The 72,089-nt window shown below is 44.5% G+C and overlaps 1 protein-coding gene and 1 pseudogene across 1 annotated transcript; one reads left to right on the forward strand and one right to left on the reverse strand.

The window, feature by feature from the left end:
- Positions 1 to 3,509: 3,509 nt before the first annotated feature.
- DNAJC10 (DnaJ heat shock protein family (Hsp40) member C10) lies at positions 3,510 to 8,643 on the reverse strand. Its single transcript, XM_078641933.1, has one exon. The coding sequence runs from the start codon at positions 7,651 to 7,653 to the stop codon at positions 5,263 to 5,265; it is 2,391 nt and encodes a 796-aa protein (XP_078498059.1). The 5' UTR covers positions 7,654 to 8,643; the 3' UTR covers positions 3,510 to 5,262.
- A 21,280-nt stretch (positions 8,644 to 29,923) lies between these two features.
- LOC144752419 (splicing factor U2AF 65 kDa subunit pseudogene) lies at positions 29,924 to 33,312 on the forward strand (annotated as a pseudogene).
- The last annotated feature ends 38,777 nt before the right edge of the window (positions 33,313 to 72,089 follow it).

Below are 72,089 nucleotides of genomic sequence, written 5' to 3' on the forward strand. Positions count from 1 at the left end.
TTTTTACTGGAAACTCAGCTGCTGGGTTTTAGCCCGCTGAGCTGTCCAGTGTTGACCCGGAAACCAATGAAACAGAGGGTCAGGCGTATTATAACAATCTTACTACATTGCAGTTCGTGTCTCGCACGTGTGTCCCATTCATTGGAATTTGATTAGTAAACTATGCAGTGAACCCGGAGAGTCCCCAATATGATGTAATATTACCAAGTATATTATTACCATGGGTAATACTGCCAGCATCAATACTACACGATTTACTACTACTGTTATACTAATCATACTACTAATAGTGGTATTAGTTTCTACTGCAACTGGAAGTATTACCCCTACTCGTACTAACTCTATTGCCTTGTCTTGTGCTGCTCACCTCACTACTATCATTAATACTATGACTAATAATACAATGCCACTACCAATAACAAGACAGTCCTATTATGGTTCAAGCAGTTCTACAGAGGTTGTCCCACAGGTAAAGTTATATTCATCTCCAAGAATACAGATACCGCCTATGGAGTTAAACCAGAATTTAGACTAACACTGATGATCTTAAATACACTGATGGTACTACTGTCCCACATTTTAACCAATTTTAGTAAAGTACACCCAGATCCAATTCAGGATTCAAAAGCGTTTTAATTTACAACTACTGATTGCTGGGTCTGGTGGCTCACGGACTAAAGCCTTTGGCCCCGTGGTCACTGGTTCAAATCCTGGTGGGTCGAGTCAGCTTTTCATCCTTCAGAGGTAGATAAAATGAGCGCCAGTGAGGTGAATAACAAAAATCCATTATTCAGTGTCAAGATGCCAAGAGGGTTGAATGTGCACTTTGCAAATGCAAATGCTGTTATATTTATGTGGGCGCATGCCCAAAGTTGGAAGTATGCGAACAGGCTTTGTCTCCAAGCATCCAAAGCGGAGATCTTGCCTCCGGTTGTTGCCCCACGTCAACGATAATCACCATTGGGAGGTTTCGAGCTACATTTCTCAGTCCAATTCAAATCAGTCACCAAAATTCACAGCACTATACTTTTAAGGATGTTTCTCACCTATGGATTGCTCACCACAAGAGTGCCTTGGTCCAAACAGTCATGTCCAACCTACGCTACTGCATGATATACAGGTGGGTTTACAGTAATTCAACGACTATCCGTTTTCATTGTGGCATTTAGAATCATATTTTCTTGTGCTATGCATTAAAACTGAAGAGGTTCCTACGTCTGAAAGCACCCATCTTCTTCTTCTTAGAAAGTCACGTGTGATTATGTTTTTATTGCAGGCATATGGTTGCACATTTCTTCTTAATTTGTTGCATATGGTTGCAATAAAAAAAATACACAAGCTTGCCATGGCCAGACCTATAGGCGTTGTCAATGCTCGCCATAACTGGTAGGAAGAGCCAAGCAAGCATCATTCTAGTCAGGATTTTTTTGTTGCTAATGTTAAGCCTCAAACAACGCAGTCACACAGCCGGAGGGATTCTCCTTCTATGGTTGAATGGTTCTATATTCAGGTTTTAGGCAAACACTGCATGAATGTGGCACTATCTCGAAGGCAGGCGAAGCTTTGGCTTTTCACAATGTCAGGGGAGAAAGTTAGGATTGTAAATGGGGAGGAAGTATTAGCTGTTCAGGGAGTGCTGACTGGGTGGTATCTCAACCACACCAGTTTCTAGTTTGCCTGATATCCTCCTGGGACAGGCTAGCAGTCACCCAAACTGCAACTATGAACTTAAAGAAGTGGTCATTATTGAATACTATTAGAAATGCAAAGTACAGTGAACATTTAAAGTGTTGGACGTGAATTCCTGCTCCATTGTGAAGCCCTTGAGCTTTCAAGTTTCACCACAAAATGGCATTTCTCTAAAGGGTGTTTGAAGTCGTTTTGTGTATCCTGGGTAAACAGTGGTGATTTGAATGAATGAATGAAAGGAGTTTTCTAAAGCACAACTTAGCCCAAGAAAAGAGGTGGACTGACAGAGTGCAAGAACAAGTTTATAGTCTAGGTTTAACCGGAAAACATGTCAATAGTAAGGGTCAGACAGGTCTGCCTTACTTCCTAGACCTCTCATACGAAATGCTACTGCAGCCCTCCAAGCACTTAAGGTAAATACAAGAGAAGAAACAGTCCAACAAACATACATGACTGTCTCTTTCCCTGCTTCTTGTACTGCCCTCCCATATAAAATGGTGGTTGCATTCTTGGGGTTTGGGGAAAACTGGTCCCTTAACTGTCATGAAAGTTAACATCACCTCATATTGTGCATATATGAACGAGGGTGAGTGAGCCTTGTGAGCAAGACGAAAGGGACAGTATTATACTTTGCTGAAGTACGTCTGGTGTACTGGGCTACCTGCCCTGGGATCTGATCTACTCGAGAAAGATTATCTAACGGGTATGTTAATTGACCTGACTTATTTTGGAAATAAACCCTCTTGCTAGTTTCTTTAAAAGTAGTGGCATCACGGGTGTTAGTTTCTCAATGGGTAAGGACAGAAAGTGAATGGGGAAGGAGGGTCTACAGACCTGGGCACCTACACTGTATCTACACCAACACTCAGTATCCTGGAGGTACATCTAGTCATTCACAAGCAACAGGAGTACAAAGATGTGATTCTAATGTTTGCAAGAACAAGCAACCTCCTATTCCCAATTATGATAGCAAGATGAAAAGAACAATAGCCAACGAATAATTTCAATGTTACATGACTGAATATAATGTCCTAACAATAGTGCCATCAGAGTCTATGTTTTTCGTGAAACGTAAACTCACAAAACAAAATTGTGTACTACCGGTGGATTCTGCGAGATTGATAAATGACGGTTGACCAGAACTCTACCGGCATTTACCACCATTGTTAAAATAACCACTAAAAACATGTTTAAAACGTGCGATCAGGTCCAAAGTAAAAACACAAATATATATTCTATGAGCCTACTTGACTCTGTGATGTAGTCATTTCCTTGAAGCCTACGGTACTATGTGTGCCAATGCGTACTCCTTTTCTTTCAATGACTATTGGCAGGCAAACAGTTGACACAGTTATTCTACCACCCTTCCAGACACATTCAATAATCAAGACCTTTCATAACATTGTATTTTTAGATAGGGTCCCCATGCTAGAGTCTAATTTCAAGCAGCCCGTGTTAAGGCCGCTATACAGTTCTTATTTCTTCAGCATCATCAAGGGACCATGGTCTGGAATTTAACTTTGTTTCAGGGAAATACAACATAAAAAAGTAAAATGATTGTCCAAATTCAAGGGAGCTACATAGATTATACCTCTTCTATTATTATGACACGTTTCTAGTTCACCAGTAGCATTCTTTATTCTAATGTTTTAATGACACCCGTGAATAAAGCAATGCCAGTCCACACTATCTTCTTAGTTCTCAGGCTAAGTGCAAGCTCACAAAAATAAATGCTGTTGTATCAATACTTCCATGATCATACTGCAGTTCTTTAGCAATTACACAGAAGTTTGTACCAGCAAAACAGAAGAGGCGAGTTCTTTTAATTTTCAGTTTAATAAAAAAAAAAATCCATTACCCAAATCTTAAGGTTGATAAACTTTCTGTTTGGTCTAAGAGCTAAACCACGGAACATTAAATAATCATAATCTCTATCTCTCCTTCTACTTCCTCAAAAATGAAATGTATATTAACAACCTTCCGAGCTATTTCTATAATAAACAAAACAGCAACAACTGCTTCTGGGGGCTATCGTTAATAAAACATAAGTTGAGAAAATACATTCTTATAAATATAAAATTGCAGGCCTACTGGCAGGTAGAAAACCAGTACTGATGATTACTTACATTTTCAGATACAGGGATGGAGTAGGCCTCTTGCTGGATTGTTAAGGCGAGGAGCCAAAGTGCAAATGAGTAAGAACAGACAAGAAGTATGGGAAGCAGCGACTCAAAAGGATTTCTATATTGCCATATGATCAACCTAAGAAAGTAGTTTTCATTATTTGTCAATGGGATTACAGAAGACTTTCAAAGATATGCCCTGGGCTGGTTCAGGTAAGTAAAGCCTCAACACCGTTGAAGGCAAAGTATCAGATTGTTTATTAGAACAATGGAATTTTGGGAGTTCCATTGAAGACAATGGAGTTGCTCTGGGCTTATAATGGCTGGTATAAGGCTTCTGCTCCAACATTCCAAAGTTTGTCTTTCTGTTTTCCCCTTTTTAATTTAGTACATTCTACCCTACGTGGGTGGAATATTCAAATAGCCTTATAGCCCTTCTGCCTCAGGCTATGCCGATTATTAAAGACCTCCCCACGTTATAGACCCTTGCATGCAGCTTGGACCTATAACGTGGGTTCAGGGCCTTCAACAATCAGTATATATCTTAGCAGCAGGCTATACTATGGATTGGCGTTACAAGCAGATCAAACCACAGTGGAGGCAGACTGCTGAAGTTACTGTTAGCCAACAGATCATAACAAAAGGGGTTCCCAATCCTCCCATTATTGCCTAGTGCAAAAGCACAAGCCAGGCATCCCTCTAGTGCACAACTGATTAAGGCATAGGGGTTCTGAACTTTCTTCCCTTAGCCAGTAATTTTGAGATTTGGGGGGGGGGGGACTACATTACACTCCCAGAATACAATTTCACAGACATTTCCTGAAATCACAACCACTTTTGGAACTTCTTGGCACTAAAATGATCACATTGTATTGGCACCCGAGGGAAAAAAAGTATAAACCTTTTCTTTCTGCTCCATCCATTAATACATTTCAGTTTGCCTTTAAAATGTGTTTCAGGAGACAGGTTAATAATATTCGGTGTTAACCATGCATGTTTTATCTTGTAAAGCTCTCGGATGACTTTGGCCTGGTGCCCGCTAACAGGAAATTCCAAATAAAATAGTGAATAACCTAGCTGATGAAAGATGTGATAGTAATGCCCTGTCACCATAAGATAGTATGGCATAAAAGACAACAGAAAACAGCATAAATTATTGAAATAACTCTTTCTTCCCAATCCAGAGTTCAACTTGCATTACTCTTCATACAATTCCCAGTTTAAAACTTCCACCACCTAAGACGCATTGTTTCAAGTTCCAGTGCCTTCTAAATATCTCTGGTCACAGCTTGTAGGGCAGAAATGGCAAACAGCAACGCCCATCAATGAAGACCAGTAGGCGTAACAGAAAACTGAAGTGCTCTATGAAATACTTTTCCAAAGATGACCTATTTTCTGTGTTCGCTGGTCTCATTTTGTCAATGTACTTGTGAAGTCTTTCTTGTGAAGTTCAGAGTTCATCCTTTTTAGTTTTCTTTTTCTTTGCTGGAGGTTTTATTTTTTCGAGTTTGTGTGTCAATACATCAACTATAACTTTTGCATCCTTGCTGTTAATATATTCACCATGAGCACTTCTCTTTTTTTCACCCAAGTACGGATACCATTTTACTGTTGGATAGGCTTGGACGCCAGCACTGCCACATGTGCTGTCATATGCTTGGCAGTCCACTTTTCCAGCTTTTACTTTCCCTTTGAGAGTTCTGGCAATCTCTTCAAATTCTGGAGCAAAATGTTGACAAGGACCACACCAGGGAGCATAAAAATCAATCACCCAATGATCTTTGCCAAGAAGTACTTGGTTCTTGAAACTTTCAGGCGTCAGATCAATGGAAACTCGTGGAAGATATCCGAGAGCCCAGTTTCTGAGAGAATAAGAATCCCTGTGCCAACCACTGTACTTATAATACTGGTAAGCTGTATTTGGGTTTTGGGGAAACAGTCGAATTTCGGGATACCCCTGAACATTTTCTTGGTGGCACAAGGAAGAATATTTTTGGCAGTCCACGCTGCCTACATTGATTACTCCACTTAAAAGCCTGGCCATCCGTTTCCACTCGGGCATCAAAGCCTGGCATGGCCCACACCACGGGGCGTAAAAATCTACCATCCATATTTCATCATGCTTTCTTTTCTTAACCAATTCATTAAAGGTGTCCATGTTTAGACTAACTACAGAAGGATTCATAAGATCCACAATAAACTCCAAGATTTGTTCTTCAGAATGATGCCCTCCATATTCATAAATGTTGGACTGGTTGAAGATAACTGTTGTTGGATAGGCTCTAATGTTGTGCATGTTGCACAGCCCTTCGTGGATGGTACAATCAAGGGTGCCAAACTTAACCTGACCATTGAGTTGCTTTGATGCTTTTCTCAATTCTGGCAATAAGGCACGGCAAGGAGGGCACCAGGGAGCAAAAAAGTCAACAAGCCAAAGCTCTTTTTCATTGCCAGGAAAGTTGTGTGGTCCAAGCGTTACAACATGAGCAGCAACACTCTCTTTAGCAAAGGCAACAATGTCATAGATAATCTTCTTACCATGATGAATTTCATAATCCTCTATTCCTTTCCCTTTAAATACTGCCACACAAGACTGATGAACATATAGTTGACTGCAGATATCCGGTGCAGAACGGCAATCAAACTTCCCAACCTGAATATGCTCGCTTTTCAATAAAGCTTTCAGTTTTTTATACTCTGGCATGCCTGACTTTAAGTCTTCGCCAAATGTAAAGAAAATCAGCCAAGGATTGTGAGCCATTTCGCTCTGAAACAAATCTGCACTGATAATTTCAAGATCTGGTAGATGTTGCATAACTTCTGTATATATCTCTTTAGCTTCTAACGTGCTGACAAACAAAACACCTTCTTTATTTTTATTACTTATTTCTTGCCCGGGTGGAAAGTATGTTGTTGTACTAGATGTAATTTCTAAATTGACACATAAGTTGCCCTGCGTAGTACAGTCCATCCAGCCAACATTTGCGAGACCTTCCAACATTCCTGCCAATTTAAGACGTGTTTGTGTAGACAAACAATCCCCTGTATCTGCACAGAAGGTGATCAGCCAACCAATGCCAGAGGATGAGGACTCTTCAACAACAGTAGCAAGATTACCTGCCCATAGCTCTGTTACAGAACTTGAGACATACTGCATAGCAAAAGTGATTAAATTTTCCTTTGACCTGTCCCCATAGTATTTTATGGTGTTAGTTCCAACTTTAAAAATGTGTAGACTTGGATAGCTATTAACTCCTTTGTTGCGGCAAAGCATTCTATTATCACCACAGTTCACAGCACCAATGCGTATTATGCCATCCATTTCCTTTGCAAATTCTCTCCATGTGGGGGCCAAATCATGACAATGTGAACATCGAGGGGAGTAGAAATTGATAAACCATATCTCGCCAGAGTTCACAGCAGCATCAAATTCCCCAAAGTCTAGAGTTATGATTTCAAGATCGTCGTCATAAATCCCGAAATCATAGCGATAAAAGTTCCAACTTTCATATCTTCCCCCATGCTGTTCGTCTTCCAGGCCTTTCTCTCCATATTTATCGTACTTCTTCCTGAGATCATCATCTTTTAGTACTTCATAGGCTCGGTTTATTTTCACGAATTTATTATGTGCATCAGGATCATTCATATTTTTGTCCGGATGCAGTCTTAGCGCTAGCTTCTTGAAGGCTTGCCTAATTTCTCTACTGCTTGCTTCTTTGGACACGCCAAGTAAGTTATAGTAATCATCTGCAGTGAACACTGAAGAAATCAGAAATACAAAAAGCAGGCACAAAGAAGTTCTTGTAATACGACCTTGGGGACGACTGAATTCCATTGCCATACTCAAATTTGCCTCAGTTCAAGCAAAGTTCATAAACAGTAGCTATTAGCGATCCCTTTCTTCACTGAGACACCTGGTTACTTTTTAATCATTTGCATGCGCGTAATCATTAATGGTGTTTTTCGTGCACAGTCTTATGAAGGTAATTATCTTGAGGATACCGACAACACCGTTATTGTTCTAGTCCGCAACTTCTACAGACCTTTCACTGCAGGTTGTTGCGGCTGTCACTGGGATCTCTCATTGATTTTGTTGGTGCGCTTGTTGCTTCCACTGATGAAATGCTGCACCGGATGCTTGCCAATTTGTCAGTGCATCTACTTCTTGCACTCTTATTGATGTTTCTCTGGAGCCCTCGTTTCAAAGAGCCTTCCGTGGCTGATTCTTGCAATGGTTGATTAGCTTTTGACTTCGAAGTTTTTGTTTTGGTACGTTTTTCACTTCCACGGATCTTCCTCGGATGTTGTTATGCTTCTGCTGCCAAGGATACCAGGGACCACTTCGCGCTGACGTGTCAGCTTTTCGGCATACCACTAAATGTCAGTGATATTTCGGGGTGCCGGTCACTTCTTCCACATGGTAAAGCCCAACACAACTTGGTTGCGGGGTGAAGAAGAGCATCAGAGCTTGAACTGCACCCACGTGAGAGCAGGCTCCGTCCCTCTATGAACCGTGCAGCTCCAGCCCGGTCCCCTCAGCAGCAGGGATGGAGGGGCCAGTGTCTTGCCTGGGAATCAGCGTCGGTTCTGAGCCGGCACTCGCAGGTCCTGTTAGGAATGCAACTAACTGCCTGCTTCAGACGTACCACTCAATTTCTGCTACGTGGCGACAAGGAAAGCCACGCGCGTTGAGGCAGGAACACAATGAGGTGCAAACAGGAACGGCGGAGCCGGATCCGGCACACCTCCTGGTAGGGACCGTCAGCACGGCGCACCCTTCCAGAAGAAGTTCACTCTCACCGCTCCTGCTCTCTCAAGCGGCAAGCAGGACCCTCGACGGAAACAAAGGACGAAACATGAAGTGTCTCCAACGCGGCCATCTTAGAATGGTTAATATCCCTCAGTAGAAGACGTACATCGAAATTCATCTATTCTCTCTCACTCAGTTCTCCTACACGTGCATTTATAATTGCAAGCGACCGTTCGAATGCTAGATATCATGAAAAGTCGGTAGTAATATAACTTTCCTTAACAGTAGAAAGAATGATAGGTATTGAAATGTCAAATTTGTTCTAAATTGTGATGTGCATGCGTGCCAAAGAGTGCTACATTTTTCTTTCCCGTGGTGGTAAGAGCACTTTACTTTTTAGTTGAAAATCACAGCGTCGTTAGCACTATACTAAGCATGCGGTTTTTGCTCAAGTAAGAAGAGCAGCTGCCCATTCCCATCCAAGATGGCGCCGATGCACTGTAAGCTGTTTTTTTTTAATTTTAATTTTATTTAATGTGATTTTATATAGCGCCAACATTGCCCGAAGGTGTCAGAGCGCTTTACCAAAGAACCAGTTGCGTTACATAACGCCTTTGGATTACATGAGTTACAATAAAAGATACAAACAGAAAAAATGTCAAATGTACAAGATGGAAAGTCACTCAAGGAAGAGATGCAAACAAAAAACTGCAAATATGTCCAAGTTGTAAAGTCACTCAAGGAAGAGATACAAACAGATTTTTTGTTGTTGTAAATGTACAAGTTGTAGACTAACTCAAGGAAGAAATACAAACGGGTAAACTATAAAACCACATAGGAATGGTAGTAAGTATAAAGTACTACACATAGTTATATATATATATATATATATATATATATATATATATATATATATATATATATATATATATATATATATATATATATATATATATATATATATATATATATATATATATATATATATATATATATATATATATATATATATATATATATTTTTTTTGAACAAAGGGAGCAGCACATCCAGGATATTTTCAAAGCTACTTTATTAGAGCTTCACCCCACCAACGCGTTTCAGCCTCAACAGGCTTTGCTCACGGTCAGTTAGTCCTTCAACTCTTTTTACATTTATACTAGCCCATTTTAGCCATTATGAGGCATTATGGGATACGTAGTTTTAACTCAATTTCAAAAAATTATTTACAAAAAGAAAGACTGGTGTTTTTCACAATTTTAACTTTTTTAGGTGTCAGATGCTTCATATTCAGTTCATATGGGCAATTTGAGTTTTCACAGTTCATAAGGGATTAGTTCCCAGATCAGTTTTCAAGGTTCGTTGGGTATAGTACCCTGTTGTATTTAGATTAAGCTGGCCTTTAGTAACAGTCACTCCAAGTGTATGTGAAGGTCTTCCCCAAAGTTCATACCTCTTGGCATTTTGGTTCGAAAACGGATGATTAGGCGGGACTCCATCTGTCTCAGTTTCCTAACTGTGTCACCGCCTCTTTCCGTTTTCGTGAGCATTTTGAGTCCGTAAAATCTCATAGTTTTCCAATCACCGTTCTGGCAAGTGTTGACATGCTTTGCTGTGGCATAGAGCATATTTTTGTTTTTTACTGCTCTAATATGTTCCAAAATTCTTTTTTTCAACATGCAGGTCGTGCTGCCTATATATTTGCTGCCACATTTGCACTCGATCACATATACAACATTTTTAGAAGTACATGTGATCTGTTGGTCAATCTGCATCATCTTGCCGTTGGGTTCTTCAATCGATTTCTTACTCATGCCAATTTTACAGGCCTTGCAGCTGGAGCAAGGCTTGAATCCTTTTCGTTGATTTGTCAACCAGTCTGTTTGCATCTTGACTTGAAAGTAGCTGTTTACCAAACAATCTTGAAGAGATTTGTTTTTTTTGTAGGTTATTTGTGGTTGTTTTCCTACTAGCTCTCCTATATCCGGGTCCCCGGATATGAGATGCCAATACTTCTTCATTTTGTTGGCGATCATTCCACTTTCCTTGTTATATGTGGTTATAAATCTCGGCGGGTCTTTTTCCACTGCTTTCTTTGGTTTTTCCACCAGTAGTTCTGTTCTTGTTTTTTGATCAACCTTCTTTTTAGAGTTCTTCAGGACTCGATCATGATATCCTCGTGATTTGAATCTCATCTTGCTTTCATTGATTTTTGTTTCTGCATCATCAGGTTTGGAGCAATTTCTTTTTAGTCTGATATATTCCCCGTATGGGATGCTTTTAATCAGTGCTTGTGGGTGAAAGCTTGTGCCATGTAGCACACTGTTAGTTGCTGTCTTTTTGCGGAACAAAGTGGACTCTAGTTTGCCATCTGAGATGTAAATTTCAGTGTCCAAAAACGCAATTTTCTTTGTGCTTGTGGTGCACGTGAATTGTAGACCTACTGTATTTTGATTTAGTTTAGAAAAATAATTGCGGAAGTCAGAGTCAGATCCATGCCAAATTATAAACAGATCATCTATGTACCGGACCCACAATATGATCCGATTCAGGTCTGATTGATTGTCTGTGTTCCAAGCAATGGTTTTCTCCCACCATCCCATGGTGATATTGGCATAGTTGGGAGAAAATGAAATGCCCATGGCAGTCCCACACTCTTGTTTATATAGCTCTTGATTAAATAAGAAAACATTATTTGATAAGCAGATCTTAATCATTTTCAAGAGCATGTTGGTGTGCTCTAAGGTTGAAATGCTTCGCTGTTTCAAGAAATACTGTCATGCTTCAATGCCTACATCATGTCTAATCGAGGTATACAGGGAAACAACATCTATTGTTGCTAATAGATATTGTTCGTTCCAAGTTATATCCTGAATTATTCGGAGAAATTGCCCAGTATCCTTGATGTAGGAAGGCATGCTTTGGGCAATTGGTGCCAGAAAAGTGTCCACATATCTCGATAGGTTTTCATAGATGGAGCTGCAAGAAGACACAATTGGTCTGCCTGGAGGATCTATTAATGTCTTATGTATTTTCGGCAGAAAATATATGCAGGGCATTGTTGGAAAGTCTATATTTAGAAATTTCTTCTCTTCATCATTTAATAATCCTTTTTGATGCCACTCATTCAGATGCTCTTTTAGTTCTTTTAACATCTTAGCGCTAGGATTATTAGAGAGTTTAGAGTAATTTTGTTGTTGATTTAATTGTCTCATGGCTTCTTTCTTATAGTCGATGGTATCCATTATTACAATGTTGCCCCCTTTGTCAGCGGGTTTGATTGTAATTGAGCCGTTGTCCATGAGTGATTTAAGTGCTTTCCTTTCTTCGGTTGTTAGGTTTTCCCTGCTGTTGTTTCTTGTCTTTTGTAGTTTGTCCAGCTCCTCATTGACAGCATCCGAAAATAGATCAATTTTATTTCCAGGTGACAAAACAGGATAGAATTGGGACTTCCTTCTTAACCCCGTTTCAGGTCTCTCATTTGTTCTTATATCCATTCGCTCCAACATTTGGGTATCCGAGAGGTTTTGATTTTCTTGATCAAACATCCTTACAAAGGTTTCTCTAATATCAGGTAGTTGTTCTATTGTGGTTGGTCTTTCTGTTTCCTCACTGATATCGCCTGGATTTTCGCCAATTTGAGTAGGAGATTTATTCGCATGTATTTTAGCCAATTTTAATTTTCGAACGAATTTGTAGAGGTCGATTTTGGTCTGCGTGTAATCAAAGTGAGATTCAGGGCAGAATGATAAGCCTTTATTTAGCACTTTTGTTTCATTGTCAGATAGTTGATAGTTGGACAGATTGACAATTAGATTCACTACTTCCGGTTGCGGAGGGGATATTGCCTTCTTGCGTTGCTTGGATCTGCGGGTTTTTCTGGTGCTGGTGCGGGGGGTTGTTGTACTGGTGCTGCTCTTCCCCGGCCTCTTCTTTGGAATGGTCTTCTTCCCCTTCCTCCGCCACGTGAGATACTCTTTTCCAGATTCACTAGCGTTACTTCTTCTAAAACAGACAAGTTTTTTGTCTGGGGTGTCTGACGTATGGTTCCATCTTCACTTACGTCTGACTCACTTGCACTTGATGGTGCTTTATATGCTGGGTAGTTCTTCTTTAAATTGTCATATCGTCGTGCAAATGTCAAAATTCTGCCACGTAGATAATCCTGTTCATCCCGTTTGAACTTTCGTTCTTTCCTTTCCTCCACCTCTTTCTCATACATGTCAAGCCTTTTTTCCATTTCTTGTCTCAATTTTGTGAGTTCATCCTGATTGGTTTCACTTTGTAGTTTGTCCTCTGCCTCTTTAATCCTGGTTGTTAGTTCATCAAGGTCTATTTTTGCGTGTTTAATTAGAATTCTCATCATGTTGAGTGAGCAAATGGTGTTGTTTTCTATCCATTCTAATATCAGTTCCTGTTTTGTGTCTGGATGTGTTGGCATGGTAAATATACGTAAACCTCTTGGTATCCGCTTGACCTCCACATAGTTTTCAAGTGCTATTATTTCCCAGCTTTTGTTGATTTCTTTTTTATAAAGTCGCTCTAATAAATTGATTTGATGTTTGAGCGTTGTATTCATTTTATCTGGCATTACGGCACTTTCATCTGCCATACTGTTTGTTGCCCCAGATTTAAACATTGTAGAAGCTTTAGAAGCACGTTTTGCTGCGCGCGCTTCCATTATGCTGTTAGCTTTCAGTTTGTTACACCGATAACACCATTTACATAAAGGGTGATTATTTCTGCTCACTTTAGACGCTCTGTGTCCTGGCCCGGTGAGCAGTTGTCAGCCGTTCGTTTATTATTAACTACCGGCGTCTCTGAACAACTGCCCAACTCGGCCGCTTCGATTCCCGCTGCTGAAAAATGAAATTTCTTCAAAGCACTGACCTCTTGACGGGCTGTTCCGAGTCCGTGCAGCTCCACAGCCGACCTGCCGTTTCTGCCGCGCGGTATCTCTGCTCGTCAGCGAGAGGCTGTGTCCATCAGGAAGTAGTCTCCTCAGTATGCAGTCAGGATCGGGCGCTTCTCTCTGCAAGGAATTCCCAGTACAATGTGATCCAGCAGAAATTGAGAGCGCTCCACAGCGTGTGCTAGCTCAGGGGTCGGATCCAGACCCAAGTATTATTTTTGAACAAAGGGAGCAGCACATCCAGGATATTTTCAAAGCTACTTTATTAGAGCTTCACCCCACCAACGCGTTTCAGCCTCAACAGGCTTTGCTCACGGTCAGTTAGTCCTTCAACTCTTTTTACATTTATACTAGCCCATTTTAGCCATTATGAGGCATTATGGGATACGTAGTTTTAACTCAATTTCAAAAAATTATTTACAAAAAGAAAGACTGGTGTTTTTCACAATTTTAACTTTTTTAGGTGTCAGATGCTTCATATTCAGTTCATATGGGCAATTTGAGTTTTCACAGTTCATAAGGGATTAGTTCCCAGATCAGTTTTCAAGGTTCGTTGGGTATAGCCTTGAAAACTGATCTGGGAACTAATCCCTTATGAACTGTGAAAACTCAAATTGCCCATATGAACTGAATATGAAGCATCTGACACCTAAAAAAGTTAAAATTGTGAAAAACACCAGTCTTTCTTTTTGTAAATAATTTTTTGAAATTGAGTTAAAACTACGTATCCCATAATGCCTCATAATGGCTAAAATGGGCTAGTATAAATGTAAAAAGAGTTGAAGGACTAACTGACCGTGAGCAAAGCCTGTTGAGGCTGAAACGCGTTGGTGGGGTGAAGCTCTAATAAAGTAGCTTTGAAAATATCCTGGATGTGCTGCTCCCTTTGTTCAAAAATAATACTTGGGTCTGGATCCGACCCCTGAGCTAGCACACGCTGTGGAGCGCTCTCAATTTCTGCTGGATCACATTGTACTGGGAATATATATGTATATATATATATATATATATATATATATACAAATAGTAAATTCACTCAGGATTACATTTTTACAGTAATAATTACACTTTCAGTCCTGCCAAGCGTCACGCAACAGGTGTGACGCTCACGCATTTCAATGCGGTGATCCGCATCACCGCACTGAAATGCATTGTCACGCATTTTGCCACCTGCTGCCAGGCAAGCCACCAGCGGCGCCAGTCACTGTGCCCCGGCTCTCTCGGCTGCTCCGAGAGAGGTGCGCCTGCTTCCGTCGTTTCTTTTTTTTTTTTTATTTCAAAAATTTTATTGAATTGAATAAGTTTCACATGTACATTGTATACAGTTGTCTTTCTTGGGCTGCTTTACATGTATGCTTGCTCGGTGGTAGCAAAGAGAGAGAGAAAGAAGGAAGAAAAGAGAAAAGGGGGGGGGGGTTTATTGCGTCCGATACTCGTCTAGGGCTGCCCACATGTCTTCTTTGGCTGTGTGGTTCGCCGCCTTGTGTTTGGCGGTGATGTTGTCTGCCCCTCTGAGGAATGTTACCCAGTTGAACCAGCGCTTGAAGGTGGCTTTGCTGGAGTTTTTCCAGTATCCCAGAATATTTTTAACAGCTGCCGCCAGGAGCATGTCTACTAAATCTCGTATTTCTTTGGATTGGAGTTGTGGCTCTAGGAAACCGGTAATTATCCCTGCTAGCCCTCGTTGTATCTGGCAACCCGTGATCGAGTCTATTAGGTTGTATACTTTGCTCCAGAACGCTTTGACTTTGGGGCAGTCGTATATCATGTGGGCTAGGTCCCCCCTTGCTTTGTGGCAGTTCCAGCACTCGCTGTTGTCGCTTGCCCCAACTCTCTCTAGTTTCGCCGGTGTCCAGTGTAGTCTGTGTAGTATCCAGTATTTTGTTTGTGCTAACTGTGGTGTGATCTTGTTTTTGGACGCTGATGTCCATAGTCTGGCCTTCTCTTCTTCACTTAGCGGTCTGTGGATGGTCTCTTCCCAGAAGGCTATTGTTTTGTCATTAAGTGTGGTGGTGCGTGGTATGATTATTTTGTAGATCTGCGCTGTTTGGTGACCTGTCGTGTTTAGGTTCTGTGCATACTGTATGATGGTTGGTTTGTGTGTGGAGAGGTTCGCTTTGGTGATGGCTGCTTTGATTCTTAGGAACTCGTAGAATTCCTTGTCTGGTAGGCTAGTTGTTTGTTGGATCATCTTGTAGGTGAGTGGGTTGTTGCCTGCCTCTAGTTGTGCCGGTGTTGTTATACCTCTGCTGAGCCATTCTTTGCTGTCTAGCGTTTCCCCTTTGTATGTGATTTTGGTGTTGTACCATAATGACTCCCATTTGGTGCCTCTGATGCTTACTTCTAGCTCTTTATCTAGTCTCAGTAGTGCTATTTTTGTGTTCCGTATTATTGAGTTTTTGGCTTCTGGGTGTCTGTTCGCCGTGATGGCCATGATTGGGTCTGCTCCTCCTAGAATGCCCCTTTCTAGCTCCAGCCATACTTGCATATATTCTGGTGTTGGTGCTACCCAGTGTAGCCCTTGTTTGGCAAGGCATGCCGTCTGGAAGGCCTTATAGTTTGTGAGGTTCAGTCCCCCTTGCTCTTTTTTCAGCCTGAGCTTTGCTAGACTTATTCTAGGTTTTTTACCTCCCCATAGGAACAGGTTAATGGCTTTGTCGATTTGTTTGTGGAAGTCTGTCGTTAGTGATAGCGGTAGCATGGACAGCAAGTAGTTGAGCATTGGGGTTATCATCGTATTGGTATTGTGAGCAGGGGACCTGTGCCTGTGCCTGCTTCCCCTGGCTTCCCTTAGGCCCGTACCTTGCACTCTGCTGACCTGCTTCCATGCGTTATGCGTTATGCCTCGGAGCCTGTTCTCGCTTCTGCCCCTCCCAAGATGGCCGCCGTTGTTTCCCGTCGTCTGCTACACGCTGTTTGCCGTTTATGCTCAGTGCTACCGATTTTTCTAAAAACGCCAGCGGCTTACTTGCTGAGGCTGCGGTTGCTCCCTTGAGCGACGCTCGTTGTTCGTCACCCTTGCCTTGATCGCCTGGCCTTGTTGGCTACCTCCGCTTGGCCGGTGCTTGCCTAGGGTGGTTGTCTCATTCTGGCGCCTCTTCTCCTCTTCTCCGCTCCCCCACCTCAGTGTGTGGCAGCCCACTTGTTGATGTTCCTTCGGTCTAGACGCGCTTCCTGTGTGGCCACTGTTGTTGATTTTGTCACAGCGTGCCTGTTCTCTTGCTTCTCCGTCTTTATTCTTTTTCTTTTTCGCCCGATCAGACCTAAGTTGTTCTTCTACCGGGCACACACCTCGCGTTCCAGCGCTGTCCCGACTCAAGCTTGGTGTCGCTGTAGCTGTGGCGATGTTACCGGGGTTTTATGACTCCGCCATCTTGGGCTGCATCCTTCGTTTCCCTGCCTTGGAGGATTCCTGGCTATTCTGCTGCAAACACGGCGTTTCCAGTTGCGCTCGCCGCCTCCTGTGCTGCACTGTGTGTTCCTACACACCTCCTGCTGCTTTGTGCGGGAGTTCGATCCGTTTCGCCGTTCTTCTCGCTGGTTTTTGGCCCGGGGACACGGAGCTCACGAACTTAGGCAACCGCCTGCGCTGCCATCCAAGCCACGCCCCCCTGCTTCCGTCGTTTCTAAACAAACAGTTAACCAGAGACTGCTGATCTCAGCTCTGTCGCTGAGAGCGCTACAAATGTATCGCGGCTCTCAATGGTGAATCATCACACACTGCAGGGGGGCCGGGCTGCCCTCTCAGTCCGATGCTGCAGCTAATCACGTACCGTGTCACCAGGGGGTCGGGATTAAATCCGTCACGTCCGGGAGGAAAAGGAAGTAAAGAGGCGGGGGAATCTGGGAGTGCAGGCTGCCTGCTCACGAGACAGCCTCTCTCATGCCATCGATCGCCGCCCCGGTTTTTACAAAATATCGCATTTGCCCGCACTGCTGGGTTATTATTCTCAGCTCCAGGTCAGGTACCGAGTTAGATTACTGTAAAATACAGCCACTACAGTCGCAGAAATTGGCTTTCAGGACTGTTAACAATCTATTGGAAAAATGAAAGCTGAGAAAATATTGCCACCGGATGTGCATGGTAGATTGTTTTTTCACACCATTTAACAGTTATATGTCTCGCAAATGTGGAAATTATAATTTGTACAATATAATGTGTGATTATTTGCTGGTTACTGTTGGTTCTGATGTGGTTTTTCTTGCATCGTTGTTACCTTGACGAAGAGCAGTTTACCCAAAATGCATTACCATCCACGTTGACTCGTGAGGCCAGGGCTCAGTGACAGGCAGGCTCCAGGCCGAGCCGTGCTATACTGAGCTAAACAGTATTGGCTGGAGTGGGATTCCTGATCGCCAAGAGGGTTATAGGTCATCCCTGGAGAAGTGGTTCACCTCTGCCGATGGCAGAATGGTAACGGGCATGAACTACGGTGCGACAGCCAAGAAGATGCTTACCATCAAAATACGTTAAACTCTCGGGCAACGGTTAAACAACTAACTTGGCTGATCAGAGTTTATGCTATTTACATGCATCATTGCCATGGTCCTACTTACATAAACTACAGAGTTTTGCATTGGTTGCCTGATGTCTGTTCCTTCGCCAACTTCCTAGGTTTCATCATACAGCATCTACTGTTTTTGTATTGTTTTATGTTCTGTCTTACAAAATTAATACAAAGAATTATTTAAAAAAATTGCTCCTTGAGGCATAGCAACTCAGAAGCTATTTGTACACTAGCAACAAGGCGGTTTTAAAGCAGTTTATTGCATTCTGGCACCCAATTTTAGTATTTGTGTTAAATCAGCAAGGCTGGCCCTTTGCACATTGTTTGAACAGCATATTGTTACTTGATGTATGACTATGATTTCATGCAGGACCTAGAGGGGGCGCTACTATTCACATTACTAATAAAAGTGTGTGGAAAAGAAAAATGACACAAATGTGAGATGTGTTGCAAGGCTGTTACGCACATTCATCCATCCTGCAGTGTCCTTAATTCCCTGGGGATTTGCTGCAGTTTTAAGATCTTGTTAGAGTTTCTCGTTGCTCAAATGGAGGTAATTTCTAATATTTGTAGGTTTCCCTCGTCTTCTTTGCTTGATTTTGCTCACGAGAAAGTGTCACTCATAGTCGGTGAATGTCACTCATAATTGCACTGAAATTATGAAAATGTCACACTAAAGCAAACTCAAACCTTGGCAGCTATGCACTTTAGCAATCTAAGGGGCGGGGGAAGGAAGACGGGGGAGAACAGAAAGAAAGGGAAAGGAAGGCAGTTAAGGACAGGAAAGTGAGAGTGAAACAAAACAGGCAAGGGACCAGAGATATGAACAAGATCGACAACGAGGAGTAGGTCCTTGGCACCGGAGAGACAATAGAAGGGTCGCCTGGCTGGGACAGAGGAAGAGGTCAAAGATCATTAAGATGGCGGATCAGGGACAGGGGAGTCAAAGAAGGAAGTCACAAAATATCGGGGAGCATAAGAGTCCAAGTCAGAAAGTCAAGGGAGAAAATTCCAAAAACACCAAGAGCAAATTTCGCGGAGTGTAACTAGAGGGGGAAAAGAGCCCGGAGGGAGGAGGGCAGTCGGTTTCAAAGTCATAGCCGTACTGTCCATGAGCAAAAGTTCAAGGCAGTGGGGGCAGCACTGTCAAATCCGGTGTCCATAGGTCAAGAATGCATGTTATAGGCGCCAAGGCAGAAGTCCGTAGAGCGGGTGGCATCAAAGTTTAAGAACCAGAGGGGGCGCCTCTCTGGCAAAGTCGAGGAATTATGGGCTCAGATAGCCACGAAGAGTGGTGCAGAGACTTCATACCTCCGCTATGTCCCCAAATCGGCCCAGATGCATTGCGAGGAGGCGAAGCAGGCAGCAGCAACGCTGGCAGGTAGTAGGCGGTCCCTTCCCCACCGGCTGTGTCTGCCTCATACCGATGTTGCGAGCAATTGTTGTTGCAGTTTTACAAAACGCGAACTTGACCTGAAGGTATTGGAGCGCTTTATATAAACACCAGTTACATTACACAAGGACACATTCACTTTTTATAGTCATGGCGAGATTAGGTGATACTGATTTGCCCAGAATCACAGGATATTGAGGGTTTGCTGAGAACCTGGTTCCCCAGTTCCAAAGTGGGCAGTTCTGGTCCTTACACAGCAAGTGTGGAACCTCTTCAGTCTGGTAATGCTGCCCTCATCACTGGTTGAAGGCCTGTAGGTGACTTGCCTCTGTGGGAGAGGAACCCCAATATTTTACTGCACCCCAATATTTTGATCAGCCCCAAATTCACCTCCGGCAGCTCTGCTTCCTGCACATTTGATCTTGTAATAAGAGTCACCACCCTCCAATACACCAAGCCCAACAATGAACTTAGCAGAAGAATCAAAATAGCGACTGGGACCACTCAATAACTGAGTTTTATATCAATGAAAAGTTAAAGAGTTTTATTACAAAATCTCAAAATAGGCAATACAGAGAATTGAAAAGGCAGAAAGTGTCAGATACGAAGTTCTAGACCAAATGAAAAGTGCAAGTTCCCACAATCAACTTAATTTCAGTACATGTGACCATAAAATTACATAAAATAATAACATAAACAGTATACATAATGAAAACAGTCTTTGGGGCAGTCCTTGATGGTGCTTATAAAAAAAACCTCACCGTAGGTCATCATGCTGCACCAATTGCCAATTTGAGCCGAGTAAGATCCCCTTGTGCAAACAAATTCTAGAATATTTTACCATGGAAATGAGAAGGGAAAGGGATCTAAAATGGCAATGCTTGTCTATTAAAAGGGAATACAAAATTGAGTTAATAAAAAGGGTAAGATAAAATACGAGAAGTCACATTAGAAATAAGTGTTAAATATAGCAGCAGTGATCAAAAGAAACAGATATACAAAATACACCATTATCGGTTGTAGTAACCCTTGCATCACAGTTGGATAAGGTGGACCAGACATAACATAATCTGAGTGTATTTGCATCTAAAACAACATTCCTACCTTTTTCCTATATAACCATACAGCATATAAATAATGGCTGATTCAAAATCTACATCCTGGCTTGTATCTGATCTCAAAATGCGACAAGCCATATGATAATGTTTCACCCCCAACAAATTGCATATGGGTTTCAGCACTTTCTGCCTAGACCTGGCGTATTTTTCACAAAAAAATAGAATGTGTTCGACATCCTCACTGGAGTGTTTGCAATATTCGCAGGCTGCAGAGATGGGTTGGAGAGATTTCCATCTATGTATACATTTATTACTAAATTGTTCCCAGCCTGAGTTTTTTATATAATGTGCGAGCAATTTAATCAGATCAAGATACGCTTCCTAAGCTGAAGAGGTTTTACAAGCTAAAAATGCTACAGTCAATCCCCCTGGTTTTGCCTTACAATGGTATTCATTACCTTTGTTGTTCCAGAATGTAGCTTTAACTCTGCCTTAGTGCCTGGAACAATGGTGGAGGGATTGCCCCAGTACCCACTCATGTCTTAATCAGTGAGGTTAGATTTAATGAACTTAAACCAGGGAAATGTATGTGCTTTGCTATGGCTCAAGACGCTATTTACAGTAAGCCTGTAGTGGTGAAGGCCTGGGGTGGACCACAACTTCAGTCAATACAAGAGGGGTTTCAACGTTGCTCAGATAAGTCTTTATCAAAAAACAATTGTAATGTAGGAGCGCTCTGTGGCAAACTAAAAAGGGATCTCAAGAAGTTATTTTCTTTGGAAATCAAGCCTTTAATGTTACAAATTCCCCGACTTATGCACCAGCGACCTGCACTTTTGCCAAATAGACGTCAATCGCCTCTGATGAATATTTGGGGGCAGTTGCCTTAAACCTCTTAGCAATTGCTAAGGCAGAGTATAACAGTACCATTTACATTTTTCCAATATGCAATTTCCAAATCCTACTCTTATCAATACTAATCCCCAACTAGTCAATTTTGCCTACGACTTGGAGGGATTCTCCTTTCTTCGAAAAATTCCCTCTGCGTTTTTTATATGGGTAAAGTACCATGATCTTCATTTTGGAGATGTTCACCTCCAACTCATGAGTGTCACAAAACTCAGTGAATTTATTGAGAATGTTTTGGAGCCCAGATGGGGTTTGAGAAAGCAGAAGATTATCATCCATGCAAAGGAGTGTAGGGGTGGAACAACCAGCTATTGTAGGGGAATCGTGGATGCATTCTTGCCGGAATATTACTACATCATTTATATATTCTGTAAAGAGTGTAGGTGCTAGTACTTATATAGGATTGGTTAGACTGCACCCGAGCTCCATCTGACATGCACAGCAGTATTCGTGTGGAGTCCGATGAGAGTATCCAACAGGGTGTAGTCTAGGCACATGGAGGCTAAAGTAGAGCAAAGGAGCCAGTGCGGGACCAGGTCAAATGCTGACCTGAGGCCCACGAATGCCAGATATAGGTGGTCCCTTGAGAGCCTGAGCTATTTGGCTATAATAAGATCAAATCGAAAGATTTGATCCACTGTGCTCACCCTTGAGCAAACCCTGCATCAATGGAGTACAAATGGAAGCCTCATCGATCCAGTCTTGTAGTCTCATCCCAGGGGGCATGGCCTTAATAGCTTGAAGGGTTTCTTGAAGAGAGAAACAAAATGGGTCAGTTACAGTTACATTCTCCAGATCTGATGCTCTTGACACTAGTGCTGCCATCCTGAGCTACAGCAATCATACATTTTAGAAAAATGTTCAAATCATTGTTGAGGTTGGATTGAAAGTTCTAAAGGGCTGTTAGAATGAGGACATCCATGTGAAAATATATGTCAAAATGTTTGAAAGTAATTTTTACTGGACGCCCCAACTAAGGTTAGCCAATCTGTGTCTACAGAGTGCTGTTTGATGTTGTCTAATAACCGTTTATAATTTATCCCGGCAGCCCAAATCTACTCATGGACTCTCTTTATAACAACATGGATAAGTTGTCCCTTTGCCTCGTGGCACTCCTTGGTGTACCATGTAGGGAGCTGCACATGGGAAGATTTTTTTTTACCATTTTTTGGCCTTTGTGCTATGCAGCTTTAGGGCAGCAAATAGAGCAGAGTGATAATCTGTTGGGTAAAGAAACATCGCCCGGTGACTCAATTAAAGGTTTTAGAATTTCGTTAAAGTCATCATATATACCAACTAAGGGGCATGTGTCAAGACATAATTTCAACCATTTAGTTGATTTCCTATTGTTAGTCAAACTAACCAATGTTTCTGAATTGTCACTTGAATCTGTGGTGATTCCCAGAAAAGAACCCCCAAATGTAAGCCTCAGTTTGTTCTGATCACTGTCCCTTCATGTGAAGATTTTATCTGCCAAGTGCCATAAATCGAGATCCAAGAAAACGTAATAAATTCTGCTTTTTATAGGACCACGGGCAAATGTCAAGTCTCCTGCATTGATAAGCAGGGAACTAAATGCATCTCTTTACAATGTAGTGGGATAGGAAATGTAGTGTGGGTGACTCTTTGCTACGTAAAACTGAGCGGCTATAAACATTAAATAAATCAATTTTGCAACCGTTTCCACTAATAAAAGACAAACCCAGAATATCATTGCAATCAATGGTCAGTCTATTAACAGTTACATTTATTAAGTTCTTGACCCACACAATGAGGCCACCAGATGGGCAGCCAGCTTTCGAAGGAGTGGCTTTGATACTGAAATTGGATTAGCCTGATCTGAAGAATTTATTCTTTAACCATGTTTCTTATAGAAGAATAATTCTGTGTGAGTCCATGAACGTCCTCCAATCAGGGTCCATAATTTTGCCCTTCAGGCCTGCAATAATCCAAGACAGAATTAAGTAAGGGTGCTCTGTCATTTTAGGGGAAAAGCCACGCTCCGTGAGAGCAGTAGGTGGAGGTAGCTGCAATACGGCGTCAATATGAGCCAGAGCTATGCGCACGTATCATATGATACAATAACGCTGTTGGTAGAACCAAGACTGGAAGAATCATACTTAGATGGCATTGTTCGAGACATAGTTTTGGCTGCTACACCACGTTTCCCACCCTTGTTTTGCCCACACATTATCTGATATGACTCAACATTGGGGGGGTAGGGTCAAAATGCGTATCCACACTAGCCGAACGTCAATCAATGCTTTCTAGATCTGAGAGTGGCTGAAACCTGTTACTAACCGAGACAGCATTTTTGCTCAGATCCATTGCCCTGTTTTGATCAAAACCTCAACCAGACTGTACTCTTAAAGTAGGGAGGAATTAAATGTTTGTAGAAAAACCCCAGTGGGACAATGCCTATGCCTGTACTAACATTCTCCCATCGAGGGCTAAACCACAAATGATTATTCGTTCTGCAAGTTTTGAGTATCTACAGTTCACGACAATACAATCTCCCCTTTGGCTTTTGGGCAACGCTCCTGCCCACCCAACCCTACTGACAAACAAGATATCCTTGGACTCAATCCTGAAACGGATGTTTCGGGACAACCAGTGACAGACTTTGTTCTTTAGCTGGTGAGTGGATTCTTCTCGGTCGGAGCTTAGATGCGGAACAATGATCAATATGCTCACATAGGTTTAACGGGCTGAGGGATGGTCAAGGTTAGCCTAGCTGGGACAAGGTTGTGGCCTTGATGTAATTTTAACTAGATCACTCTGTACAGTTCAATTGCCCCTTTGAGAATCTTTACCTTCAAAAAAGTCCACCCTTGCTGTGAGAACAGGCCCCCTATTAATTGGGGGAGGAATGGAAGCTATATTGTTGGAGAGAGCAGAATGGCAAGAGGAAGAATGGACAGCATGAGACTGTCCATCAGACTAGAAGCTGAAGCATGATATAAAATGGATGGTGTAGCAGCGGCTCCTACTGATGCCTTGGTCGAATCCCTATGGTCTTGCCTGTTATCACGTGAGTTCAAAAACTGAAACAAAACATCGTCTAATTTGCTAAGGCAATCCAGAATCGGAGATTGGATAGAAGTCAACATGTCTTTGAATTTGCTCAATAAACTGTCCAAATTCAAGTTTGAAGCAAAATCAGAGTTCCCAAAATCAAAGGTTTTAACTTGGTTGGGCTGTGGTGTCTGAGCAGGCATGATATAAGGTATACTGAGAAAATAAGCTTTGATGGCCATAGTAATTCTACAGGCCTTATTCTGGACTGTTTGCTTAGTTTTCTTTAGTTTCTTCAGTGGTGGCCCACCCTCGCTGATGAATGATAGATCAATGGTAGGTAATGCATTAGCCGGAAAATTTGGCAGGTCCAGGATCCGTTCAGCAACGTCTATCATAGAACTTAATAGGAGGAGGAGGGGGGATCCTCCATAACACCCAAGTCTCTTGATGAGTCAAGAGCCCTCGGAAAAGGATGGCCCAATTCCTCCCATCTCCAGGGATAAACGGTGTTTTACCAAAATGATATCTTTCTCAATAAGCCCCACAACACGGACCAAAAAAGACTCTAAAGTTGTGCCCTGTAATTTTCTTCAGGGGAGGCTTCCTTCTCACCTGGTACCCAGCTTTTCATAATTTTTAGTGTGTTCAGATAACAAGCACACTTAGTTTGTAGATAGAAAAGTACTCACCACTGAGGGATGGAAGGTTGCTGGATGGAGTCGCATGACATAGTAAGGGTCCGTGAGGGCCAAGGAAGCCCTTTGCTGCCCTAAAGATTCTCATGCTGCTGGACTGCAGAGAGCAATATGAGTGCAATACGGCGGCTACACCCCCTTCAGAGGATGCACTGCAGTTGTGCCTCCTGGCGTATGGACTGTTCCGGATGGAGTCCCCTGGCGTAGTAAAGGTCTATGAGGACCAAGGAAGCACCTTGCTGCCACCAAAGATACCCATGCAGAGGGACTGCGGAGAACACGATGAGCGCAATATGGCTGGCCACATCACCTTCAGAGGATACACTGCTGGTGCGCCTCCTGGCGCATGGAGCATTGGGGTCTGGAGTCCCCTGGCGTAGTAAGTATCTGTGAGGGCCAAGGAAGCCCTTTGCTGCCCCCAAAGATAAAGTTAAAGAGCTTTATTACAAAACCTCCAAATAGGTAAATAGGCAATACAGAGAATTGCAATGCCATGAATGGTCAGATGCAGAGTACATAGTCAGAAATCAGAATTATTGTAAGTCCCGATAAGCAACAAAAATCATAAGGCAGCATCTCTACAGACAAGGATGTCTCTCAATAAATGGACAGAGCCCTATGAGGAAAATGAAAAGTCTTGTGCTCAATTCTATTTGTTAGATTTACAAGGAACAACTAACAGCATCTCTAGGTGAAAAAGGAAAGACTCTGGCATCCCCCAAAACCAAGGGGTTGTATTCACATTTCATGAATAGGTAATAAGCTGTAAATACAGTTTAGCTTGACTAGTGATAATAAATATTGAGCAAATCAGAATGGAGATCGTCACAATAATAGTAATAACACTAACCTATTTATGAGGCAGAGAAAAACGTCCATCAGCTTCCTCAGCAACAACGCAGTACGGAGATGTTCAACACAATATGAAACATTTCCATACAAAGACTCATACACTACTATATGCTAGCCATTCTGCATCTAAACTTGTAGTGGAAGTGTCATTCAGAATGTTACATTAGGTGCACAAAGAAAGTTTAGTTCAAAATACAAGCTCTTTAAGACGGTTTTGAAAAAAAAATACAAGCTCTTGAAGGAAAATAACCAATCGCGTCACACACAGTGTCCTGCACTTCGCGAAATTGATTGGTAGAGGTTATGAGCAGGTGCAGGATTAACAGAACACCAAGAGAGCGCCCATTTTAATAAAATGGCGTTCCTGCAAAAATGTAGCATAACTAAACTACATTTATAAACTTGTAAATCTTTAAAAGGCTTTCAAATGCAAAACTAATAATTAATCAGTTACAACTGTAATCATTATAAAACTAATTAGTATTAAAGAAAAAAATTTCACCCAAAACACCCCCTTAACACCCCCAAAGAGATAAGGAAATGCTGAATTTTTACCCCATGCCGCTACCGTATGGATGGTCAAATCCCATGCCAAAGCTGTTATCTGTTGTTCGTCTAAAGACAAGCTTTTCCCTCTGTGGTCTCCCAAGATACGACGAGTACTATACCAATAGCAATTGTACAGAGGCCATGATAGGTTCACAGAAAGCTGAAAATTCACAGATAGCCAGAAGGAAAGCCATGGGTGACAACCACGGTCTCTTTTATACTTTCATTGGCTCACAGCCTCTCAGATACAATCTCAGAGAAAGCCACACGCTTATTGAGACTGTCAAGGAATGAATGAGACTGCTTATTGAGACTGCTGTGGGATGAAGGGACAGCAGCAGGCTCAAGAAACAACATCTGGCTTACTGGCACAGCCACAGTTATGTTGTATGTCAGTACAGGGCAGCGCAGAAGTGGTCGTACAAACAGGTATAATGTCTAAAACAACAGTGCCAGCTCACCTTTTGACACCACTGATCTGTTGAGATTAGAGCTGTAAAACAGACTGCCAAGTGGGAAGTTAGAAACTTTTTTGCCACATTAGTTTACATTATGAAGTAGCTGAGCTGCTTTCTCACCAGCGTCATTGATAGATGGAAAGGTTAGTACGATTGCCAGCAATCCTTCGGCTGCCTTGCTCTTAGAATTCTATGTTCATACATTCCAACACTGCTTCTTTAGGCGAAAGACTCCCAATTATTTTTCCTAAATGATGTTATTTTAGTTCTCTCACTTAAAACATCTCCTACCATAAAACAAGTTAATAGGAACAGTCAATTCCAAGGTTCCTTTCCTTATTCGGTGCCCTAAGAAATTCCAGCATGCAAAACCTTGTTGGCTAAACAGACCTGTTGATGGTGTCACACAAGTTATTGGCGAACTCGAAAGCTAATTTGTGGTTTGAGAGATATGATAAACCTTATTTCATTCATTGCCCAAAAAATACCAACAACAGTAACGATGACCACTTTACAGGGAATTGTTTTTTTTTTTTTGCCAAGGATGATTTAAAAAAAATGTTTAGTTAATGACTTGGTTCAAAACTTAATTTGATTCAAAATCTTCTTCAAATCGAAGTTTCTAGTTGTTCACATGAAAATATTTGGAACTATTTGTGACAAATGGTGCATTATATAATATATGAGGCCAAATATAATGCAAAGTGCTTCGCTGGCTTTAAAATACTCTATTCTGGAGAGTATGGCATTGTCTTTTAGAAATATTTTTAAAATTGTGTTAACTGGTGCTTGAAAAGATTAATGGGCATATTTTGTAGCAAACATGGTGGGGTGTAAGGACTATTTTATAGGATGGTTGTACCCCAATAAAAATAATTTATAAAATAGCGGACAAATTGTGCATTAAAGCACACAAATTGGCCCCCTGATGGTAGGATTAAAAGACCATTCTAACGGAAGGCGTGGGTGGTGTCTTCCCACAAGCAGTTTTTTAACATTAAGATCCATTTTTGTATTTTAATGCAGATTGAACCAATGCATTTCTTTGGAAACAGAATGTGCATTACAGGCTGCTTCTTTTGGGAGTTTGGTGGGTCTCCCCGACAGAGTTAAGGCGAAAGTAGTGGGTTTAAATATAGCTTTCCAGAAGAATTGGCAGTCTTCCAGTGCTCTAGCACAGTATATACCAAGCCCTGAGAAAGGTTTAGCAGTACACCCAAGAAGCGAGTAGCGCGTGGCAAGATGGCTACTACCTGAGGAGCTCCGTAGCGGTGAGCTATGCTTCAACATGAAGGGATCTCTTCCCCGCTGCGCTGTCGCTCGCAAAGGGGGTCCGTGCATCGGAACTGCCGGGACCGCTAAGGCAAGTTTCCCAACTAAAATGTGACCGGTTAGACCCTTTTCTTTCTTTCTACTTGAAGCGCCTCAGTGCCTTTATTTATAGCGGCCACCATTTTGTATAATCCAGCAGCGGGACCACAAACAGCCGTAATGCAGCTCTTTTCATCGCATTTCTACTGATCTTCCTGCTATTGCTATTGCTCTATCCCCAGCTTTCATCATTATTATACCAAGGACCAGCCTACTAATACTCCACAGATATAGTGTCTTTGCTTGTGACTGGGACTTTTTCTCTTCAAAACAATGGCGGTATTATTCTTTTTCTGCTCCCTTTTTTGTCAGCTGTTGGACTTCCTTTGTATTGGTCACAGTAAGGCCTCTTGCTACTTGACATGTTCGCCTGCTTCTCTGTAGCATTTCACCAATGCATATAATCCCGACCTGCTAAGTACTGACTGCAACTAATAGTCACTGTATCGTACTGGCATTTCAGATTGGCGGCATGCGGCATGCCTGCTGGTTTATTTATTCTCTTGTGTCTGTGACGCAGTGGCTGTTATCTCAAACTGGAGGTCCTTATTTTTACAACATTTATTCGGGCTGTTGGATCTGAGCTCTTCTTCTGCTTTCGTCTCTCATTGACTATATTTATTGCGACTTTGCTGTCTTCTCATCGCCTTCACAAGTTGTACTTTTGGCTACGCCTTAATTTGTTTCTCATCATGGATCATATGCACTCTAACAAACCTCAGGGGGCTTCAGGAACTTCTTCTGGAGGTCGTAAAGACCCAGCAGCTACCACCAGTAAACGACTTAAGAAAGAGCCTTCCTCTCCATCCAAATCACCTCTTCCCCTCATGTTAGAGGACATCATGGATGAACTATGCCTCATTCGCCCCTTTATGTTGGATACCACTGCTACTCTCCAAAGAATTGAGAAGAAATGGTCCGGCCTTGATCAGAGTCTTTCTGAAGTTATGCAAAGGATAAGTGACGTACAGGATGTTATGACCAAAGTCTACAGCCTCACCAAAGAAGTTACCCAACTCAAAAAGACTACAGAGGATTTAGAAAATCGTAACCGGCGTAATAATCTACGCATTCATGGAATTTCAGAAGGTTCTGAAGGCTCGGACATGATTCAAGTTCTTCAGATCATCGGTCTCCCAAAATCAATGGATTTTAATATCCAAACAGCACACAGTTTAGGGCCTCAGAGAGCATCCTCTCCCACCAAACCAAGAGGTATCATCGCCTACTTCCTGCTATATTCAGACCTTATGGCAATCCTCAGTGCTGTCAAGCAACACAAACAGATGCTCTGGTCAGGTCATAAAGTCTTGTTTAGTCAGGATGTATCTAAACCAACAGCCAGCAGACATAAGGAATTCCTCGATCTTAGACAATGGCTGTTGCCCGGCCAGTGCATTACGGTGAATAGTGTTTAAATCTTTCTAGCTCTTACTGACTTAGGAAAAAATCAGGACCTCCTTCCAGAATATTCTGGCTTTTATGGAATTTGTGGCTCTTCCAGAGTGTCCTGGTTGTTTCCACCTCATCTCAGAGGTCCTGATCTGTGGTATCCTGTGACTCTAACCTCCTTTGCATCTCCACCCACCTCTGAGCGGTCTGTTGCAGTCTCCAAAACTGGCCCATAGCACCCTTGCATCATGGAGTCTGAGAAATGTGACTTCATCCTTGTGACACTGGACATGATCCCTGAAGAGGACAACCTCCAGAATTCCTGTGAAAGCATAGATGTAAGTTGCAAGCTCACTATGGCTAGAGTGGAACAGATTCCTTGTATTGTGTGACCCATGGGTCAATACTTCCTCTTGGTTAAGCATTTCTTCTGTTAGCGCTTGGACGCCTTAGGGCAGCAGTCGTTCATTTAATTTCATTTCATTTCTGTGTGGGTTGAGGTATTATTAAAAAGTCCCACAAGAGGTTTTGCTAAGCAAGTTCACAGTCAATGATCTCAGTTATTACCTAATCTTTCATGCACACTTGGAGTGAGCAAATGCACTCATGGTCACCGGGGCTCATCTTGGTGGCCCCCACCTGCTTTTCTCTGTATTGGTCAGCAGCTGCTGAGCAAAGAACACTCAGCCAGAGCAGTGGCAACGGGTACTCTGTATCCACCATATGCAATCTTTGAGTACAGTGAAGTGAAGTGAAGTGATACATTACTTTTTTTGATTTGATTTAAATTAACAAAACAAGACCAAAATGATAAAAATCCAATAAATAGAACCGGGGTTATGAATTTTTAGCAAGTATCTTGAAATATAGTGCTTAAAAGCATAAAGCCTCAACCTGGGCTATCTGGTTACGCTACACTGGGTCAAACTCAAAAGTTCAGGCCTACCGCAATGGAGCATGGGCCAGATACAGGGACCACCCTGTCCTGCTGCAAAGTACCTGGGCTGCACAGTTGACGGAGCTGAGATACATGGAGCAGGAGGCGATGATTTGGCACTGCCGTACAGGACTCGTAGGCGATGCATCGTCACCAAATCCTGTTGTATGTGTCCTCATCAAACTGCGCAGCTGGCGATGCGATTTCACTGAAGCGCTATGCGTCAGGGTCGTGTGTCATTGCGACCGGCGCAACAATGGCGATGCATGGATTTTTTACAGTTGCAGCACATTGCACTCACTTCCAAGGACCCAGGACTGGATTGGCACCACTTGGGATGGCAAGACTCTCACATGACAGAAATCAGGTGCTGTTGAAGAGTGGAGTGAAATCCTTGGTATCCCTTAAACCTCCAATAGGAGGCAATCAGACAAGCCCTTTGAGCAACCCTGGGTGGTGGAGAGATGAAGATCCAGTCCTTCTCACTCTCAGGCAAGATGGCAACAGGCAGCAGGCTAGCACAGCAGAGCAGGAGTCCAGCAGAGTGGCAGTCCTTTCAGCAGCACAGCAGTCCTTCTTCGTGGCAGAGTATCCACAGGTCCAGAAGTGTACTGAGGTGGTGGTGTCAGAGGTCCAATCCTTATACCCAGTTGTGCCTTTAAAGTGAAGGAGACTTCAAAGAGAGGCCTTTGAAATGCACATTGTCCCTGCCCTCGCTCCAGACACACTGTGATGCTTGCTGCCTGCCTGACTGCGGATGCGGCAGGGGAGGAGCCGCTTTGCCCGCATAAAGCCATCCTCCCTAGGCAGAAGATTGCTTTGCAGTCTAGTTGTTGCATCTGCAATCTTCTGCGATAGGGTCACTCACCTTTCTGCTTCCTGGGCACTTCCACGTCACGTTCTCCGCCTCCAGCAAGGTTCCTGACCTTCGGCTTTCTCTTCGGACATCTCAGCTTCCTCCTTGGCATTCCTTGCTCCTGCTCCATTTGCATGGATTCCTGTGTAAAATCAACACAAACATAAAGACAACTCTTTACAGGATCAAAAGGCTACCAAGAAGTATGTGATAATGTGCTCTCTGCAAATACAATGCTGCTGCAGTTTATACATATCCTTATACTTGTCTGGCATGTTCTTCTTGATTACAAAGGTTCTGCTTTTGCCACAGTGATATTCATTCTGAAAAAAACAAGACAAAGGATAGAAAACATCAGTTCACTGTCTCTGCCATGCTAAGAAACATGTATTAGAGATACAACAAGGCCCTACACATTTTTGGTGTTCGTTTTTGACTAAGTTTCCTTGGCTTCGGCAGGAGGGGTCGAAAGAAGGCCCCGGCAGCAGCACCACCGCCATCACCCTGACCAACATGTAGATGAGTTTGAGCGGCAACTGAACAAACACAAACAAGAACGTGAGAAGGAGAACCATCACAGGAAACGAAGTCACCGTCGCTCTAGGAGCCGAGAGAGAAAACGTTGTAGCCGTAGTAGGAATAGGCATGGCAGAAACCCGCGTAGTGGCTCCCGGGACCGAAGACGTCGCAGCAGGTCTCCCAGTCATGAGAAGAAAAAGAAGATCCGCAAGTACTAGGATGTCCCACCTCCTGGGGTTGAACACATCATACCAATGCAATATAAAGCCATGCAAGCCGCGGGTCAGATTCCAGCAACAGTTCTACTTACGACCATGACCCCGGATGGACTGGCCGTGACCCCTACCCCTGTGCCCGTCGTCGGCAGCCAGATGACCAGGCAGGCGCGCCTGCTCTATGTTGGAAATATCCCCTTCTGAATCACTGAGGAAGCCATGATGGATTTCTTCAATGCCCATATACGCCTTGGAGGTCTGACGCAAGCCCCAGGAAACCTTGTGCTGGCTGTGCAAATAAACCAAGACAAAAATGTTGCTTTCCCGGAGTTCCGCTCGGTGGATGAAACGACACAGGCCATTTCTTTTGATAGTTTCCAGGGGCAGTCTTTAGAGATCCGTCGACCACACGATTATAAGCCACTCCCTGGCATGTCTGAGAACCCTTTGGTATACATACCAGGTGTGGTATCTACTGTGGTGCCAGACTCCGCACACAAGCTGTTTATTGGCGGTTGACCCAACTATCTGAATGATGACCAGATCAAGGAGCTTCTCACTTCTTTTGGGCCTCTGAAAGCGTTTAACTTGGTGAAAGACAGTGCTACTGAGTTGTCTAGGGGATATGCCTTCTGCGAGTTCATTGATATTAAACACAGACCAGGCGATAGCTGGACTAAACGGCATGCAGCAGGGTGACGAGAAGCTTTTGGTTCAAAGATCAAGTGTTGGCACTAAAAATGCTACTCTAAGCACGATAAACCAAACACCTGTGACGTGCAGGTGCCTGGCTTGATGAGCTCACAGGTGCAAATGGGTGGGCACCCTACCGAAGTACTATGCCTCATGAACTTGGTGCTACCCGATGAACTGCTAGACGATGATGAGTATGAAGAGATAGTGGAGGATGTACGTGAAGAATGCAGTAAATATGGCACTGTTATGTCCATTGTGATTCCTTGTCCCATGGATGGAGTTGAGGTACCTGGTTGTGGCAAGATATATGTGGAATTCACTCAGTCTTTGATTGCCAGTATCCATGCAAGGACTCACAGGCCGCAAGCTTGCCAACAGAGTGTGGTCACAAAATATTGTGACCCAGACGGGTAGTACTGCCATGACTTCTGGTAGAAGCTGGAAAATATTTCAAATCCCCGCAACTTTTTGGAAAACGGGGTTGCCTTTGGGGAAAATTTTGAAGGATTGGGAGGGAGGAACTTCCAAAGACCGTTTGCTGGTCCTTCATGCGAAGAGTGTTAATATTTTATGACCAAATATTTTTTTTGGATTGTTCCCATGACCTCTGCCCTTTATAGCCCTAATAAAAAACATACAGATACTCTACACCCATAGCCGTCCGCTGGCAATACTCTGGCAGTGCTCCTTCCTTCCAGAGGACCATTAAATATCTGTGGTGGTTATACTGTAGTGCAGATGTTGCCTTTTTCCTTAATTTCTGTCTATGGCATTTTCTTATTGCTGAGACAAATTTGCTCATTAAACATTTGTTGTATTTAAAAAAAAAACTAAGTTTACTAGAACTGAAAATACAAGAGGAAATTTTCCAGGCTCTGTGTTGACTGTAGTTCTAGTTTTGTGATGGGGCGTTAATTATTGCTTGCTACAGAAAGCTTTTGGGTATGCATATAACCACATGCGTGTACATAAGAATAATGGTTCTATAGATAATCTGTTTCTCTCTCAAACCTATACTTTCCCTTTCTTTCGTAGATTATATACCACTCCCGTGTATGCCGTCACTTACCTAATTTACGAAAGAGGGGAAATATACAGGTACTCCTATATACGCGTGGGTTCAAGTTAGAGCAATTGTATTATATATATATATATATATATATATATATATATATATATATATATATATATATATATATATATATATATTTCTGGATGTGAAGGTATATATGTCTAACATGAAGTTGGAGACAACATTGCATAGAACGAATACAGCAGGCAACACAACACTCCACACAAAAAGTGCCCACCCCAAGCAACTAATAAAAAGTATCCCTTACGGAGAATTCCTGAGTTTGAAAAGAATCTGTAGCATGGAAGCAGAGTTAGAAAAGTGCATGGAAGAAGCCAAAGGGAGATTCAGAGAAAGGGGATACAGCAAAAGCGTCCTAAGTGAGGCAGCAAGTGAGGCAAAGACCAGAACAAGGGAGTCCTTATTCAAACAATACAGTGAAGAAATAGAATTTAAAGAGGCAAGAACAACACCAATATTAGATCCTAACAGTGAGGTAAACACAGCTAGATTAATCACTAGATGCAGCAGTCAAGAGAGACAGATTAAAGCCATTATTAAGAAAAATTGGCCAATAGTGCTTACAGATGCTGTCATGGTCCCCAGATTACCAGCAGCTCCACCAATCACCTTTAGATGAGCACCGTCTATGAGGACACAGCTAGTCAAAGGCAGTCCAGAAATCAGTCGAACTATCTCATGGCTAAAACCTAAGAACGTTTTTTACAAGTTTTTACAAGCGCTCATCATGTAGAGCTAGAGAATTTAGTGTAAACACCATTCCCTATGAGACACAGTTCAGTGCAACCAAGATAGCCAAGATAGAATTTTACTTGCAGGACTGACTATACTGTATATGTACTCAAGTGCTCCTGTGGCTTAAGATATATTGGGAGCACCAAGGTGCAAGTGCATGTGAGAACCTTGCAGCACATAAGGGCCATAGTGAACAGTGATGCCACATACCCTTTTTGTATTTGTCACCCCGAGTGGTACGGGCATGCCCAGACGTGGGTCCCGTGCTCTCCATGCCACTGGAATCAAGCTATCCTGGCTGAAGAGGGGTGAAACCCCGAAACCGGTCCTTGGATGCTTGTTTCCAGTCCAGGGAGGACCTGGCTTGGCAGTTCGGGCTGGACTGTTCCCATGGGACACAGGGTCAAGACTGATTTGCATATGGCTGGGTTCAAACTGGAATGGAATGGTGAGCAAAAAAACGATGCATTTAGGCCCAGATCTCTGTACTGGGGTGAATGTATGACATTGTTCTGTATTCTGTCCATCAACTGTTGTTTTTACATTTGTCACCCTGAGTGGTACGGGTATGCCCAGACGTGGGTCCCTTGCTCTCTAAGCCACTGTAATCAAGCTATCCTGGCTGAAGAGGGGTGAAACCCCGAAACCGGTCCAAGGATGCTTGTTTCCAGTCCAGGGAGGAGTGGCTTGGCAGTTCGGGCTGGACTTTCCCCAAAAGGCACAGGGTAAAGACTGATTTGCATATGGCTGGGTTCAAACTGGAATGGCATGGTGAGCAAAAAAACGATGGATTTAGGCCCAGATCTCTGTACTGGGGTGAATGTATGAAATGGTTCTGCATTCTGTCCATCAACTGTTGTTTTTGCACATATCCTTTGGCACAGCATTTTAAGACAGAACACGGCAACAATATTGACTGTCTGAAATACTTTATTGTTGGTGCAGTTCCTAGCCTCAGATGAGGGGGAAACAGAGAGAGATTGCTATGCCAGCTCGAGACACGCATGAATTGAGAGCTGGATAGCAGGACACCATTTGGGTTGAACAACAACGAAGACTTACACAACTTCTTGTAATAACCTGCTATAATTCTATAATTCTTTAAATGTGACAATGAGCTTTTATCTCCAGAATTTTAAAATTAGGAGATACCCACTCTATAACATCGCTTTGGTATATCTCAATTCACTTAGAGCCAGGCACTGATATGGAATATCAGAAACAACGACAACTCAAAGTATTGCACTTGACAAAGAGTACATAATTCTATGTTTACAGTTGAAAGGATGTAAAAGCTCCAAAACATATCGCCAATAGGTTTTAAATTAAAATGTTTCTTTGAGAAAAATGGAAAAATTATTTAAAAAATTATAAAAAAGATTTTCTCGACCCTGACACTGGCATTATTAAGCATTCAGCACTTTTAAGCATTAAGCCCTTTAAGGAGGGGGAAGCACATCAGCACTTTACTCATCAGGCTACGTTTGCTCTTAATTCTGCTGCTAAAGGCCCATGTTTTTTTCAGACTTTCCAATTGTATAGTTTTTACGATACTATCATGCAAAATGTTTAAGTATTACAACAGGTATAACATATGAATTTACTGTGGAAGGATTTTCGCACTGCATTGAGCCTGGTATAAATAAAAAAATCTGTATTCTATATTAAACGGAGTAAGAATTCTACAGAGGTTCTGCTAACAATGAAATATTTAAATGATTTTAACTAATTCGAAAATTGTTGAGGATCTATACTACTATTATAAAGGAAGAACTTTGCACCTTTGAGGCGGGTAAACTCGGGAACCACAGCGCCAATCCACACACCCGATACATCATTGTAATCGTCAGGGTGTGCAGATGGACATAGGCTATATAAAGTTTAAAAATATGCGTTATTTAAAAAATTAACATAAAAAAAAGTATTCCCTTCGAAGTAGAGCCGGCTGCGACCTGCGTGCTGGCGTCAGGAGCGTGGGGAGGAGCGGCGTCTAGGAACGCGAGGAGGAGCGGCAGACATGGCGCGGGGGAGGAGCGGTGACGAACGGCGGAATGGCGGTGAGGACCGGCGGACAGGCGCATTCTACACACATACAGATCAAGATAGACTCAAGAACTTGTAATAAAATATAATCCAACTCCAGATGATGTGGAAATAGTTGTTTATTAGATAGGAGAAACCACTCAGCATCAACAGTCTTGTCTCAATCCAACTCCATGTTACAATGCCACAGCACAGCTCTAACATTCTCTATGACATAGAAAGGATTCTACATACTAAGCTTCTTAAAAACTAGAAGTAAATGACAATACATCTCCCTTACATAAAAATAATAATAAGGAAACAAATGTAATAAAGCTAATAACAAAACAACTTACATGTTGAATAAAATACTATTGCAAGGAATAAATGGATCAATGTGAAACATAATCTTTAAATTTCAAAGGAGGATTAAGTTTCCTCTGAGGAAGAATCTTTTGTTTCTTGATATGAGAATCACTTCCTGAACTACATTGATCATCACTCATTTCGAAATCACTCACTTTCTTGGATCCTCTCATACATTTTACCAACCTTGACATACTCCACACACACCCTGTGTTCATCTTCACAACATTCTTCTTAATAGATACAATAGTAAAAAGACCAACAAAGGTGCTTCTACCTTTCAAGGTATGCCTAGAATGTTTTTACCAAAACCCTGTCACCAACATTCCATTTTTTGTTCTACACACACTTCTTGGTGTCATAACCCAACTTGTATTTTCGTTGATACTCTAATATTCTCGAGCGTCTAGCTTCTTCAGGTAATCATGCATCAACACACACAGGTAACCAAACAGGATTTAATTTTGATAAAGCTTTTCTACCTCTTAAAGCTTCAAAAGGAGAAATCTTCGTGATGGCATTCGGTGTAGTACGATGCACGCACCACGTGTCTCTCAACACACAGCTAAAGGAAACTCTACTCTCAAGAGCACGTTGGGCACAATCTTTGACAATTTGATTCATTCTCTCAGTCAAACCATTTGCTTGAGGTGCGTATAATGCTGTCTTCGGATGTATGACGTTTCAACGCATGCTTTTACAATGCATGCCATTGCGACACAGATTTTACAACGCAAGTCGTTACAACGACTTGCATTTGGCGGCGCTGGATAGTGAATAGTTTAATTTACTATTCCAACTCCAGTCCCCATAGATAGTAGGGAAGGTGTTGGATAGTAATTAAACTATTCCCTATCCTAGAGCGCCCCCCAGCGCAATGCGTTGTAATAACTTGCGTTGTAAAAGTTGCGTCACAATGGTAGTGCGTTGTAAAAGTTGCGTTGTAAAGAATGTTCCCCCTGTCTTCTGATGAATAATGTTGTGTTCACTGAGAAATTCACTCATCTCTTGAGATGCAAACTGCACCCCATTATCAGTGATTAAGAATTTAGGTACACCTTCAGAAGCAAACACATATTTTAGAAAGTCAATGACAGTCCTCGTGTTTACAGTGGAAACACACTTTGTTACCACCCACTTTGATGTATAATCAACTAGCAAAATTGCAAACCGCTCCCAAGAAGGTAATAATTCAAAAGGTCCCATTATGTCCAATTCTAACTTTGTCCATACAAGTTCAGGAACCTCAACAAGAGATAATGGTGCACAACTAACTGCATGTGATTTATCATTAGACGCACACAACGCACATTCCTTTGCAACATTTTCAATCATATGATCCATACCCGGCCACCAGTATCTTTCTCTCACCCAGGCTTTTGTAAGACTTCAAGATGTCCTTCATGGGCAGTATTTATAATTCTCTCTCTAAATTCAACAGGTGGTATTACTCTGTTTCCTCTCATGAGATTTCCACAAATCTCTCACAGTCCAATATGTTTTAAGCTGCAAGACTTAAAGTTCTATGATCCGGCCAACCTTGACAAATCCATGACCTAAGAGACAACAAAACACTACCTTTATTCACACCCTCAGTCCATTCCTCATTCGACAATGTAGATTCAGCTACCCAACACACATTCTCATTTTCACCTTCCTCCTTTACCTCCCCCACAGGCCAACGAGAGAGACAATCAGCGGACTTATTGCTGGAACCTGGAATAAATTGCACTCAAAAGTTATACTCCTGTAGGCCTTCACTCCAACGCTTGATTCTAGGTGTAATGTGTTCACTCTGTTGGCAAGAGAAAAGCTGAACCAAGGGGCGATGATCTGACCTGACAAGGAAGGGAATTCGCCAAAGATAAATTTTGATATGTTGTACCGCCCAAAAGATTCCCTCTCAATGCAAGAATAGCTGGACTACGCAACTTTAAGAGCTCTTGACGAATAAGCAAAAGTTCTTTGCTCTACATTCGCTTCCTGAGAAAGCACAGAACCCAATCCTTTGAGGCTGGCGTCAGTATCAACACAGTCTTTTTATTGGCGACAAAATGCCCAAGAGTAGGCATGTTTCCAATCTCTGTTTTAATGACATCAAAAGCTTTCTGACAATTTTCAGACCAAACAAATTGAGATCCCTTTGTAAGTAATTCTCTAATAGGTTCCGTTACACAAGCAAACCCTTTGACAAATTTAGAATAAAACTCAGCGAGTCCCAAAAATGATCTCACCTGTTCTTTGTCCTTTGACACAGGAGCGTTTACTACACTTTGTGCAAGTTCCATCTTTGGCTGAATGCCTACACCAGAAATCATATGACCCAGATAGGAAACAGTCCCTTCTCTCTCAATATCTCCAAAACTCTAACTAAGGATTTCCCATGCTCTGCTTCACTCTCACCAAAAATTAAGATATCATCTTGAAATAACATGATGTTGTTTATGTCACCTAAAACCTTCTTCATAACCCTTTGGAAACATGCTGCCGCTGACGTCAAACCAAAAGGCATTCTTAAAAAGCGATATGCTCCCAAGAGTGTTACAAACGAGGTCAAGTGCCTCGAGTCCTTGTGTAAAAGAATCTGGTGATAAGCGGACGATAAGTCCAATACACTAAAGATGCGGGCACACTTCAATATACTCAAAGACTGAGATATTTGGCAGAGGCTGTCTGTCAACCCAAATCCATTTGTTCAAACCCCTCAAGTCAACACACATCCTGGCCGCTGCACCACCATCCTTTGGGGCCAAAACAATGGGGGCCAACCATTCAGACACTTCAATCTCTTCAATGACACCCAATTTCAATAACCTTTCAAGCTCATCCTTGAGCGGTCCCATCATCATGTTGGGGACATTCCTCACTTTATATACACAAGGTACCGCCCTGTCCTTGAGAGAGATACAATGTTCAAATCCTTTGAGGCTGCCAAGAGTAATGGTGAAGACTCCAGGAAATCTCTCAAAATACTCATGGTTTTGGTTATCAGATGTTCCATTGCTATTCTTACTGTCTATCAACATTACTTGATCTTTAGGATCTTTGGCATTAGGATTGAGCATTATTCCAAGATCATGTTGGTGTCTCCACCCCAACAAGTTGTTCCCCTGTTAGAAATGGGGTAATCAATTCTACGGGGTAGCATGGTGCAGAGCGGGCAGGCCAAACTCCTGAGGACATGTGTGACGCATCCACGCAGTACGCACAGACGACACACCAGGCACACCACAAAAAGAGACACAACACCAGTTTTGGTTGGAAAAGAATAACTCTTGTATTGTCCCAAATACGCAAAAGCAAACACAGTAATAACAATGCTGCGCCAACTGGCGCCAGGGCGATATTTACAAGGAGGATTATTTACAGGGTAACTGAAAAAGGTAAGTCCATCAGTTTCCAGGCTGTAGAGAAAAAAACATAATGCATTATCATTTGACATGGAACATCAGGCACCAACATCTGCCATAAAACCTCGTAGCAGGACGTTCGGCATAAAATAAACCATTAGGCGTAAAAGCCAAGTATGGCTCCTGCAAAATGAACAATCGGCGTACAACATTAACACCAGGCCTAGACAGACATAATCAGAATAGCCTCAAGCAACCTATGCCCAAAATCAACAGCAGTGAGGCAACAGGAGGTACACCAAACTATATCAGGCAGGAATCCTATGAGCATGGAGCCTATTCACAGTAGCAGGGAATACCATGTGAACCTAGGGTAGCTTCCTGAGACCCAAAACCATGGTCAACACTTTTAAACACCACGGGCATCATGCATTCTAACAGGGGCCCACTTTCATTAACATATACCCCTGGAGCATCCCCGTAGGCCTAAGTAACCTTATACACAACCTCCGCCAACCTGCTATAAGAGTAACAGCATTGCACCGTGACATAGGGGCAGGGAGGCCTTATCAGGGGGCAGAGACCCAACTTGGCTTCAAAACAACAAGACCCCCAGGTGGCAGATTAGTCTCTCACCACAACTGTTGCCACTGCCCACTGTCCAGCAGGGCAGTGGTGCAAGATTCAGTTAGCGCAGCCCCGTAGGAGCCCTCAAAACAACCTGGGACGTTGTAGTCCCTCTTCTGGGCCCGAGGCTCAAAAATGCCTCAATCGCTGCAGCGACCTGCAACTGCGGTGTCACTGTGTAGCCCCGGGGCACTGTGGCCCTGTCAGTGGTGGGGAGGACCTGCGGGGGTTTCAAACCAAGTATGGCTCCAACAACAACACGGGGACATCGGAGCCCCCTCCCCTGGGGCTCAGAAGTCAGGAATGCCCCCTTTGGACCAGCTGCCCACTGTTAGGTGGGGCAGCTGTACGACGTGTCACCTGGGCCTTCCTGGTGCCCCTCCCGGCACCCACGAAGCTCCCCAGAAACCCTACTCACCTCAACTCAATGGGAAGAGAGGCTCTTTCTTCCGATGCAGGCTGGGCGGCTGGCACGCGGCTCTCCCTTCCACCCGGGAGCCCCGCGGGTTACTTGCAGCACTCTCCCGAAGTGGGGGGAAGGAGGGGTCGGCTCTCGCTCTCCTCGGGCTTCCTCCGGTCCTGTGGTTGTCGTGTGGGCAATCTTCCTGCTCCGCTCCGGCGCTGGGGGCACCGACCAGCGGGATGGGTACCCACTCTGGTCCCGAACGGGGCTCCCTCTTCACCACAGGAGCCCCGCAACACCTCCTGCTGGCTTCTTCTGGCTTACTGACCGGGCAGCCAATCCATGCACGGCTTTTGGGGGCGTGGCGTCAGCCACCAATCAGGGCGCGCCCTCCAGTGGGCGTGACGGCAAGGGCCAATCCACACGTGGCGGGCAGTAGCGCGGCCGGTGACGTGGCCGGCGCCCCAGCCACATGACACCGCCACATGACACCGCCCTCCTTCGCTTCACCAGGCCCGGCACGGGCCTCCTCAATGCCGCGGCGGCCCTCTCCTGGCTCCGGGGGCCGCGGCGGGAAATGCAGGTCACAGTGTTCCTCAGGTTCCCGGTGCTTGCACGCAGAGACCCGTCCGTCGGCGGTGAGTCCCCACGCTAGCTCTTCTCCTTCTTCCTTGCCCAGACTGCGGAGGTGACTCGCGGCAACAAGGGGTAGGCTCCCTCTTACTCCAAGAAGCACCACATCGCGGTACACACACGGGGTGGGGCACCCGCTCTTTAAATATGTATGGAGTGGGGTAGGCACCCACGAAAGGGCGCTATGACGCGGGGTAGGCTCCCGTAGTTCTCCAGACAGCAGAGCGTCCTCATGCGGGGTAGGCACCCGCGTTCATCTAAATCAGCCGCTTCTAGCACTATAGCGCTTAGGGGCACAGCGCTTTACTTTAGGCTCCCGAGCAGCACTCGCAGATTCCCCGCATTGCAGAGGCCAGACACTCCTCTCTTCCCAGGATGCGGCTGAAGAGGTCCTGGGCAAAATGTAGCGCTCCAGGGTCAGTTAAACAGTGCCTCTCACCTCCTGGGTGGGGGAGGGGGTCCAGTCCAGTATAGAGCTTTCGCAGCCCCAGCGCTGCAGACGGGCGGACAGTCCCAACAGCAAGCCTCAGGGGCTCCCGGGTAATGCTCCTCACCTCCTGGGGGGGAGGGGTCCAGTCCAGCTCCAATATAGCGCTCTCCTCTTCAGGCGCTTTTAGGTGTAGCGCATACGTGGCACCAGGTCCCACCAGTCTCAGGGACCTAGGGTGGCACTCCTTCCTCCTTCAGGGGCCAGGGAACAGAGCAGCAGGCACTACTGGGCCAGGTCAGCAGTTAGTGGGAACTCATCAAGACTGGGCGGTAGGCCTTAACCATCCTCCACAGTAGCGTGGCCCTCCTCCTATACAGCAGCCTGAACTCCTGCAGTGCGGCTTCCACTAGCCCTGGGGACAGCAGAGGGGTTTTAGTAAGGTGCAGGGTCCAGCACACAGGCCCAAGTGGCGGTATCCCCTGGCAGCAGGTCCCCTCACATTCACGTCCCTGCTCTGTCTGAGCACATGGTGGCACAGCCCCCTTATTTATATGCCCCTCACCTCACCTACCAGGCTGTGCCAGAAGCTTCTAGAATCCTCTGTGGGGACTGGTTCAAACTGGCTCAGAGGGAGGAGTAGAGCAGCCTGGGTGCAAGGCTTTCCCTCCAAAAGCTGGGGTGGCTGGGTACAAAACAACTTGACCGCTAACCCACTGCAGTCAGGTGGCACAACACACAGCCATGGCATCCATTTTAATAGCGGCATGCTACCAGGGTACATTTTGACAATGGTGGTTAATAAGTGCACACGCCATTGTGTGACATTTTCACATTAAACAGGGCATCTCATACCACAAATCGCCTATACAACTTTCTACCATGGGGGAGACAACCTAAATTAGGGTGGTGAAAAGCAAAACATTTTGGGAAAATGGGCCAAGTGCAGCACAACTCCCCCCACAGCCAAAAACCAGCGTAGACCAATCATTGCCTTGATGGGCTTCCCTGCTTTGGGCGAGAAATGGTGGATGCAGGCCCGCAACTACAGGAGCACCTGCAGTTCCTTCTCCACTCTGGAACCCGATGGTTCCCTCTCTCAACCCTCCTTTCAACAACCAAACCACCCCACTGAAGCTCTCTAGCGGGATGTGGCCAGGACCGGCCACTAGGCCATCCAGATGTCTCTGGCCCTTGCTCTCTCACAGAGTGGGGGGCTTTAGCCCCAGGCCAGTAGTACCCTTTTACCATTCTCCTCGTCCCAAACTGCCACTGGTCCTCCCACCTGGGATCCACACCCTCAGGCTAACCAGCCACCAAGGGCGAGGCTCTCCTCCCCCTACCTCTCCTTCTGGGGATTCGCCCTCTCCTCCTAAGTGGGGTACCCTCAGAACACCCCTCTCTCCTCAGTCCAGGGCGACCATGCGACTGATTCCCAAACCTAGAGCTTAAACCCTTAGGTTGAACTGGTGACAGGGGCGAGTCCTCCCTCCCCCAGCACCCCTGCCCAGAGTTCCGCACCCTCCTAACTGGAGTAGTACCCCTGGAAGTCAATTCTGGGGGGACACTGTTTACAGACGTCCCACCCACCAGGTCAGGCAACGCCTGAACCTGGCATTCCAGCCCAGGATCTAAACCCTTAAGCTGACGTTCAGCATAAAATAAACCATTAGGCGTAAAATCCCAGTATGACATGTATTAGCATCTCCTGCAAAATGAACAATAGGCGTTTAAGGTGAACCTAGGGTAGCTTCCTGAGACCCAAAAACATGGTCAATACTTTTAAACACCACGGGCATCATGCATTCTAACAGGGGCCCACTTTCATTAACATATACCCCTGGAGCATCCCCATAGGCCTAAGTAACCGTATACACAACCTCCGCCAACCTTCTATAAGGGTAACAGCATTGCACCGTGACACGGGGGCAGGGAGGCCTTATCAGGGGGCAGAGACCCAACTTGGCTTCAAAACAACAAGCCCCCCAGGTGGCAGATTAGTCTCTCACCACAACCGTTGCCACTGCCCACTGTCCAGCAGGGCAGTGTTGCAAGATTCAGTTAGTGCAGTTCCGTAGGAGCCCTCAAAACAACCTGGGACATTGTAGTCCCTCTTCTGGGCCCGAGGCTCATAAATGCGTCAATCGCTGCAGCGACCCGCAACTGCGGCGTCACTGTGTAGCCCCCGGGGCACTGTGGCCCTGTCCATGTTGAGGCCCTGCGGGGGCTTCAAACCAAGTGTGGCTCCAACAACAACACGGGGACATCGGAGCCCCCTCCCCTGGGCCTAGAAGTCAGGAATGCCCCCTTTGGACCAGCTGCCCACTGTCAGGTGGGGCAGCTGTACGACGTGTCATCCGGGCCTTCCTGGTGCCCCTCCGGAGAGTCAAAAAAGTGATGCTCCAGTGGTGCAAAAATGCCACTGGGGCCTCGTAAATGAGGCCCCAAGTGTCCAACCAATACACCCACAGCAGATGTAATAATCACTTTTAATAAATAAGACTGTACACCAGGGCTGTCATATAGACATACGCAAAATTGACATTTTTAAGCGCATCTTTTCATTCACAACTAAGCACGTGCAGATTTATGCTTCATTCAATGAAGTTCCTGATATATTTTTTGTTACTGTTATGCAGCTGCCCGGTAGTACTGCAACAGCTGGGCTTCTTAATCTGGTACTCATGTAAAGCACACTGATCCCCTCTGGCCAAGTTTGCACTATATAAAACTTCCAAAAAATGATAATTAAAAAAGCGTATTAGGATTTTATCCCAAGCAGGAAAAGCCAAATTCAATGACTCAGTAGAAGCCAGTGGTGAGCAGTTGCACTCATTCTCACTCTGAACAAGTGGAACGGCATCAGTACCCTAGACATTGGCACAAAAGACTCCCAGGAAACGCACCTGTGTGTGTCTCACGTGCCACCTAGTTTCAATCTGTGATCTTGCCGAAGTTCCTAACAGACTGTGGGTCTTTGTCGGCTTACATACTACTGTCCACACAGGATCACTTGCAATTCTGCCCCTCAACAGCCCGTCTCACAGCGGTCTCTGTAGGAGAGTAGGATCTGCTTACTATGGTTACCCCTACTTTTTGCTGGTGTTTCACTGTTTCTCGACTTTAATCTGGCTGGGGCCCTTCTAATCAGGACCCCAGCCTAGTTGCTTCCTCTCTAAAACGATTGCATGTACTTTAGGTACACTCCAGCTTGGTTACTGGGGTACCCTTTTGAGTCCCTAGTATATGGTACCTTAGGTACCAGGGTCCTAGGTACCCCAGAGGCCTACCAGGGGCTGAAGCATGTAGTGTGCCACCTCTGGGAAGCCTTCCAAAATGACACCACAGGACTGCTGCTGCTACTACACCCCTTACTAAGATATAGGCTACCTATATCTACCTTTAATAACAGACACATATACACCTATAAGTCACTCCTATGGCAGGCCTTAACAATCCTGAAGGCAGAGTGCTTGGTTTTGTGTGAGAGGGTGCCCATGCATGAGCAGGAACCCGTTGCAGCTTTCGGAATCTATTCTCCGAGGCTGTTCTGTGATGCAGCCATACCATATACTCTAAAGTGCATTATAACCTTGCGGTAAATGCTAACTTTAGAATGGCTACATCAAAACATGTTGTGTTTGTTGTCAAACACTTTGGAATCCTACCCCCCCCCCTGCCAGTCCTGGCGGCGGGGGTAGAATCCCACCCTTCTAGAGAGAGAGACATGTACACATTGGTCTGACCGGTAACAGTTTAAAAGAACCTCAGCATCACAAAATGGATGCTGCAGCCACAGACACGAGTCTGACCTCCTGCTGCTGGACGAAACTCCAGCAGGGGAGGCCTGGACAATAGGTTTCCTGTCAGGGAGGTGTAACCACCTCCCAGACAGGCTTTAGTGTATTGGGGCTGGGTGGGTGCATTCATAGAATGCTTTTCAGACAGTGCTGGGGGCACACTTGGTGTCCCTGTGCATACCCCCAGTTCAAACCGGTTGGTGGGGGGACTCAGCCCCTGCTCTGGAACAAAACTGGACAAAGGGAAAGGGGTGTAACCCCCCCTCCCTGGGTCGTCGCATAGGTGGGACCCTAGAGTAAGTCCAACCCCTAAAACTCAGTATAAGTATAGGAACCCAGTCCGTAGGACTTTAGATTGTACCTGCACGAAACGCTGCAACATATATCCTGGAACTTCAACATTCTACATCGACTAGAAGACGAAACAATCTCCCTTGGGGTCAAGGAGTAACTCCCTTGTTCAAACAGGCACCAAAGAAGCATCTTGCCGGTCTGCATTTCCAAGGTTCTTCTCTTCTAGGGAACATTACTACCCTCTCTTGCGACTGTATTTCCAAGGCTCCCGCAGGATCCAGATGGATTTGGGACTCAGGACATGGACTTCCAGACTTCTCAGAGGCCGACACGAGATCCCAGCAAAGCTGAGACCCGCAGCCATAACGAGAGAGGTGGGACTAGAACTCCTGGACACAGTGCACATTTGCTAGTGCATTGACTTCCCAAGTTTTTCTGAAGTTGTGCTTTAGGATACTTGTAGTCCAAGCCTCGAGCATCATTTTCACTGAAGATTGTGGGCCGACACTCCACGAGTGTTCCGTGGGCCCGCATCTAGCATTTCCGCTTTAGGCTCCTTCGTGATCCCTGTTCTGACGCCAGGTGAGTCCCCACAAAGGTAACTCTTCTGTTTCTTGGGCTTCCTTGGTTGCTCCAGAAGTGCCCTGACTCCCCTCCAAAGGGTAAGTCCCTCAGAACTTGCTGGTCTGCACCAAAGCCAATCTTTGCTTTCTGCATGGGTTGCTGTTGCCAAGACTTGTTGGGTCCAATCGAGAAGCTGACACTGCAGCACTCGACATCCTTTGTGGGACAGCTCGAATCCAGCACCTGGTTGTTGTTGACACCTCCTGGTCCTCATGGCTGAAGAGTCAAGATTCACTTCCTTTACCTGAAATCACCCGACAGTGTGCATCTGCTCATCGCCTTCCTGGTCACTGGCTAGTGACCCAGACTCTGTCCCCTCTGCTTTCAGGTTCTTCACTACTCCGATCCAGGCTTGGATCCACCCTGACACTTTCCACTTGGACGCCAGCAGCACTTTGCAGCAGCTCTCCATTGAAATCGTCGATGAAATCCGACACGAAAAGACAACTATGCACCCGGCTTCCCTGGGTAAGGTAACTCGAGTACTCTGATGCTCCTGTGGGTGTTGACTCTAGAACCTCCTAGTTCTAAAGGGGTTTGCTCCAAGTCCTCTTCTAAGTGTCCGTAACCTGTAATTTTCCAACCGTGACTTTCCCCATAGAAGTTAATGGAGATTCGCAGCTGTGTTTAGACACTGCACGCGTCCCCCGTGGGTCCCTTGTGTCACTACCTTGGGTGGTTCGTGGTGGCCCCAGTGGTTCTAAAGGCTCTAGGCCTTGTATCTATGTCAGTCGTGGTTCTTATACCACTTTCTTAATATATGGTTTGGTATGCCCCTAGGGCTCAACGTAATTGTGCTAATTTACTGTGTGCTGAATAAGTTTATTGAATGTACTTTTGCCTCTAGCCTCATAAAGAGACTAATGGGATGTGTTTAGAATAAATTTGTGTATTTTATATATATACCTGGTGTGGTTCTCCTTTCATTTGGTCATTCATGAGATTATAGGCTGGTAAAACAAGATGCTTTACATTCCTTCATGACTTAGCCTGAAGGCTGCTCTCCACAGCTACCACTAGGATAGCTTTCAATAAGGTTGTCTTTAACCTACTATCAATAAGGGGTCGTTTGGACTGGTGCAAGGTGTCCACTAGAATAGTGGACAGCATATGCCAGGCCAACTTCTCACAGTCGCCAATAGGTTTCAGGCCAGCTAGTTACAACCTCAGGTCATTAAGTGCCTGGTGGGTCTGTGAAACACGACAGCCACACCCTGGGAGAGGGGAGCATTGGGGGCTTCTGCTCTTTGTTTCCCCAAGCAATAAAGTACATCAGCTGGACGTGGTACTAATAGGAATAATACCAGTGTCCTGCTGTCACCTACAAAAATGAGACTGCAGTCATTCCTAGCTTGTGAAAGTGCAGCAAAAAAAGTTGAACAAGTGGAGAGGTAGGAAAGTGAGAGCCTCAATGCACCCTAGTATCAAATAAGAAGGATAGGCATGAAATAGTAAAGAAAACATTGTGTGCTTGAAAAAGGTTGGAGAAACGAATTCTCATTCAGAAAAATAATGCTTAGCATAGGTTTGGTTCAGTTAGGATAACTAGGCCACAAAATCCCACATTACTAAATATTAGTTGTTTATTTGTTGTGCACGAGCTGTGCATATGCATGTTTTACATTGCCTTTCAGAAAATCATTGACATTCAACTGCAACCACAGTGTCTATCTTTGCGTTTTGAAATGTAAAACTGTAACTTATTTCTACCTTCTACCGCTGAAGCTTTGTGATTTGCCACATTACAAGGCTTTGAGCTAAATGTCAATTGTTTTGTTGATGTCATACCAGTGCAGAAGCAGTCCACTGTATTCTACAGTTTTGCATTCATAAAATGTAAAATGTATTCCGTGCAACTAGTTCGTGTTGGCGAGCTGTGCGAGTGACAAGGTTTTGGCACTAACGGGCCAGCTCGTAGTCCGGAAGAGCCCAAGAACATCAATTCAAGTCCACTGAGGCCACACCAAGAATCCAGGGCCTGTAGGGCACCACTGTCGGGTCAGGGGTAGGGGTGGGCGGAAGTCGTGGAAGGGACTATCGCGGTGAGACACGGAGCTCTGCGATATTTCTGTTTTGCGGGGCCGCCCGATGCCCGCCCGCCTCCCACTTCCCGCCCGCCTGCCTCCCGCCTGCCGCCTGCCGCCCGCCTCCCGCCCGCATGTGCAGTTTACAAAAATGAAGCCAGGATCGGTAAGATGCGGTGCAAAAAGGTAAGTTTGCTTTAAAGTTTAATTAGCCTTTTAATTTAATTTAGTAATGCGGGCGGGCGGCAGGCGGGAGGCAGGCGGGCGGGAAGCGGGAGGCGGGCGGGCGGGCGGGCGGCGAACTTCCGTTCTGCCTTGGAATGGGTGGAAATTTGCCTGCCCACCCCTAGTCAGGCACTGGCTCCAGCTGGATTTGGGTGCTGGTTCAGGTGGTTGAGAGCCTGTTATGTCCCTGTGGCTCTGAACAGGATGCCAGCAGACTAGTTCTTGGAGTCACTCTGGGAGTCCTGGGTTCAGATTCAGGTCCAATCAGTCTGACTCACACAGGAGGGCAGCTGGGCAATAGGGCAGCAGTCCAACAAGGCAGCAGTCCGGCAAGGCAGTAGTTCAGCAGGGAAGCAGTCTAGCAGAGTGGCAGTTCTATCAACAGCCCAGCATTCCTTCTTCCTGGCAGAGCCTCCACAGGTCCAAAATTGTATTGAAGAGTTGGTGTCTGAGGTCCAATATTTATACCAGGTGCCTTCTTTGAAGTGGAGAAAGCTTCTAGAGGTTTCACTTTGAAGTGTACATGCTTCCTGCCTCCCCAGCCCTCGCTGCAAACTAGCTAGAGGGGTATGTAGCTCTTTGTGTGGAGGCAGGACACAGCATATTCAAGTGGATGTAGGGCTGTGCCCAGCTCCAACCTCCCATCCTGCCAGTGATGGCCCGTCCAGGCACACCAAAGCTTTTTATTGTGTGTGGAGGAATACACAAAGACCAACTGTCAGCTACACCCAGTCATGTGACCTAGAGACAGGTGGCAAAAACTAAATGGTTAAGGCAGGAAAATGCCAACTTTCTAAAAGTGGCATTTTCAAAATTGTAATTTAAAATCTGATCTTAACATAAGAGAGGATTTTTCATTACAATTCCAAAGACACAAAACATGTACTGGATACCTGTTTCCATTTGGAAGTTACAGCTAATTAAATGGAATAAGGTAACTCCAATGGTATCCAATGGGAGAGGTAGGCCTTGCAGCGCCGAAAAAATAATTTAAGAGATTTTTACTACCAGGACAAGCAAAATTTAAAAGTACATGTCCACATTTGAAATATACTTCACCTTGCACTTTGAGCTCTCCAGGGTCTACACTAGTGGTGACTTATATTTATTAAAAAGGAAGGTTTGGGTCTGGCAAGCAGTTTATTTTACCAGGTCGAAATGGCAGTTTAAAACTGCTCACACAACTGTACTTGCAGGCCTGAGACAGGTTTGAAGGACTACTCAAGTGTACCTGGATACATGTAATATCCCTTTACTAGGGAATTACAAGTAAATTAAATATGCCATTTGGGTACAAGCCAATCTTACCATGTTCTGGGAGAGCGCACGAGCACTTAAGCACTGGTTAGTAGTGTAAAGTGTACAGAATCCTGAGGGCAGCAAAACAAGATCAGCAAAGATGGAGGGGGAAGGCAAAAGGTTTGGGAGTGATACTGCAGAGGGGGCCAGTTCCAACACTTTGTCTCGCCACGTTTTTCTCTGCCCCTCCCATATTGTTTCTGTCCCCTTGTTGCTTCCCCTGTCTCCATGTTGATCAATATATCTATGAGCTTGTGTGCTCCCTCAGTGTCTGTGTTGCTCTGTCTTGCCATGTGCTTCAGTGCTCCCCTCAATGTCCCCTGGTCTAATCATGTGCTTCTCTGCCCCTCCCATGTCGTTTCCGTCCACCAGGTTGCTTTCCCCTGCCCTCGGCCCTAATTTCACTTCTGCTTCGGGTCCCCTGTTTGCATCTGCACCCTTCCCTGGCATTTTATTTCTTTTTAGTTACTGATACAACTCTGTAAATATCTAAAAATGTGTTTTGTGGTATGCACACCTTCAACATTACGTGGCTGTCCACATCCAAAGTTGGTTTTGTTTTTTTATATTTTCCTTTTTTATTTAATCCTTAAAGTGCATTCACAGATTAAACTTAAATACCACAACAATCAATAATAAATAAATATAGTGAAATAAAAATACATGTAATTAAAACAATGCAAAACTTGATTAGAGCAAGCAAAATACATTGTAGTGAATACAAATAGGTCAATTTATATCAAGAAAGCACCCAACAACCTTATTAAATAATAACAAATATTCACAGAGGCAGGGTTTAAAAAAGTTAAGTGCTTCTTTGTGCGTTACTACAGAATACCTTAAAATCTCACGATAGAAAAAAAAATCTGCAGATAAAAAAGGTCAGGACAGAATAACAAGCATTTGCAATGCAAAAGGTCTTGCATTAGGAAAGTTTGAGCTATTGGTGTGCTGCTTAAGTCCTTGATAGCGCGGGGACACACTGGCAAGTGTAACCAGGCGCTTTAAAAGCTCAGAATTATTATTATTATTGTAAATAACAATTTTTTTATTTATGTGTTCGTTTTGAAAATAGCAAAATTAATAGCTTTGTCATTTACAATGCCAATAAACTTTCGCAAACGTGGCACCTATAGCATTTGTAATGCAATATGTGTTGTATTTACGTGACTTGGATGTATTGATATTACAAATAACAATGGCTTTTATTTTTTTTTAATAATTAATACTTAAATAAAAGTTATTGTAATTTATAATAGCAATAGCTTAAACTTTTGTAAATAACTTTTGTGAAGATTATGTTCAGTGTATTTTATTGTGACGAAAATCCAAGAACAGATGTGAAATATTAACTTCTTTTTGTGACATTTGTAATAAAGCTTGAAATATTGAGAGAACATATTTGAACCAGTTGTTGTTGAATGGTTGCACAGATTAATGCTGTAGTGGCGCTGAGTGATGTTGTGGTGGCGACGAGTGATGCTGTGGCGTTCAGTGATGCTGTGGTAGTGCAGAGTGATGTTGTGGTGCCCCTGAGTGATGCTGTGGTGGTGCTGAGTGATGCTGTGGTGATGTGATAGATAGATAGAGTGTGATAGATAGATAGAGGGAGGGCGATAGATAGATAGAGGGAGGGCGATAGATAGATTGAGTGAGGGCGATAGATAGACAGATAGATAGAGTGAGGGCAATAGATAGATAGATAGAGTGAGGGCGATAGATAGACAGATAGAGTGAGGGCGATAGATAGATAGAGTGAGGGCGATAGATAGATAGAGTGAGGGCAATAGATAGAGGGCGATAGATAGATAGAGGGCGATAGAGTGAGGGCGTTAGATAGATAGATAGAGTGAGGGCGATAGAGTGAGGGCGATAGATAGATAGAGTGAGGGCAATAGATAGAGGGCGATAGATAGATAGAGGGCGATAGAGTGAGGGCGATAGATAGATAGATAGAGTGAGGGCGATAGATAGAGTGAGGGCGATAGATAGATAGAGTGAGGGCGATAGATAGATAGATAGAGTGAGGGCAATTGATAGAGTGAGGGCGATAGATAGAGTGAGAGCGAACAGCGCATGCTTTCTTTTTCCGTTGCAAAATATGTTGACAACTCCATCTTTTTTCTTGGTTTAAACCTTTTTATTTTTCTCAGGGAAAAAACACTGCTTTCTCTTTGAGATTTGAAGAGGGCAAAGGAATACAAACACTACAATATGCAGAATAAAAAAGAAATATGTTGCAACAAAACCCCTTTTGAAGATACTGTTAGTAGCTATATGAACCAATAAATGGATTTCATCGCCTGCACGTCCCACTGAGGCCAATAGGATGGCTGTCTAAATCTGCCTGTTCTGCTTCCCGAGGAGGAGGAGGTGGATCACTGGAGAACCCGTGGGTCAGCAAAATAACTCAGAAATGCACAAGAGGCCGCTTCCTGCAGTGCTGAGCCTTTTTAAACCTGTTAGACTGAAGAGCAAGGACTCAATAATCTCGGCGTCGACTCAACAGCCTGTGATTCTGGGCAAATCACTTAATCTCCCCGTGCCTACAAAAAACCAGACCGAGCCGCTGTACGCTCCCAAAAGCTATGGACGTCAGCAAGAGGAGAGGAGGATAGAGTATTGTTGGGGAGAGAGAAATGATGGTAAGTGGGGAGGAGGAGGAAGTGGTGGTGCAAACAAGGAAGTGGATAGCAAATGGAAAGGAGGAGGGAGGAGAGGTTGGACAGAAGAAGTGGTGGTTGCTGATTGGTACACCTGGCCGTGAGATAACTGTTCAAAATCTCAATATTTGTGGACAGCCATCCCGGGGAAAGATGTTTCAATCTGCATTAAGACTTCCATCAAAAATCACGTTTGCTCAAAAACATTTAAGAAACAGGGCTGTTGCATTAAAAAAAACATCAAAAGAAGGCTGCTTTTTGCATTTATTGCATAAATCATTTTATGCGTGATGACTGGCTGTAAAATAGTCTCTCATGCATTTCTCATGAATTGCAATGAATCCTTCAATAGGCAGACTGATAACCAAATAGCCAATGCCATGGGGGGAAACAGCAATACTCCTGTGGGTGGGCCCACAATACCCTTGTAAGCATGTGTTTAAGAATTACCAACACATCATTTGCTAGATAGATAAAACTGTCATTTGTCAGATTTAAAAATATGGGGCATAGCACTTTTGAACACTGTTTTGTATGCAAGTTAAAAACGGTATATTCTGCTACAGGTGAGACTGGTCGGGAATACTGCCTGTGTTGACACCTGGGTGTGCACCACTAGGCCTGTTCACACATATTGGGTAATTGGAAGCATGTGGTTCCTAGTGTGCTAGATTATTTTTTACTTACAACTGTGCCAAAGACACACCATTTCCCTATTTGTTGCTAAGAGGGGAGAGGAGGAAACGGGAGGAAAATAACCATAATAACTTTAGGACTATAGACGGGGTATCCAGGGGAATCAGTCGAAAGAAGGCTATGGCACAAAGGATTTACATATTATATTTACTGCAACACCTCTTTTACAGCTCTATTTCAAGGATTTCAAGGAACGGAAACCACAAATGTACCACTACTTTTGAGTCCTGAAACGGAAAACTGTTGTGAACAATGAAACTACTGTATACCCTTAAATGCTTGTGTTTAAAATAATAAGTGCTGAGCAGAAATGCTATGCTGACTGTTACCTCCTTCTTCTGTGTATGTCATCACGTGCCCAAACTATTGCCACGTACTGCACCAAATACACAACTCACAGTCACAAGCCACATACTCCATCACAGAACTCAGCAGGCCTCAGAGGGAGTTAGCCTGCACAAGCGGCATAAACGGCCATGACTACAATAAGCGCGAAACTAATTAAACTATCCAAACTTAAAAACACGCCCACCCAGCCTCACACATTACCTTTCACCGAGGAATACAAAGATGGCAACCATTCCACCAACGTTGATGTTTGCATCGACTCCTGAATACTTACAGGCCCTTAGCAAAAGAACGTTCTCGAAGGAGGAGGTATTAAAGAAGCAACACAATCCGAGCAATACCTAGTACATGTTAGAACTTAATTCAATATTTGCCAGTTTCACCTATTCTCCATTAAATGTTCAACAATAGGTGCTAATGTATGAAACAAATACAACATTTACAAACGTGAGCAGGCGTCTTAAAAAGTCAATGCGTTCTCACTGGTCATACTGACCATTCACCTCGAGTAGCAGAGCGGATTGCTTTCTTCCTTTTGTCTTTTTCATTCTTTTATGTTTAAATCCACAAAATATTAATACAAACGAAATTAAAAGCGCCAGAACCCAGAACAGTAAAGCATTTGTCTCTGGAAAGAAGTGTTACAGGCATGTTCCTAGCCTGACAGCCACTTAGCCCGCACGTCTAAGACTAGTTCTTGTCGACGCTGAAGATTAAACTTTATTTGGAACGAGCATGCTCGCAAATGTGTAAACAGTCTTAGAGATGGTACGTCTACATTATCTCAAGCGCCGAGCATAGGGTCACTAGCGCTATTAGAATTTCACATGACAGCCCCCGGTGCACGATTGAGGCAGCCGCACAGTCCATTTCGAGCACTAAGCAGGGAAACCAGATTCTCTTTCTAGCTGCATTCACGAGAGGCAACAATTACCCGCATGTGTAAACAACGGAGGTGGGTGTAGAGCCAAAAACGGTGAACGAGGACCCAGTGGAAGTGTGACTTATCCAAATAAAAACGAATACCCCTTCCCTTGCTCTCTGACCTAGGGGCAGATGTATCAAGCGTTTTGCGACTCGCAAAGGTCGAAATTCGCAAATGGTCTTTTTGAATTTTTTTGAATGTATCAAAAATTCGCAAATTAAGAAATCGCAAAGATTTGCGATTCCTTAAATGATATGTATGAAGCATTTTTCTTTTGCGAAGTTTGGTTAAGGAATCGCAAATTACCACCAACTTGTAGTTGATGGTAATTTGCGAAGTCCTCAACAAATGCACAATTTTGCATTTTTTAAAGTGGCATGTGACGCACACACATGCCCATGGGGCATGTATGTGCGCCATATGCACACACATGTACATTTCAGGGGTGCAGCAGGGTGTCTTTCAGACACCCCTGCACCCTTGAAATAATTCTCAAATTGCGATTAGCAAATTGCGAATTCGCAATTTGAGAATTACTTCACAATCATTCCTATGGGCCTCCTGGCCTATAGGAATGCATGGGAAATTATTCCTTATTTGCGAATTCGCAAAATGTGAATTCGCAAATAAGGAAGATTAAGGAATCGCAAAAAAATAGCGATTTTTTTCATGCATTCCATTTTGGGATTTCTAAATAGCGATTCCTTAAAAATCGCTATTTAGGAATCGCAAAATGGAACCTTGATACATCTGCCCCTATGTCCTTAAAACGCTACGAAAGCTGCAGCGCAGAGCCGCCACGCCTGATTAGTTGGAACCTGCCCCTAAACACGCAGTCCTTCGGAGATGAGGATTTACAGCAGCAGATGCCCCTTAGTGACCCGGACAGTACCGCATATAACAGAACAGAGGCGGCGACTGGAACTATACACTTCAAACGAACACGCTGAGGGCACAATATGGGCGGATAAGTATAGACTGAAGCAGGGGCCACTTGAAAACCTACCTGAACTTAGATGCAAGGAGCGCTACCGTCATTAGATTAAAGAGAAGTTAGAAAGAAGCCTAACTCTCTTTTAGTGGTCATATTTCAATTATGGTATTTACATACCTTTGAAACGTGAGATGCGCACAATCTAGAAGGACTTCGGTAAATGTTGTGGCCCAACAGCCACGGCTGCTGACTTTGGATCGGGAGATCCTAGTTCAAGTCTCGGACTCGGCTCAGTCTCCCCACCCAAACAAGCATTGGTGCCGCACGGCTGTAAAAGTGATGCCGCGCGGCAATAAAAAAAAACAGCTCTTGGCATTGCTGTGGGGGGGCGGGGCGGGAGCGCATTGGCGGGGGAGCAGCAGCCTTTGATGTGCGAGCAAGTGGGAGGAAACACCATATGGGGTGTAATTGACAAGTGAGGCCAATCGCGCGCTGGGGAAGCTTCGCGTTTGAGTACCTCACATGCATTGGGGACAATCCTCGCTGGTTTCTAGAGTTTGTTTCGCCTACTATAAATCTCGAGATCTGCAATGCGCAAGCGCATTGGCAGAGGTCGAGACCTAAAAAGCACCTGATTTAAATGATGTTTAACAACTCCACAATATTGACCGCATGGATGTGGGGAGACCCCATCCCTCTTGATCCACATATTATCACCCCACAGCATGTGGTTACCTGAATTTCATGAAAAATCTATCCCCAAGGGGGTAAATGATGGATTTTAAATACAATTCCATCTCACCACTTCTTGCAAACTTACAGCCCAGCTGTAATCTTCTTATTTCTAAACAATTTTACAAGTCAAGCTGGAAACTTCGATTTCTAGTATGCTTTTTAAGTGACACTTTAAGGCACTAATTTTGTGTCTACTATTGTAGACACAATAACACCTCATCATTATTTAAGGGAAACTGTTGTATACAATAGGAGTAAACAGCCCCAAACGTGTAAATCTTTTTATTATCCCACACAAGTTCCCACCAATGTACATTTTTCAATGAATTTTTTGGACTCTTGAATAATTATTGAAAATATAAAATTATTTGGCAGTAGGCACGGAAGGTAATACCCATCAAGCCCAGCTCAAGACAGATCATGTCAACAGAGCTGGAGGAGCTTACACCAAAGTAAGTCTTCCATAAAACAGATTCAATATTGGAGATAAACGAAGAAAGCAACCTTGCTTCTATTCCATATAAAGCATCAGGAACCATGCTAGCAATATACACCTTTAATAGCAAAAAGATGTCCCTCCTTCTTTGTACATTTCAAACCGTAAAAGGCCAATTCTCGTAGACTTTGATTTTGCAGCCTGAGAGGTATTATATGGGACCCAAGAAACATTATTTGAGATGTTTGCACCTAAATATGGGGCATATTCTCAAGGATTACTGGCGATAAATTTATCGCACCATTCACAAGCTGGTGGTAGCAGCTTGTTTACCTGCACCCATAGCACCAGTTTACCTGCGATAGCATCCGCAAAAAAACATCACCACAGATGACTCCGGCAACTATCGCTAATGAGATGCAGAGTAGGAGTTCCCGCGCCAAAATCCGCCACAACACCACTTCGCAACATTCTCAACGATCAGCCAGATCGGCGATTAGAACCCAAAACATGCAATAAGCTGCGTTAGCAGCAGTAAACTAACACCTGCTCTGACCTGGTACAAAGTCGGACGACAACCTGCACCACACAAGGGAACCCAGCCCAGAGCCACACCTGAAGGGCAAAAGATGCCATGGATCCAACAATCATGCAGCTGGGAGCCCCAACAGGTCCACAACACCCACCACTACCACCCCCAGGAGCAACCCTCCCCGGGCACCCCCCCAAAAGACATGCCACATCAACTACATGAAATACGTACCAAATAATCAGCCTGATGTAGCACAATCACATTTGATGACAAGCATGTGTCATCACAAAAATGAGCATCACACATTCACCTTCAAACAAACAATCGTAATTTTATTAAAATGAACACAAAACAGAAATAAAGACACATGGCGGCTCTTCTCTGTACAATTTTTACGTCACAGTCTGCAAGACAAAAATCCAGATGAGAAGGTGTGAATTGCGCTCATTAAAGGACAGAGAGAGGGCAAAGGAGAGAGAGAGAGAAACAGAGAGAGACAAAGAGAGGGAGCGAGAGAAAGATGGACAGAGAGGGGGAGCAAGGGATAGACGGACAGAGGGTAAACGAGAGAAAGTCGGACAGAGAGGGGGAGTGAGAGAAAGATGGACAGAGAGGGGGAGAGAGAGAAAGACGGACAGAGAGTGGGAGAGAGAAAGACGGACAGAAAGGGGGAGCGTGAGAAAGACGGACAGAGAGGGTGAGAGAGAGAAAGACGGACAGAGAGGGGGAGAGAGAAACATACAGACAGAGAGGGTGAGAGAGAGAAAGACGGCCAAAGAGGGGGAGCGAGAGAAAGATGGACAGAGAGAAAGATGGACTGAGGGGGAGCGAGACACAGATAACAGAAGAGATGGACAGTGAGAGAGAGAGTGCCCACACTGCGCACCCAGGCCTCAGTGCTCACTTGCTGACACCGGTGTGTCTCCAACCACGTGCCGGTATGTAGTGCAGTTCACCAGGTCCCACATCTGAAACAGAGTCCAGATACATGATTGGCAAACACAGAATTACACATGCCGTCATTGCCTGTCCACCCCTGCACACCAAGGCAGATGCACCTCAGACTCTCCCACCGCCGAGCAGTGCATGTCCACCCCTGTGCACCCAGGCATCACTGCTCACTTTCCGCCCACCAGCGTGTCGCAATGAAGGCCCACCACGTGCCGATGAAAGCCCCAAACCCGGGGCCCGCGAACATTGGCACTCTCCACATCAGGTAGCCCTGCTCCGCAGGCCACCAGGTCTCACATTTGATTCTGGGTCTTGATTTCGCCATGGCAGAGGACATACCAGTGCACCCGGCATCCTCGCAGGCTGCACACCCGCTCAGCCCTTGCGGTGCCACTAACACTGTGACCCAGGAGGCGACGCCACGTGATGATATGTCCGCGCTGCCCGCTGGCTCTGGCCTACACTGCAGTCCAGCAGGGCACACAAATCCTGAGCAGTCCGGACCGCTGGGACAGGGCATCATCGCAGGCTGCACACCCGCTCAGCATCTACGGTGCCCCTACCTCAGTGCCCCGAAAGTCACCGTCCCGTGGCGGTGTGCCTGTGCCAGCCGCAGTGTATCCGGTGCCACCAAGTCTGTGCCCCAAAAGTCATGGACCCTCTGTGATTGGGTATCGAGGTGCGATCGCCATCAAGTAACCTCCGGCCCTGGGGAATGTGCTGTGGTAGAGCCCTAGGCCCTCATGTACAAATAAGAAGCACAGATACACACCCAGATAGAGTGTGAAAATGGTGTCGAGCACGTGCGCCCGGGCCTTTTTATTGGCAGGGTCACATGTCCTGTGACGCGTGTGCTGGATGTGTGTGTTGTGGGTGTATACTAGCCATGAGGGAGTGGCTGTGGCATGCTGATCACTAGACCTGTGATCAGCAGATCACTACAGGGTAGACCTGGGACATGTAGCGCTGTCGTCCACCCCTGTGAGCGTAAGCGTAGTGGGCTGGCCTGGTGTATGCCAGTCCAGCGTAAGGGTTTGAACGATGACCCCGGGGCTCTGGGTGGGTTCTGTACGGGGCTGGACAAGGAAGTTACTAATGCGTCTATCCCTGTTGTTGTGTTGGTGCCACCCAGACCATATTTGGCAGTGTGTCACAGCGCCTTGAGACCCATACGGGTAATTTGTGTGCTTTACAAATGCTATGATTGATTGATTGATTGACCCTGTGACCCAAGTCCAACGACATGAGCCACATGGATGTAAGAGGAATTCACAGAGCCCACATTCATCCATATTTCCACACTTGAAAGACCATGTACATCGGTGTGATTATGAATGTTTCATGCACATTCAGTGGAGTGTTGCAACTTGAGCAGTACAGGGCCGAGCAAAGCCCACATGACAATGTTGGCCTGTGGAGATTCATCCAGAGTCCTCCAGGGAAAGACAAGTCCAAAGGAAGGGGAATAGTTCAGTCCGCAGTCTGATTGCTGTGTCATTGGCAATCAAACAGAATATGGCAGTCCATGTCGAGGTCCAAGTTGAGTGTCGCAGAGTGCATCGGGGGACAGTGGAAGGTGATGATGCAGAGGGCAGAACCAAGCAGAAACTGGTCATTTGGCGGAGATGAATGCTACACTTTTCTTCGTATCAGTAAGGCGGTTTCATCCACATCTTCGTCCTCTGCTGTTTCATTTGACTCCATGTGGGTGGTGGTGTTCAGTCTCCTGCACTGTGTGGCAGTGACACCTCAGGATCCGGAGGTGGAATGTCTGCCACACTGTGTGGCACTTACACTTCAGGAGGTGGATGTAGTGGTAGCAGCAGCATTCATCAGCGCCAGGCATTGTGGTAGCAATTCCCAAAGGAAGGTAGTGAGGTCATTGAGGAACCCAGCTGCCACTCGCTGGTGTGCAGCCGTGGCATTCGCTCTTTCTGCATTCGCCTGCTCCATGGTCTCCATGAGCCTTTGCATGTTTCCCAACTCCTGTGTGACATCGCTGGAGCCACTCTGACTGGACAGTTGTTTAATTCTCTGAGTCAGGGCTCAAGCGATGTCAGCCATAGTCCATTCAAGGGCATGGAGTGGACTGTGGGTGTCCGTTAGGGAATGTAAGTGGTCCCTGATGGGACTAGGACACCCACGTATGGCATCAAGTTTGTCTGCCATGCTTCTAAGCACACCCGAACCTGTTCAGCTAGCTGCTCCTGGGACCCCAACACATGGTGTTGGAAGGCCATGTGTTCTTCATGGGGGTCCTGGGAGGCAGCCGTGGTGGTGGGTGCTGCCTGCTGTGTGGTTTGTGCAGGGGTGTGGTCTCCTCGTAGCTGCTGGGCTGCCCAGCTCCTGGAAGTGGGCTGTATAGGCTGTCCACGAGCTGTTGGAGGGCGTCGGCGTCAAAGCTCAGGTGGTCCTCTTCGTTATCAGAGAAGAGAGGGTCGGGCTGCTCTGCAGGAGGTGTTGATTCTTCCTCTGCAATGTGAAGGGGAGATGCAGTTTCACAATGTGTCCACATGTATGTTGTCGCATTGTACATGTTTTCATACAGACTGCATGACTGTGTACATTGTGGCTGTTTGGGAGGGGTTGCCTATTTGATGGGGGACAGTGGAAATTTTGACAACAGACGTGTGTGTGTTTGTACTTGTACATTATCCACTCACATTTCTCCGCAATGCCAAATGTGCTTGGCCAGTGTCTATACCGGTAAGGTGTAGACGGTGGCAGAGTCTCCCCTGATCCGCTCAGTTACCAGCCAGCGCTGCTGCAAGGAAGAAAGACTGTATGAATCTATTGAATTGCTGTGCGATTTTTAAACGGGCGCATTTTAAAACTTAAGCATTCTTGCTACATTTTATTTCACTTACTCACACGCACTTAGATTTCCAGGGAGTCTGGGCTCAATTGCTAGCCTGCACGCCTCGTTCCGACTCGGTGATTAGCACCGTAGAGCGGAGGGCGGATAGGCAAGAGCCAGACACACTTCCGCCTCACGAACGGTTAGCGCTCTAGCTTCCCCAAGTGCGAGGGACATAAAGCCCTCCCTCCACACTGAGCGCGCAGCGGTCACGCGCAGGGGAACGCCTAAGGGATCGCCTAAGAGGAGCCAAAGAGTAGCCCGTCTGCACCCGTCCGCGCCAGGACGGGGCTAGGGGCTATGGGCTCTGCTCCTCGAAGATCCTTTACTACTATAAGGACGCCTAGAATAAGGTATTCTAGTAATTTTTTAAAACAACTATGTACTGCCCCTCTCAAAGGTTCTAATAGAGACTCGTGGCCATGCCCAGAGGGTTCGTTCTCTTGCATAATTTGTCAGTTTCAGGCATCCCACACTGTACCAACTATTAGGGATAAGCAAGTAAAACCTTTGTTAGAATGCGGCCTGAAGTGCTTTTTATTGAACATGCGCTCTCTGCCTAAGCACCATCTGGAAGTATGGGACCTTGTGTTTTCTCTACAGCCTGATATATGCTTCCTAACTGAGTCCTGGATGAAACCCCATACTGTTCCCGCTATAACGTTAGGTGTTCCCTCAGGCTATACGTTTTTAAACTTTGACCCCCCTAATAAAACCGGGGGTGGATTAGCCATCTTACATAAAGAAGATTTGAAGGTCGCTATACTGGAGCAAATCCACTGTTTATCAATGGAAATTATGATTTTTAAAATAAGCTCTGATGCTAAAACGTTTTGGAAAGGAGCCCTAGTGTATCGCCCCCCAGGACCTATGTCGGGCTTCACCCTATCCCTTGTGGAAGTACTGGCACCGCATTTTAAAGCGAAAGAAAATTTCATTCTTTTGGGTGATTTTAATATTCATGTTGATATTCCTTCGCACCAAGAAACCCTAACATTTCTAGCCAATCTCTCTACCTTAGGCCTTGAAATGCATAATAAGGGCCCCACACATATAGGAGGTCACACATTGGACATACTCTTCTCCAACTGCCCGAATATACGATGCTATCCCGCTACCCAAATAAGTTGGTCTGACCACTATTTAGTGGAATTTTCCTTACTGGGTGTATCCAAACCCTCCCATAAGCCACCGCTCCCGCCAATTTGGCGACGACAGTGGCATAAAATAACAGTAGAAGAGCTAGAGAGGGTATGGAAGAGACCAATCTTCACTGAGATAGATAGTGCGGATTTGGCTCTCTCCAAACTTATTGACTCCCTCACAAAGGCAGTAGATATACTAGCACCGTTAAAGCTGCATAAACAACATCCCACCTCTAAGCAAGAAATATGGTACACCGAAGCACTTAGAGTAGAGAACCAGAGATGTAGAAAGATTGAGAAAAAATGGAGGAAAACCCGGACTGAGGAGAATAAAAAGGCACATCAAGAGGCCCAATTGAATTACTATAAAAATATTAGGCTGGCAAGGAAAAACAGTCTTATCCAGCAACTTGATGAAGCAGGCAACTCCTCTAAAGAACTTTACAAAATACTACAGACCTTTGTAAAACCGACGGCCTGTGAAAGTTCAAATGAGTTTTCCCAGCCTCTCTGTGACGACATCTCTCTGTTTTTTTAGAACAAAATAAACACGATCTACGATAAAATCATGATAGCCTCCAGTTATACGAACAGCTCTCCTGATCCACCCAAATCGTCCGTACTTGGGGACCATTCATTTATCACCTTTCCATCAATTAATGATACTGATTTTTTCAATCTTATCAGTCATATAAAATCTGGGTCCCCGGATGATTTTATACCCGCTAAAATGATTGCTCCCTTGAGTACTTTGATTGGACCTGAGGTCAAATTTGTACTAAACCTCTCTCTGAAGGAAGAGCAGGTACCAATGGAGTGGAAGAGAGCAGTGGTGAATCATTAGTTTTGAGCAGTTCCGATCTGTACAAGATTGAGGGCAAGGATTTAGCTGCTACCACCTTCAGCAAAAGATTTGTTGAACATCTCTGAGTATTTTTGTACGATTTCAAATGCAAATAGTAGCTGGTTTGCTTTTACTTGCGCTGATACCAAATATTGCTTATACTTAAGGTTCCCATAGAGTAATATCCCCAGACGTCTTTGGATGTCACTAAATTTGAGACATTCCTATGCTTGCTCCAGGATACCTTTGTAATGAAACAAAAAATGTATACTAGGACTCCTAGGCATCTGGATATCTCTCAGAGATCTAGACCTACCAAATGTTCTAAGTTAGAAAGGTAAATTAATAAATCAACCAAAGGCGCAAAGTTACGGTCTGATCTTCAGTCTGCGGTTTCTTCTTGCAATATGTGTAAATTCTGACTCATAATAACTAGATGTGTGGGTAGAGATCACATCAAAACTCCTACTCCTGTCGACGAAAATATTTTATATTCTCATTTTTGTACTCTGTACACATCTTCTTCCATTCTACTGGATTTGGTACTCAGATTTTTAAAAAGTCTCAAAGATTTCTTTTTTATTGAAAAAAATTGGAGGTGGTAAAAGTAAACACATAGGGGGCATATTCTCAAGAACGTGTGATAACCATCGCAAAAGTAACTTAACGCAACCTTCAACATCACCGTCTATCATGGGAAACTTACGCTGTGTTAACCAAGTATTCAAAACATGGCGCTACCATGCGATAGTCACCAGATAACGCGTCAAATGACGCAGAAAAATCAACGCCACAAAAATGCGAAACACGAATGCAAAAAAAGCTGCGACAAGGTCAATTGCGATAGAAAAATTAGCAAAAACCAGCAACAGGCTTGCAATTCACACGCGTCAAGTGGGAACAATCACCAAAAAAGTAGAAAAAAACAGACAAACAAATGCCAAACAACAGCGAAGCACAATGCATGTTGCTGGAGCAAGTACAGAGGAGAACCAGAACCCCATAAGCCCCCCAGAGGACAAGCCTGGAACCTCGGGGTCAGAGAAGGCCAAGGAGAGGAAGAGTAGGAAGAAGCAGTTCAGTCTACAGGAAAACATGATCCTGATAACAGAGGTGGTAAAACACCATCAACTACTGTTCGTCACCTCCACTGTGTCTTTGGTAATAAAAAATGGAATATGGCAGAACATCGTGGACAAGGTGAATGCAGTCGGCGTGCTAAAGAGGACGATGGAAGAGGTCAAGAGGCGCTGAAATGATGTTAAGCACAAAACCAAGCTGAAACCCGCGAACAACCCGGAAGGCAGCAATGCAGACTAGAGGTGGGAGTCCAGCGCCACAGGAGGAGCTGGACGAGATGGAGGAAATGTTGTCCACAGTCATTGGTGGGGAGACGGTGGCAGGAGTCAGGAGACCGGATACTGCTCAACATGACCTGACACATCAGCAACAGAGTGAGTAACAACCAGGGGCAGGGGGGATGGGGGAGATGGGCACAATGGCACACATGCACAATTAGGTAGAGCACATCTGTGGACAAACCATGCCCCAGACCCCCAACTCGCACCAAGATACCAATGTACCCAAGTATGCAACATTTCAGCACTGTACAAGCACAGAAGTGAAAGGCGCACCGCATGAAAGGGATATAGGGCAGCAAAATCAGAGCTACAGGGGCGACTCTCCCAAAATGCAGCACACACACCTAACATGCAGAGCACATCAATACTGACAACAATGTGGGACAAACCGCAACAGAACACAGGACACAACTGGTGCCGCTTGGGTATTTATTTATTTATTTATTTTCTTATATAGCGCCGGACTCGACCCCCGATTGGTACAGATGTTGGACTGATAACTGAATAGTTAAACTACCAGCAAATTATAAGGTCGAGTATAGATGAGTTTTTTATGGACCTTCCTAAAGGATTGGAAATTTGAATTAGTCTTTAGGGCAAGTGGAAGTGAGTTCCAGAGAATGGGACCTTTATAGGAGAGGGCACGCCCTCCCTGTCTTGCCCTCTTAATCCTAGGGACCTGAAGCAGTTGCTGGTTACTTGAACGCAAGGAACGTCCGGGACTATAGGGGATAAACTTGTCCGTTAAGTACTTAGGGCCTGTCCCAAAAAGGCATTTGTGTATGGTACAGCAGATTTTGTATTTAACCCGCTGCCGAACAGGCAGCCAATGAAGGCTGTCCAAAAGCGGGCGGGAAGGAGTCCTAGGCAAGACATTAAGCACCAGTCTTGCCGCGGTGTTCTGGACCACTTGCAGACGATTAAGTTGTTCCTCATTGGCCGAGATGAACAGGCCACTGCAGTAATCCAGTCTACTGACCACCAGGGTCTGGACCAGAGTCTTACAATGGTAATCAGGCAGGAATGGAAAAACACGTCGTAGAAGTCCGATGGTATGGAAGCATAGACCAGCAACTTGATTGGCATGTTCTTTAAGCACCAGTGCCTGATCCAGACGCACACCAAGATTTTTAACGGTCTGTTTTGGACCCGGCACTGGCCCAAGATCTAGAGGCCACCATTCTGGGGACCACAAAAGCCGGGCCTCTCCGAATAACATCACCTCTGTTTTGCCTACATTGCATTGAAGGCAGTTTATAGCCATCCAGTTTGAGACCGCCCTCATACCATCCGCAAAAGATTTCCTTATTGCTGGAGTGAGGGACTGGAAAGGGAACAGGAGCTGGGTGTCATCAGCATAGGACACCGGGGTGAACCCATATTCTCTCACAATGCCAGCCAAGGGGGCCACATACACATTAAAAAGTGTAGGGCTTAGACATGAGCCTTGTGGCACTCCCTTGGTGAGCTCCCTAGAGATGGATTGAAGGGAGCCCAATCTGACACCTTGTGAGCGGCCCGTGAGAAAACTCTCTACCTAGGACAGCGCCACACCCCCTATACCCACCTCCCGCAGGCGGCCGAGAAGAATCTCATGTGACACCGTGTCGAAGGCAGCGGACAAATCTAACAGCACCAGAATCATCGAGCCCCCTCCATCTAGTGTCATCCGGATCGTATCGGTCACTGAGAGGAGGGCAGATTCGGTGCTGTGATTGGATCTAAACCCCGATTGAGAGGGGTCCAGACCTCCCGCTGCCTCGATGTATTTTGACAGACAGGTGTTCACATGCTTCTCGGCCATCTTGCTAAAGTATGGCAGGAGGGAGATGGGTCGGAGATTGGAAAGATCCGTCCATGGGTGTGCCGTGCTCTTACGAATCAGGTTTGAAAACCACTCAATCTAGCCTTTTCAAGAAATTATTTTCAGTCCCACGATACACATGACAAGCTTACATCAGGCTGGAGTTCGGATTAAAAGACCAGATTCAGGCAAGACAAGGCGCCCTCATAAAAATTTACTGGAGAATGAGGGCAGCAGAGGCAAACTCCCTCGCCCATCATTGTTGGCCGGAAATCGAACAACAATCTACACAAAAGAACTCAGCTCACTTTGTTCTACTGCAATAACTTTCATATATAAAGTTAGAAGAGGCTTGGCACAAAGTATCCGCCTACTCCGAGTTTAAACAAAATACTAACAAAGCCATCAGGCTGCAATCACTTTTAATAGACAAAGCAACCTTTACAAACAAAAGCTATGTGTGGGTGGGGATGCCAACATATAAAAGTCTGAAACCTCAACTGTGCTTCCTGGACCACTTCTAAAGATCAAAAACATGTCCAACCTGATGTTATTGAGGCTTGGAGTCTACCCAGCTAAAGATTTAACACCAAAGTGGAAACAATCTTGGCCAACCCTTGACTGTCACCTCTACGGTTATAGTAACAAATCCTTGCTCCTTCTATTGTGCACTTGCCCGGCGTAACTCTCCTCCAGGAAACTCTGTTACTGCCAACATTGAAGCAACAACAAATAAGAACCTGCAGATCCGCCATTATAACATCATTAGGGGGATCGACTGTGCTACTAACATGCAAGGCTAAGAGGGTTCAGAGCTTAACAGAGAGGCGGACTGTTCACAGAGCCTACATCAAACTTGAACAAATCTAATGTGAAATCAGAGCACTTGTACAGGGACACAAGTAACCAACACATAGGCACATTGCCTACCTTGGACAAACATTGTCAGTCAATATGATTATTGCATCAGCACTTTATTCCTTATTTAAGTCACGGTATCACCTGCTAGCTTTCACTTGCGTTACCATGTTGGACTGTGTGCAGTTGGATAAACTCGTACGCATTAGATGTTCCGCCTACTGACTTCAGGGCTGGTAGCCCTAGGCATATAAGAAGTCATAGGAAAGTTGTTGCATTATCAGCTTTAGACCTTATAGTAACTAGATTGTAACCTAATATTTTAAACTAGCACAAATGTCTAATTATTTTAAGTACATCTTTGGCTGTATCACATTGCTTTTATGATTTTAAATGAAATTGAATAAAGCATCTTTTTTCATCGTCTTCTTGTCTCTCACCTCTTCTTTCACTTCCACCTGACTTCTCTTAGCCATTTCTATTGGGTCCTTTACTATTCGTTTGGCATTTTCCACCTGGTCATGGGGCGGGGAACTCTAAAGCTGTGTCCTCACACATTTGATGCAATGCTCACCCAAGATCTGGCTGGAGGTGAGCTGTGTTCCCCTGTCCATAATCAAGTACTGGGGTACACAGATATATCCTTAAGTACTTTGATAGTACTGGTGATAGTGACAGTACTCATAAAAACAAATTACAGCCATTTGGAATGAACGTCTACAATGACAGCAGCATAAAGTTGGTAATCCGACAGACATGGTAACATGTAAACGGTTCCATGAAATCTAGACACACCTTCACCCAGGGTGCAGCCGGTTCACCAAGATGTTGGTCTTCCCCACCCGCAGCTACCTTTAACCTTTTCTCACTCTCTCTGCATACCAGATATCCAATCACATGCCTGAATACCTCTGCCTCCATCCACCAGAACCTCTCCTTCAGCTTTTTCTTTGTCCTTCGCTGTCTCAAATGAGTTTGATGTGCTAAATTAATCAGCTGTCTTCTCACCTCCTGAGGAGGTACAGATCTTTCTCCTCTCAGGATCAATTCTTCACCACATGTTGTCAACTCCTCCTCCACCTTGTGATATGGTTTGACAGACACAGACACTGAACCCTCTCTCCGTGTACCCTTGTGAATCGTCTTCCTGGCTTCTTTCAAAATCTCGTTCTTATCTATTGTTGATACTATTCAGCATTAGTGACATCTTTGTACACGCCATCCTTTCCGTCATCCAAACATGCCACAACCTCCTCAACCTCATAACCCCCATCAAGTCACTCTTATTATGTAGTCATGAAAGGCAATCTGCCCTGCATTTCCTTCACCCCAGAATGTATTCACTTACACAGTTAAAACTCTGCAATCTGACTGCAGATCTTGCTAACCTACCAGAACTTTTGTCTGTGCCTGCATGCCTCAGAATTATCAACAGAGCTTTGTGATTCGTCCTCAAGACTACATTGGATCCCCATACCTAAATTCTGAAATGTCCCATTCCCCACACTGCTGCCAATACCTCTCGCTCACTGAACGAATAGTTATTTTCTGAAGAATTCAAAGCTCTAGAAGCCAAGGCTACAGTCATGTCTCTGCCATTGCGCCCCAATCCCTGAAGTATCGGCATCCACCATAACTATGGATTGTCTGTTGATGTCAGAAGGTGTGAGCATGCCTGCTTCTATTATCTCACGCTTGAGTCCTTGAATTGCCCAAATGTATTCTGTGCCCCCAAAAAATTGAACTTTGTTTACTATCACCCTGAGATCCATTCGTTTGTTTCAGCAATAGTGCTCACAAACTTTGAATTATGTTATATTAAACCCATGAAACATCTGAGCTGATCTTTGTTGCATCACGTTTGGCCTATTCAGCCTAGCAAAGAGTTTCTTATCACTGTCTCTTTGGAATTTTTGTTTTGAACTTCTTCCAAAGCGGGCACTTCATCATGCTGGTCATCCTAGATTGTAGCAGTGTTATCTTTAGAAGCCACATTCACTGATCCCACTCTGCCTCTGTGTTCATGACATACGCGGGTGAAGTAACATTGTTTCCTACACTCCTGAATTATTTTTCACATTTGTTGATTCTGAACCATGATATGAGCTCCCACACCAATGACAGTTCCTTTGAATTGAGATTCGATTTACACTTTGATGTGTTTTATGTCCGTTAGCTTCAGCACTAGGATTCTTGTACCATGTATTTTAGCATGCTGTTTATTTATGTGTCATTCCTCAACTGAATGAGCAGGTGACTGAGCGTACGCTCATGCTTTGTAGGGAAGTGGGTTTCTGTAGCAGTACCCTCCCCATTTGTTGCCTGCCTTCTGATGCAACTTTGACTGTAGAGCACTGGGTTCCTGCTAATTAGGTTCCAAGTACCAGTGTTCTTTCACCAAAACTAAAGTATTGTTTCCACAACTGGCACCTCTGGCTCACTTATAATTCCCTTGTTAGAGGTACCAGGGGTGCCAAGGGCCATGTGACCAGAGAGGGTCTTTAATTGCTGCAGCATGTATTGTGCCACCCTAAGGGACCCCTCACCAAACACAGAATGGCGCCACTGCACCCTGCGTGTTTTGGTGCAGATAAAAGTGAAGAGTCGACCTGGCACACATCCCTGTGTGCCATGCCTGGCAGCACTGCAAGAGGCATAGGTAAGTCACTTCTACTGCAGACCTCGCAGCCCTATAGCAGGGGCACCATACCTCTTGTGAGGGAATAACTGCATGAGCGGATATGCCCTTATATCGTGTCGAAGTCCATTCTTAGACATTATAAGTGCACAGTGAAGCCACAGTCAGTACATTGGCTGGAAGCTTGCCATTATGGGTTCCACAGCCCTATGATGTCTTCATTGGTACCAAACATCTCAGCTAAATAAACCCTCACTGATGCCAGTGTTGGATTTATTAAAACCCAGAGGGCTCTTCAGATGCACCCCCTGAAAACTGACCAACTTGCTATTGTGTGCCTGACTGGTGCTTGCCAGCCTGTTTGGGTGGGAGCCATTTACTCTTGTAGGTCAGGTCCGAATTCAAGTTTATTTTATTAGCGTAGTTACTTAAAACCATTGCTACAGAATATATCATAAGAATTTCCTTTATAAATTGCAATTTTAAGAGAAAAGTAAAAAGGGGTTTAGTGACTATTAGTTAAAATCATTTAATCTGTCATTTTCAAATGCGAATTGTAGTAATTGATTAATTGACTTAGCTGCTTTTGACTGCTTTGCGTTTAGGCAGTGATATCGCTCTGCCCGATGTTAGTGCTGAGATGTTCCTGTCGCAATTGTGGCATTTTCTTCTCCACCTACCTCAAAAACTTTACCAGGCGACAGTTCAGCTGCGAGTCCTCAGGTGCAAAACAAGCCACCACTGCTTGTCTTCGTGTGCAGATGCCTTTATAATTAAAATGTGGTTTTAAAAGCTGTTTTCGTTCATGTGTTAGTTCTTTGCAAATGCAGAGAAGGGAAAGCATGTTTCCTGCACTGTGGTGCACAAACGGCAGGTTGAGTTGGATTGGCTTTTCAACCAGTGCGGAAAGTGCTTTATGCATGGTAGCAACCCAAGTCGGTACTTTAGAAATTGTATTTTAGTGGATCTAGCAAACCTCAGTGCTAGGTATTTTTGGGCAGGGGTGGAGGAGGTGCTCAAAGTCATCCAGCCGTGCGCCCTCTTGGGTAGGGCTGCTTTGTCCTCAATCCAGGATAGGCGATTTACTATTTTCTTTACTATTGTTTTTAAAAGACAGTGACTGGTAGGTGTTTCCCATAGCTCGATAAGCCCCAGGGAGGTCAGAGGTGCTTGTAGATATTTTGCAGCAGGTGATGACATTTTATATTGTAGTTCTAACCACAAGCACCAATTGAGAGTTTCTGGTTTTGATTTCCGTACCTTGTCCCAAAAAATGGCTATTTCGCCTTGTCTTGCAAAGGTATGTTTTTGGACACAAAACTTGAGCCTGATCTGTGCTGGAGAGACACTTTTTGGTAAATCAAAGATTAATCTATACGCCTTTGCAACCATGCCATCCAGGGTTTTGGAGTCCCTGCCCCTCTGTACCTCACTCCCATAAGCTATTGTAGGTAGGAGCTTTTCCGTTATTACTTCGACTAGTGGGGCTAGTGAAGGGCCACTCAGGTTAGAGTTAAGATTTCTTATTGAGACTGCCAGGGC

This window comes from Lissotriton helveticus, chromosome 5_1, assembly GCF_964261635.1.
Source record: "Lissotriton helveticus chromosome 5_1, aLisHel1.1, whole genome shotgun sequence".
Taxonomy (NCBI): domain Eukaryota; kingdom Metazoa; phylum Chordata; class Amphibia; order Caudata; family Salamandridae; genus Lissotriton; species Lissotriton helveticus.

Bases quoted from the DNA above. Each gene is read 5' to 3' on its own strand.
- DNAJC10 (XM_078641933.1), bottom strand. From the start codon at position 7,653: ATGGCAATGGAATTCAGTCGTCCCCAAGGTCGTATTACAAGAACTTCT.